Genomic DNA, 72089 nt, shown 5'->3' with positions numbered 1-72089 from the left:
TTGTGCATTGGTTTATCCAAAAGAGCACCTCAGTAGAGAAAGCCAAAAACTGGCTGCCATGATGCGGCGAGAGCCGGTCAGCTGTTCGGAGGTTGCAAATCATTGGAGATTTCTTCCGCATTACGTGAAGGATCGGTACTTTTCGATCAGACGCTTATAGCACTCTAGTTTGGATACTAGGGGTTGCGCCCATGTTTTTATTGTCGAACTCCTATGGCTAAGTGAGGGCATTAAAGCCGCATAGTCTGGTTGCATGGTTCGTTGCACTAAACAACTCCTTCAAGGACCATATAATTGGATCAAGATTATTTAGATTCCATCCCGACCACCTTTGTATTTCCTATGTGGGGGCAGAAGTAGACGACTGGCCAACCCTCAGATTTCATACATAACAGTTTTGCCTCATCATACAAGGCAAAGACAACATGAATGCATTCATTCAAAAATAATGTCTTACCCACACTTCGTTGCTACAATGCGAGACCCCTCTACGACATCTACAAAATAACGCTCGGGTGTGCGGTGCTCCTTGCCCTCTGACGGCCCCTTGGCCAGCTCAACGGCGTCCATCTTTGCCCACCACATCTTGCAGCGGGCGAAGTTCATGCATGCACCTTCAATACAGGCCGATCGCTTGAAGACGTCCAGCCCAGGATAGGCGTTCACCAGCCGCTTCACGAGCCCGAAGTAGCTGCCAGGCATAGCTTCGGCTGGCCATAACCGGATTATCAAATACTTCATGGCTAGTTCGGCCACCCTATGTAGCTCCACCAGCTGTTTCAGCTGATCGGTGAAGGGCGCGGGATGCTCTTGCGCAAGATACTGCGACCAGAACAATCTCTCTGTGGAGCTCCCTTCTTCGGCTCGAAAGAACTCTGCGGCATCGGACACACTGGGTGGCAGATCTGCGAAGGCTCCTAGAGAACTCCGAATCTGGGTTAGTAAGAAATACTTCTTCTTCATATATTTGCTTTGCATACTAAATGCATTACCCGCCGTGATCTTCCTGGCCTCCTGTATCTCCTAGAAGGCACCCTGGGCTTCAACCCGAGCCGCTTCCGTGCTTTGACGAGCCTTGGAGATCTCGATCTCTCGATCCAAAACATCGCCCTCCAGGGTCTCGTAGTTCTTCACCGTGTCCTGGAGCTCTTGTTGGACCTTGTTCAGTCGGGCCTTCAGCTTCTTGCAAGCGGCCTGCTCCTTGACAGCTTTCCCCTCGGCTTCGGCCAAGGCCTCTTTCACGGCCGCGACCTTGGTTGTCGCCCCTACACATATAATGACACTACAGTCACCATACATCATTTACTCTTTCCGAATATATAGCGAGCCATTGCATACCTTGCTGGTCTTCCAGCCGCTTCCTCGCCTGGCCAAGTTCTTCTTCGGCTCGCTCCAATTTCTGCTTTATTCCGGAGACTTCGGCAGTGTGAGAAGTCGCGGCCAGCAGCGATGCCTACTTATTCACATCAAACACACTTGGTTAGTTCCCTACGAAATTCAATTGATCCTCTATCTGGTTTTTCTTTCCGAACACCGGATAGTGTCTCAGGGGCTACTGTCTATGTGGAGATTTTCTCGGTTAAATGCTGCTTACCTCAAAAATTGTCAGCATGCCGTTGCATGCTTCGGTCTGTCCGCTCTTGACGGATTGAACCTTCTCAATCAGCGTACCCATAAGGATACAGTGGTCTTCCACAATGGAAGCTCCTCGTAGCGCTTCCAATAAATTATCCGGCGCCTCTGGTAGGGAAGAGGTCGCCGGTGGGATGGGCATGCCTCCTTCTCTTTATGGAGGTTGCTTGTCGGACTCCAGGGCCGTATGGGCCTCCTGATCCGTGCTCAGAGGGGGGCAAAACTGAGTATGGCCCCTTCGTCAGTCTCCATGGGGGCTTGTTCCCCCATGTGTCCGGCGGCCGAGGTATCACCCTCTGGTGCCGCCTTGACGACCTTCGAACCTCTCCCTGGCCAGGGAAGGTCCTTCAGGACAGCACCTCGATGTCTACCTTGGCCTCGGGAGAGTAAGCGGCCGACAGTGTCTCGCTAGCTATCTCCTTTGAGTCCAACGAGCCTCTTGACGAGGATCGTTGGGGGCTGTCATGGGCCGGACTACAATAACACGACTAACCATATTAATGCCATAGGGTGAAGATGCCGGATAAATAAACAAGTGTGGGTTCTTAGTACTCACGAGGCTGCTAGGGGCTTAGTCCGGCGGCTTTGCTCCGGGCTGCTTTCGACGTCCCATGCGGACTTATCCATCTTGGGCGCCTCCGCCTCCAGATTTGTGGAGGCCGCCCTCTTCTTCCTCCCCTCATCATGGGGAGAATCACTCTCCTCCTCCTCCACATCATCGTCGTCTTCGGCGATGGAGGAGCGGGTCTTGTCTTCGGACGTCGTGTACAAAGCGCCCTTGCGGGCAGGGCCACTCCGGACCCCCTTGGCCTTCCCCGTGGCCTTCTTCGCCAGCGCCGTATAGGCCACCGGCACCAACATCTTCGCTAAACGTGGAATGACTGGTTCTTCAGGCAGCGGAGCTGGACACTGGATCTTCTACGCCCTCTCCATCTAATCCTGAAGAAGCAATGATAATAATAAGCTTAGATATCATCCTTGAAACAAGCAAGTAGGGGATGAGTTAAAAATAACATACCTTGAAGAGCAACTTCCAGGCGTCTTCGTGGCTAGTTTCGAAGAGCCTCTTCAGGGTATGGTGCTTCTTCGGATTGAATTCCCATAGAGGGCGGCTTCAACTTTGGCACGGGAGAATCTGGCGAACTAGCATCACCTAGATTATATCGACAAGCTTGATGTCCTTGTCCATCATACTTTGAACGCGCGTCTGCAGTGCTATCAGCTCATCTGGCGAACACCAGTTCGGGCTCTTCTCAACCCAGGAGGTGAGCCGCATTGGGGCGCCGGAGTTAAATTCGGCAGCTGCGGCCCAGTTTGGGCCGCGGGGTTTCGTGATGTAGAACCATTGTTTCTGCCATTCCTTGACAGTCTCCACGAAAGTGCCTTTCGGCCAGGAGACATTAGTCAGCTTGCTTACCATGGCACCTCCGCACTCTGTGTGCTGGCCATCCACCACCTTCCGCTTCACGTTGAATACCTTGAGCCACAGGCCGAAGTGGGGTTGGATGCGGAGGAAGGCCTCACACACGACGATGAACGCCGAGATGTTGAGGAAGGAGTTCGGGGATAGATCATGGAAGTCTATCCCATAATAGTACATCATCCCGCAAACGAAAGGGTGGAGTGGAAACCCTAGCCCACGGAGGAAATGAGGGATTAATACCACCCTCTCGTTGGGCTTCGGCATGGGGACGACTTGCCCCTGGGCTGGAAGACGGTGGGCGATTTCCTTCGCCAAGTATCCGGCTGCCCGAAGCTCAGTAATGTCCTTCTCCTTGACGGAGGAGACCATCCACTTGCCTTGGCTTCCGGATCCGGACATGGTTGAGTGCTAGCTTGAGTGGGAAGAAGATGAGAACTTGTCTGCTGGAGCTCAAGAGTGGAAGGGCAGAGGAAGAGAGAAGGTGTGGGAGAAGAAGGGCGAATCCTTATCCCCTTATAAAGGCAGTGAATATCGAACGCCTCCCCACTCGCCCTAAAACTCGCCTATTACCAAGGGTTTTGTAAACGGCACGGTTGGGTTACCCACGCCCGCATTGATGAAAATCCCTCAATAAGGGGACACGATCTCTGCTTTGACAAGACGTGCCAATGGAAACTGCATCTCGAAACGCGGAATGGCGGGCAAAAATGGTTTGATATGGTGACTGAATAGATGTGATGTCATCTTGCAAATAGTTGTCAGCAGATGGGACTCGTGAAATACTATACTTATGTTGCAGATCTGGACACCTTCGTTTCATCCGAAGACTATCCTGGAGAGTTCGGAAAGTAGAACCCACCTTGCAATGCCGAAGACAATCTGCGCGCCGGACACATCGTCGTTGAAGCCTAGTTCAGGGGCTATTGAGGGAGTCCTGGACTAAGGGGTCCTCGGGTGTCCATTCTATTGGATATGGGCCGTAAGGATACAAACACCAAAGACTCCACCCGTGTCCGGATAGGACTCTCCTTGGCATGGAAGGCAAGCTTGGCGACCAACTTTGAAGATTCCTTCCTTTGTAACTGACCTTGTGTAACCCTAGATCCCTCTCGTGTCTATATAAACCGGAGGGCTAGGTCCGTAGATAGGCCGAATCCTCATAATCATAGCCAGACTAGACCTTTAGGGTTTAGTCATTATGATCTCGTGGTAGATCAACTCTTGTAATACTCATATTCATCAAGATCACTCAAGCAGGACGCAGGGTATTACCTCCATAGAGAGGGCCCAAACCTGGGTAAAACATCATGTCCCCTGTCTCCTGTTACCATTGACCTTAGACGCACAGTTTGGGCCCCCCTACCCGAGATCCGCCGGTTTTGACACCGACAGCCGGTCCTTGTTGAAGGTTAAAAGAACACACTTGACAAAAAATCGTTGTGGTTTTCATGCGTATGTAAGAACAGTTCTTGCCAGAAGCTCGCAGCAGCCACGTAAAACTTGCAACAACAAAGTAGATGACATCTAACTTGTTTTTGCAGGGCATGTTGTGATGTGATATGGTCAAGACGTGATGAGATGTAAATTCTTGTATGAGATGATCATGTTTTGTAGAAGTTATCAGCAACTGGCGGGAGTCCTATGGTTGTCGCTTTATTGTATGAAATGCAATCACCATGTAATTGCTTTACTTTATCACGAAGCGGTAGCGATAGTAATAGAAGCAATAGTTGGCGAGACGATAACGATGCTACGATGGAGATCAAGGTGTCAAGCCGGTTATGATGGAGATCATGGCGGTGCTTTGGAGATGGAGATCAAAGGAGAGATGATGATGGCCATATCATGTCACATATTTTGATTGCATGTGATATTTATCCTTTATGCATCTTATTTTTCTTAGTACATCGGTAGAATTATAAGATGACCCCTCACTAAATTTCAAGGTACAAGTGTTCTCCCTGAGTATGCACCGTTGCTACAATTCGTCATGCCGAGACACTACGTGAGAATCGGGTGTGATAAGCTCTACATTCACATACAACATGCGCAAGCCAGTTTTGCACATGCAGAACACTCGTCTTAAACTTAACGAGCCTAGCATATGCAGATATGGCCTCGTGACACTGAGACCGAAAGGTCGAACGTGAATCATATAGTAGATATGATCAACATAGTGATGTTCACCATTGAAAACTACTCCATCTCACGTGATGATCGGACATGGTTTAGTTGATATGGATCATGTGATCATTTAGATGACTAGAGGTAGGTCTATCTAAGTGGGAGTTCTTAAGTAATATGATTAATTGAACTTTAATTTATCATGAACTTAGTACCTAATAGTTTTTGCATATCTATGTTGTTGTAGATCAATGGCCCGTGCTACCGTTCCCTTGAATTTTAATGTGTTCCTAGAGAAAGCTACGTTGAAAGATCATGGTAGCAACTTCCCGAGTTATCCTAGAAGCACCACTAGGTGCAAGACCCACTGCAGGAGCAACTCCAGATGTTATGAACGTCTGGCAGAGCAAAGCTGATGACTACTCGATAGTTCAGTGTGCCATGCTTTATGGCTTAGAATCAGGACTTCAAAGACGTTTTGAACGTCATGGAGCATATGAGATGTTCTAGGAGTTGAACTTAGTATTTCAAGCAAATGCCCGAGTTGAGAGATATGAAGTCTCCAACAAGTTCTATAGCTGCAAGATGGAGGAGAATAGTTCTGTCAGTGAACACATACTCAGAATGTCTAGGTACCATAACCACTTGACTCAACTGGGAGTTAATCTTCCTGATGATAGTGTCATTGATAGAGTTCTTCAGTCACTGCCACCAAGATGTAAGGGCTTCGTGATGAACTATTGTCGGTGTACAAAATTAGGGGCCCTTCTGTACCCCTTTACTTGTGCATGGGCTGTTGAAGCCACACCTGCGACAGGGCTCGACAGGGCAGAGGAAGCAAAGATACAAGGCTGCCGAGGCAGCACCCAAGCCAGAAGCATAAAGCGCAAAGGGACAGGATGGGCTTCCCCTGGCAAGAGCTTTGCCGAGATGGCCTGCATGACCCGATAAGATCCTTGCCGGGGCAACTTGCTCAACACCAGCAAGACCGCCACCTTTCAGGCTGAGAGTTATGACGCCATCAACAACGTCAAGGCCAGGGCTACGGAGCGCCTGCATGGTGGCATGCAGATCTTTGAGAAAACCAAATGCGTGCAAGCCTAGATGAACACCAGAAGATGAAGACCCCGACAAGATCTTGTCGGGGACGATCGAAGACCCCCGGCAAGACCCTTGCCGAGGAAGCTCGCAAGACCCCCCTGCAAGACCCTTGCCGGGAGCGTCTGCGGGGCCAAGGCCAGGCCCGCACTTGCCAAAGCTTTGCTGCCCTGCGCCCATTACGATGTGGCAACCAGCCTATCAACTAGGCATGCACTTGCATGGCAGCATGCAGCTTCTAGGCCAACCAGCCAAGCACCTACGTGGTGGCATGCAGATCTTAGTGAAGACCCTGCCACTGCACCAGCTCAGCAGCCAGCCAGCCAGCATGGCGCGGGATGCCTCATCAGCCTGGACGCATGTCAGAGCAAGGCGAGGTGGCGACGGATGGGACAGGCTTCTTTGCCGTCCCCGATAAAGCAAGAGGACACATAGGCGGCACATTAAATACATTTGTGCTAGGATGTCAGGAGATAAACTTGTACACTGTACATACTTTCCACCTCCTGTATGCCACTATGGCAACTCCTTTGATATATAAAAGGAGGCCCAAGGCGTACTTAGGGGGGATTCGGCCAATTCAGACTTTTTGGACTAGGCATGCACCACAACTAGTTCAAGAGCTCAAGAACGCTAAATACACACAAAGCAGGACTAGGATTTTACACATCGTTTGCGGCCCGAACCTGGGTAAAAATCCCAACTAGTTGATCTTCTAGACCCGCTCTTCGCGCAGCCCCATGCCGCGCAACCGTAGAAGGGACTCCCCAAGGGATCCTATAGGTGTCGTGCCAGAACCATGACATCTTCGGCGCACCAGGTAGGGGATCTGAGGCTGTGAAAATCCAGTTTTGAACCCAACTCATTGACTCCTTTGTCGTGATGACTCGAGAGAAGAAGGCGACGTCAGTCAGCCATGCTCTGGTGCCATCAGCTAGGCTAGGATGTGCCGTCCGTAGCCGCAACAACCATCCGCGTGGTGACGAAAAGCTAAGTCACATAAAACCTTGAGCAATTTTCCTTTTATATAAGGTCATCTTCCTCGAAAGATCTTGCTCCTTGTATGGAAAACCTGCACGCAAGGGAACCCTTCCGCTATTGGCAACGCCCTTGTTCTATTTCGAGTCCGCTCAATAGATCAGATAGCTGCGCCGAGAACGGCAAGGTGATTTTCCCAGCAGCAAGCGCCCCCAGCACCCTGCTAAGGATCCATTCCTCAAAGCGCCATAGCAAGGGTTTACGCGCCGACAAACCTATCCAACTAGGCGTAGGGTGTGTACTTGCAAGGAAAGATCGAACAGGAAGATAGCATGCTTCATTTCAAAGTACTGTAGAGTTATAATACATTAGTGATTGCCACCGTTCTAACTTAAGATAAATTGTCTTGGGCATGAACTAGCAGTGGCAAAGAAAAATGAGGTGGCTAGTCCCGGTGCTGGCCCTCCACCCTCTTGACTCTGTCGACGCATTTGATGATGGGCTCGATACGCTCTTCAAGCGATGCGAGGTTCGTGCCCTCCAGCAAGCTCTCAAGTGCATCGGCGAAGTCGAGGTTGGGGTTCCAGAACGCCACCTTGGTGAGCACCTTGGTCAGGGCACCCCGGCAAAGCCTCCGGGACTCATTGGCCAGATAGGCCGCTTGATTGGATCAGAGCTACTCCAGGGCATCGAGGATGCGCTCGAAGAACAAGGTCGGCCTGGCATTGGGGCTTGTGTTCGCCTCCTAGGAGAACCTAAAGTCGGGCATGCCCATGACGGCTAGATGTGCGGTGAGATTCCCTACGACGCCGATAGGACGGATGATCAAGAGATTCACGCCATCCTCGTAGTCCTTATGGGTGGCGGCGTCATCACTCCGCAGCTCATTTTCGGTCTCGAGGACCTTGTTCAGGGTCTCCTCCTGGGCAGTGGCCTCTGAAAGCTTCCCCTCCAAAGTGCCCAATTGGAGCTTCAGATCATCAATGGAGCTGTTGGCCTCGTAAAGCAGCTTGATCTGGTCGGAGACAGTGACCTATGAATCCGCCAGAGTGCGGTTGGCCGTGTCCCTCTCCTCCGCCAGCTCCAAGACCTTCTTCTTCAGCTCCTCCCGCTCCAGCTCCAGCTTCTCCACCTTGCCGGCGTTGTCCAGGGCAAGAGCATCGAGTGCCTCCTTGTGCCTCTGCTCCAGCTTCTGGATCCTCTGCGCAACTATCTTATCGATCTCCTCATCCTCTCCGTGGAGCATGGCGACAAGCGCCTGCTCGCGGGCAACGAGGTCTTCCTCTTGGGTGTCCAGCAGATCTTGCTGCTGCATCCAGGTAGCTTCGTTCTTGGCGGCATGTTCCTTCGCCGCCTCTTGGGCCCTCTTGACCTCAGTCTGCTTCAGGATGAGTTCTCGCTTGTGCTCATCCAGTTGACACTGGGCGGTCCTCAGCTCTTCCCGGGCCTGGCCAAACCAGACCTGCGTCTGAGCGACGCGCTCCTCAAAATCCCCCTCAGCCTTCTCCACCGCCGCCATCCTAGATTTCACTTTATCTTGGCGGACACGGTGGAGCGCTTGGTGCTTATGGAAGTTGGCGCTCATGGCCCGGAGAAGCCGCCGCCGGTGCTCGGTTCATCAACAACCTGGAGCCTGGCGGTGGCGAGCGCCTCATCATCAAACACCACCCCTTCGGCTGGCGCCCTAGAGCTCGCCGTCCCTGGGAGGTGGATGAACAGGTCATCGCCCACCTTCAAGTACTTTCCCGAGGCGGGGGCTGCAGGGGAGGAAGGTTGGCCGTCGGCCATCCCCTCCCCGGCAGGCCCATTGGCGGCCTCCTCGGCAATGGCCTTGCCGGCCTCCCCGGCAGGCTCCTTGGTAGCCTCCTCGGTGGCACCCTTGCCGGCCTCCCCGGCAGGCCACTTGGCGGCCTCCTCGGTAGTAGACTTTGCGTCTTCGTCAGCCACAATCTTGGCAGCCTCGGCTTCGGCATTCTTGGCGACCCTATCGGTGTCAAAACCGGTGGATCTCGGGTAGGGGGTCCCGAACTGTGCGTCTAGGCCGGATGGTAACAGGAGGCAAGGGACACGAAGTTTTACCCAGTTCGGGCCCTCTCGATGGAGGTAAAACCCTACGTCCTGCTTGATTAATATTGATGATAGTACAAGAGTAGATCTACCACGAGATTGGAGAGGCTAAACCCTAGAAGCTAGCCTATGGTATGATTGTTGTTGTGTATGTTGTCCTACGGACTAAAACCCTCTAGTTTATATAGACACTGGAGAGGGTTAGGGTTACACAAAGTCGGTTACAATGGTAGGAGATCTACATATCCATATCGCCAAGCTTGCCTTCCACGCCAAGGAAAGTCCCTTCCGGACACGGGACGGAGTCTTCAATCTTGTATCTTCATAGTCCAGGAGTCCGGCTGAAGGTATAGTCCGGCCATCCGGGCACCCCCTAATCCAGGACTCCCTCAGTAGCCCCCGAACCAGGCTTCAATGACGATGAGTCCGGCGCGCAGATTGTCTTCGGCATTGCAAGGCGGGTTCTCCTCCAAATTTCGTGTACCTATTGAATAAAGTCTGGTTTCTTGTCGATGTTGCGCTCCTTGGCTTCTACGCCCAATAATGGCCGCTTCCCATGTGTCAAACGAATATGAAAAGTCTGAGTGTTTTTACATTCACACCCCTAGCCGCGTAAATGAGCTGCCCTATTTAAGGGGACAAGGATTTAGATCCAAACCACATCTTCCCCCCTTTGCGAGTGTTCATCAGAGTGCATCCGACAAAGGTCCATTCCACCATGGCCAGCCATCGCAACTCCTCCTTTCGCCCTTCCAGCCCTCAGCCTTGATATTGGGAGAGATGCTCCATCCCGCATAGTGAGCTAGTGACGCTCCAGACAAAGGGATTTCTCCCCCCGGCCTATATGGTCCCGGTTCGAGCCGGCCTTGCCATCTATAATGGCGGAGAGCAAGCTGAGAGTGCCCCCAATCCCTCCAAAGGAGAGCGGATGTGCCTCGTCCCTTATTTAATAAGGGGGCTCGGATTTCCAATCCATCCATTTCTCCGGGGGCTCCTGGAGTTCTATGGCCTCCAGCTACACAATCTCACGCCTGCCTCCGTATTCCATATCGCGGGCTTCGTAGCCCTCTGTGAGCTGTTTTTGGGTATCGAGGCTCATTTCGGGCTATGGAAAAGGTTATTCTGCCTTGTGCCCCGCTCTAAGGAGGGGTCAGTGTATCAAGTGGGCGTAGCCGAAGTGTGGCGCATCGCCGGGACCGGATATCTATCCGGAACCCCAAAGAAGGCGTCTGAAGACTGGCCTTCGGAATGGTTTTATATAGAAGATGTCCCGCTGCCAGATCCTGTTCGGATTGGCCTACCTGAGTTCGATAGTGCTCCCTTAAAGAAGCGCCTAAGCTGGTGTCCACGGAGCCCTCAGAGGGAAAGTGACAGGGACATCATTTACCTGATGGGCCGAATAAGATTGTTTGCCCATTCCGGACTGACCATGATCGGGGTTATGGCCGAATGCATCATGCGGGGGGTGCAACCGCTTCAGTACAGAAGCCACCACATGTGGGACTTTAACAGGGAGGACAACACCACCCACTACGGCCGTAAGGGGCCGGATTCAGCTGCCGCTCTACTAAAGATCTTGTCCACTTTGTATAAGGGAGAAGAGGAGGAATTTCTCCGCGTCAACCCACAGGGTGGATTCTCTATGCACAATCCCCCAAGCTGGGTACTTGCCCATCCATTTTGTATTCCCATTGTTAAATATTCAGTCTGACGACTTCAACGCAGGAACTGCGTCGGGCTGTTAAGGAAATAAGCAGCCCTCCTCCACAACCCGAGGACCCAGGACGGTCCCTCGATCCGGCCTCTCAAGAGGATCTGGACATATCTGTGGAGCTGATTGATGGAGTGTTCCATCAATTGAGCAAGGACAACGCCTTGGTGGCCATTACGGCCGATTACCCAGGGCTAATCCCGGCCTCCCAGGTAACTGAGATCGAAGTCCCAGTACCCTGAATAGGTGTCCGCCCTCTCGTGTTTTCAGTTTCCTGATTACGACCGAACTTTGCAGGGGAGGTTTTTTAGGCGGAAGGCCGAACCTGCGGTGACAAGCCAACGAGGGGCCGCAGGGCCCCGTGGGCAGAAAAGAAGTGTAGTCCGGACCGAGGCGTCAACGCAAAGGTATGGCGCGCCCCCTTATCCCAGGTGTTATACCTTCAAGGCACATTGACACTCGTGCTCTCTTCAGGACAAAGAGACCTCGCCGGACTATATCCGGAGAGGCTGCCAATCGCGCCTCCACCAGCCAGGCTCCAAAGCCTGGTCCAGAGGCGGAGGCGAACGCAAGGCACGCGCCAGACGCTCCTCTGACGGAGGATGTGGACGGGTTGTCTACCACCAACTCTGAGGTGGAGAGTGCCATGAACCACAGGCGTCGCCGGACAATCCTTCGCAACGCTTGTTTCTCCCAAGGGGCGTTAGATGCCTTCCATTCGGGAGATGTGTACCTTCGTGCCGCTCAAAATGGTCTAGCCAGAGCCACGGAGCAATATGTAAAAGACATATGGGTAAGAAAATTTTGGTAATTATATATATATATATACGAGTAGCCCCCGAGACTTGAAATAGTTAGAATAACTGATTTAAGGATCATTTGTTATGCAGGTTCTCACAGAAAAGAATTCCCTACTGTCCAAGGAGCTGGAAGAGTGCAAAGCCCAACTTGAGGCCGCACTAGCTGCGGCAGGGGAGCCCAAGGAGACCCCCTCTGGTAATATACACTTTGAAAGATAAGTATTTTGCGAAGCACGGCATGGGTGCGAATCTGATAAATGAAATTGCAGATGGCCCCGGATTGAATCCGGAAAGGCAACACCTCCTACTCCAGTTAAAGGCTGGTGAGAAGGTGCTGACAAAGGTGAGGCGGGAGAAGAACAATCTCCAAGATACCAACACCAAGCTGGGCGTCGAGCTGAAAGATGTTCGTGCCCAGTTGTCAGACTCCATTAAGGAGAATCAGCGGCTTTGGCGCGGCATATTTAGTAACTGCTTGAACGAACCTTTGAAAGAAAGTTCGGCGGGGAAGTCGACTAACAGAGCAATGTCTGTAGGTGTGCTAACAGGTCGTCCTGCAGAGGAGATGCCCGGTTCTACGGGTGACCTTCTTCCCGAGCTCTCGCAACTGCTTGATCGAGTTCGGCAGGCGATGCAAGGCGTCGCCCAGGCCCTGTGGCCATCCATCTCCATGCCCGAAGGTCTTGGAGAGCTTGCGGAGAAGCTAAAGGGAGCACGGCGGCGCTTCCGATTGTGGAAGATATCGGCCTGCCGTCAAGGCACTAGGGAGGCCTGGGCCATGGTGAAGACGCGGTACGCAAAGGCTGACCCCAACCACATGGCCGAGGTCGGTCCTGTAGGGCCCGATGGGAAGGAGATCCCTGTAATCTTAGTATACGGCCAAGTAGAGTGGGCCGCAAAGTATTCCCACCAGGACTGTAAATTAGACAGCCTGTTAGATGGTATTGAAGAGGAATACAATCGGTCAAAATGACTATGTAATTTAATTGACATTTATAATGCCTTCTAGCCGGATTGTAGATCATTTGTCATGGCCGACCTTTTCGCTTCAGCCTCGGGACCTGACGGTCCGGAGTGTGTCCGAATTCCCATGCGGTTATATAGGAACCGGGGAATGCATGGAGACCAGGCGTAGGGGTCATTAGTGCGTGAACAGACAAGTGCCCGACTAGTTATGTTATATTACATGGTTAGTAAGAAACATCTTCCAAGGAGAATAGTTCCGTTAGGGGTTCCTTTCCCTGGGAGGCATGCCCTAAGGTGCATGTCCATGCTACGAAAAGAAACGCGGGAAAAACATCTGGGGGGATATAGATAAAAATAAAAAAAGATCATCTTTAGTTCAACGACCGAATATTCCCTTAAGAACGCTAGCTTTCGGCTTCACCCAGTCTGAGGTACACGTCCGGCTGACCCGGCAGTAACAATCGCAGAGGTGCTCCCTTTACCACCTAGCCGAACAATTGGGAATGTAGGGGTAAGCACAGGAGCCAGGCAACCCAGCTTGGCCAAAACTTAAGTCATATCGATGCATATAATGGTGAATAAAAGGTACATGCGGAAGTGTGACACATGTGTTGGGCATGAAGCCCGTATGAATAAGCTTCTGTTTAAAGAAGCCCCAGGTTTAATGAGCGCGGATAGCGCGTCACTTTATGAGCCTTTAAAGGCTATAAGAGAGAGAGAGAGAGAAGAAGAAGAAGAAGAAGAAGAAGAAGAGAAATGTAAGACAGAAAATATATAAAAATGGATAGAGGAAGGAGACGAACACAGAGTCCGGCGCTAGGCATAGAATCTTTGGAGACGGGCTGTGTTCCATGGGTTCGGCTCGAGTCGGTTATCCGATGCATCCCGCGGGCGGTAAGCTCCACCAGTCAAGACTTGGTCAATTATGAAGGGACCTTCCCACTTGGGCTTGAGTTTGTCCTTTTTCTTGTCCGGTAGTCATAGAACTAATTCGCCAACATTGTAATTTTTGGCCCGTACTTCTCTGCTTTGGTATCTTCGAGCCTGCTATTGATAGAATGCGGAACGGGCTTTTGCAACGTCACGCTCCTCCCCCAATGCATCCAAGCTGTCCTGCCGATCGATCTCGGCTTCTCTTTCTTCGTACATGCGCACTTGAGGTGAGTCATGAATTATGTCGCAAGGCAAAACTGCCTCTGCGCCGTACACCATAAAGAATGGTGTGTATCCGGTGGTGCGATTCGGCGTGGTCCGCAGCCCCCAGAGTACGGAGTCGAGCTCCTCTACCCAGTGCGTGTTAGATTCCTTGAGGGACCGCACTAATCTGGGTTTGATGCCGCTCATGATAAGACCATTTGCATGTTCGACCTGGCCGTTAGTTTGTGGGTGATAGACGGAAGCATAATCGAGCTTGATGCCCATGTTTTTGCACTAGAGTTTTACCTCGTCGGCCGTGAAGTTCGTGCCGTTATCAGTGATGATGCTGTGGAGGACGCCGTAATGGTGTACAACCCCGGATATAAAGTCTATCATTGGTCCGGATTCGGCCGTCTTAACTGGCTTGGCTTCTATCAATTTGGTGAACTTATCCACCATGACCAATAAGTATTTTTGCTTGTGGGTTCCGCCTTTAAGGGGTCCAACCATGTCAAGCCCCCAGACCGCGAAGGTCCAAGTAATGGGGATAGTTTGGAGGGCGGTGGGTGGCATATGGCTTTGGTTTGCAAAGAGCTGGCAACCAGTGCATCGTTGGACTAAGTCCTGAGCGTCTGCCCGGGCTGTCGGCCAATAAAAGCCCATACGAAAGACCTTGCTTACAAGGGAACGAGCTGCAGCGTGATGACCGCCGAGTCCGGCATGAATTTCAGCCAGGAGGTTCCGCCCCTCCTCTTCGGAGATGCACCTTTGAAGGACTCCGGTAGTGCTTTTCTTATAAAGCTCTCCCTCGTGGACTCTGTAGGCTTTGGATCGCCGCACTATGCAGCGTGCCTCATTTTGGTCCTCGGGGAGTTCCTGCCTAGTAAGGTAGGCGAGGAATGGTTCTATCCACGGGGCGATGATGGCCATTATTACGTGGGCCGCAGGTGTTATTTCATTGGCAAAGCCTCCGATTGTGTCAGGATGTTCGGTGTCGGGCAGTGCGGTTGGGTCCGGGCTGTTATTGTTCGGCTCCCCTTCCCATACTATGGATGGCTTGAACAGCCTTTCCAAGAAGATGTTGGGGGGGGACTACATCGCGTTTTGCACCGATGCGTGCCAGGACATCTGCCGCCTGATTATTTTCCTGGGCTATATGGTGAAATTCAAGCCCCTCGAACCGAGCTGACATTTTTAGGATGGCGTTGCGGTAAGCTGCCATTTTTGGATCCTTGGCATCGAAGTCTCCATTTATTTGGGATATTGCGAGGTTCGAGTCCCCGCGCACCTCTAGGCATTGAATGCCCATGGATACTGCCATCCGGAGACCATGTAAAAGGGCCTCATATTCGGCTGCATTGTTGGAGTCCGTGTACATAATCTGGAGTACGTATTGAACTGTGTCTCCTGTGGGGGACGTCAAAACGACACCGGCCCCCAGTCCGGCCAACATCTTGGAGCCGTCGAAATGCATGATCCAGTTTGAATATGTGTCGTACTCTTTAGGAGTTCGGCCTCCGTCCATTCTGCGACGAAGTCGGCCAAGACTTGCGACTTGATGGCTCGCCGTGGCTTATAAGTTATGTCGAACGAGAGGAGCTCAATGGCCCATTTTGCAATCCGGCCCGTTGCGTCACGGTTGTTTATAATATCGTTAAGTGGTACTTCTAAGGCTACTGTTATTGGACACTCTTGAAAGTAGTGTCGTAGCTTCCGGGATGACATGAATACCGCGTACGCAATCTTTTAATAATGCGGGTATCGTGATTTGCGGGGAGTGAGGACAGTGGACACATAATAAACCGGCTTTTGAAGGGGGAATTTGTGTCCGTCCGCTTCTCGTTCGACGACGAGCACTGCGCTTACAACCTGATGTGTTGCTGCAATGTATAATAGCATTGGTTCGCCAATGTTTGGCGCGGCCAGGACTGGGTTTGTTGCCAGTATGGCTTTTATTTCGTCGAGTCCGGCCGTGGCTGCATCCGTCCATTCGAAGTGTTCGGTGCGCCGAAGGAGGCGGTAAAGGGGTAGGGCCTTTTCTCCCAAGCGGGAGATAAAAGCGGCTTAGAGCCGCCACGCATCCGGTTAACTTTTGTATTTGTTTGAGGTCCTTTGGGATATCCAGTTGCGACAGAGCTCGGATCATGGCTGGATTTGCTTCAATTCCTCTACCGGATACAATGAAGCCCAAGAGCTTTCCGGCTGGAACGCCGAAAATGCATTTTTCCGGGATGAGCTTGATGTCGTATGTTCGGAGGTTATCAAATGTTAGCCTCAAGTCGTCTACTAGAGATTCGACGTGTCTTGTTTTGACGACCACATCATCTACATATGCCTCCACTGTTTTGCCGATCTGGTTTGCCAGACATGTCTAAATCATGCGCTGATATGTTGCGCCGGCGTTTTTGAGCCCGAAGGGCATCGTGTTGAAGCAGAATGGGCCGTATGGTGTGATAAATGCCATTGCGGCTTGGTCTGGTTCTGCCATCTTGATTTGATGGTAGCCGGAATATGCGTCGAGGAAACACAACGAATCGTGTCCTGTGGTAGCGTCGATAATTTGATCGATGCGGGGGAGGGGGAAGGGATCCTTTGGGCAAGCCTTGTTAAGGTATTTAAAATCAACACACAGGCGCCAGGATTTGTCCTTCTTTGGTACTATCACCAGGTTTGCTAGCCAGTCCTGATGTTTTATATCTCTGATGAATCCGGCCTCCAATAGCTTTGCTAGCTCCTCTCCCATGGCCTGTCTCTTAGGTTCGGAAAAACGTCGAAGAGCCTGTTTGACAGGTTTGAATCCTGTTTGGATATTTAAGCTGAGCTTGGCCAGCCTGCATGGGATTCCTGGCATGTCTGAAGGGTGCCAGGCGAAAATGTCCCAGTTCTCTCGTAGGAACTCATGCAGTGCGGCGTCTACATCAGGGTTTAACTGTGCCCCGATGGAAGCTGTTTTATTGGGGTCCGTTGGATGGACTTGGAATTTGACTATTTCGTCCACCGGTTTCAAGGAGGTGGACTTGGATCTTTTGTCGAGTACCACATCGTCCCTATTCACCGTAGAGCACAGCGCAGTCAGTTCCTCAGCCGCTAGGGCTTCGGATAGTGCCTCAAGGGCCAGTGCGGCTGTCTTGTTTTCGGCGCGGAGTGCTATGTCTGGATCACTAGAGAGAGTGATGATCCCGTTAGGCCCGGGCATCTTGAGCTTCATGTACCCGTAGTGGGGTATTGCTTGGAAGATTGTAAACGCTTCCCGCCCTAGCAGAGCGTGATAACCGCTGCTGAACGGAGCCACATGGAACGTGACCTCTTCGGACCTGTAATTATCCGGCGTGCCGAACACCACATCTAGTGTGATTTTTCCCTTTACAGCACGCTTCCCGACTGGGGATTATTCCTCTAAAGGCTGTGCTACTTCGCTCAATGCGGTTCCAGTCTATTTCCATTTTTTGAAGGGTTTCCTCATAAATGAGGTTCAATCCGCTGCCGCCGTCCATGAGTACCTTGGTAAGATGAAAGTTGTCCACTATTGGACTGAGGACCAATGCGGCTGGTGCTCGGGCTGTTCGGAATTTAGGTTCATCACTGGCGTTAAAGGTAATAGCCGTGTCACTCCATGGGTTTATTGTTGCTACTTGGTAGACTTAGGCAAGGCTGCACAGTGTCCTTTTTCGCATATTATTTGATGCGGAAGCCTCGAAGACTGTTAATACCGTATTGGTGTCTCTGGGGTGGCTTTCTGTGGCCTCCGGAATTAGGAGATTTTCGCCAATTTTGGCCACCTGCCGGAGTATCCAACATGCTCTGAGGCTGTGAGTTGGTGTGGCGTCCTCTGTACTGTGAATTTTACAGGGTCCATTGAGCCATCCTTCCAATACGGTTCCATGCCCTGTAGAGGGTTTTTGCTTTTTAGTGCTTGACCCGGGTGTCTGGTGATGATACACCCTTTTATTTCGGACTGGGTTTGTATTCAGGGCCGGATTATCCCAAAATTTGATTTTGGTTTTCCAGGTGCTTTCGATCGCACAGTACTTTCGTACAATGGACGCCAAGTCAGCGAAGTGTGTAATATCACGGCGACTTATGGCATTGAGTATTCCCTTGTCCGTGCAATTATTGCAGAAGATTGAGATTGCATCTTCCTCGCGGCAGTCCCTTAGCCTGTTCTTAACCAGGAGGAATCTGGCCCAGTAATGATGTACTGTTTCATCGAGCTCTTGCCTGATTTTGGATAGATCACTTATGTTGGAGTGGGTGGGTGGAATTAAATCCGAAGCCTCACCCCATCTAAGGCTCAGAGGCCGAGGAATTTCCAAACTCGAAAATTTGGATTCCTGGATGTTGTCCAATGAATCCAGCCTGTCGCCTGACTCTAAGTTCAGGTCTTGAGTGATATCCTCCCCTCCGCGGGTATCCGGCTTGGAGGGATCGGGAATCCAGATGTAGCAAGTCCTTAAGATAGATGAAGGGTTGCCACACTGTCCCTCTACCACGGTAACATGATGGGTGACTTGGGGAGAGTTAATCTCTCTCAGATCGGGTTTAGGCCCAATCTGGTCGTAATCCATAGCGACTCCCAGGGCGGCGAAGTGATCCAAGAGCTCGTTTATGGAGGAGAGCTCCATTGAATCTAACTGCTCGGCGAGTTCCGAGCTGACATGAAGATTGTTTTCGATGGCTCGAGAGGTCATCGTCGGCGCAGAAGCCGAACAGGCGGTCATAAGAAAACCACCTAGCCGAAGGGTTTGGCCGACAGCCAAAGCTCCCTTAGCAACGGTGCCGTCTTTAAAGACGGGGCGAGGCATCCTTCCTGATGGCGACGACACAGAGGAACTCTCAATGAAAGCACCAATGTCGGTGTCAAAACCGGCGGATCTCGGGTAGGGGGTCCCGAACTGTGCGTCTAGGCCGGATGGTAACATGAGGCAAGGGACACGAAGTTTTACCCAGGTTCGGGCCCTCTCAATGGAGGTAAAACCCTACGTCCTGCTTGATTAATATTGATGATATAGGTAGTACAAGAGTAGATCTACCACAAGATCGGAGAGGCTAAACCCTAGAAGCTAGCCTATGGTATGATTGTTGTTGTGTATGTTGTCCTACGGACTAAAACCCTCCGGTTTATATAGACACCGGAGAGGGTTAGGGTTACACAAAGTCGGTTACAATGGTAGGAGATCTACATATCCGTATCACCAAGCTTGCCTTCCATGCCAAGGAAAGTCCCTTCCAGACACGGGACGGAGTCTTCAATCTTGTATCTTCATAGTCCAGGAGTCCGGCTGAAGGTATAGTCCGGCCATCCGGACACCCCCTAATCCAGGACTCCCTTAGACCCCCTCGATGACGGTGTCGATATCCTCTTGGTCCATCGAAGGAGGGTCTGGAAACCAGAAAGGAGGATGAAGCAAGGCCAAAATCAAAATTTAGAACAAAGAACTGGAAGAAAAAACGGAGACGGGAGGCGGGCCACTTACCCGTACCGAGTTGAGAAGAGGTGGTTCCCTCCCCGCCAACATTCGTGGTCAGGACAGAGCCGCCATCACCCATGCTTGACTCTTCCTCCTCCTCCATGCGCATGGGCTCGGCGGAAGGTGCCCTTGCCGGGGACGCCCCTCTAGGAGATGGGGTTGACGGGGGCGGCGTGTCGGGGGTGGCCCGCAGTGGCTCCTCCTGTTGCCGCTCTCCTCCTACAAACCCGGCAAGGTCAGCACCAAGGATTCACGCCCCAATGCCCCGCGATGAGGAGTGAGTAATGAACTCACGCTGGGGGCTGAAGCGAGGGCTGCGTCGAGGGTTCTTGTCTGGGCTGATCACCACCAGCTTCGGCGTGCGCATTGTGCTCACCAGTGGCTTGTCGTCGTCGAAGCCCTGGCACTCTTCGCCTTCCTCTAGGCCCACGTCTCCATGTCGCTACAAAGATAAGATCAAGTCAGGGAAGATGGCGCAGGCTGAGGGTCAGAAATGATGAAGGGCGGGATGCTTACTCGTCCTCCTTTGCTTGCCTCCTCTTTCTCTTCGGGCTGAAGGACCCACGGTTGAAGTTGGCCTCCGGGGCGGCGTCCACGGTGGGAGGGGAAGGTGAAGGCGTCCTACGCTGCTTGGATGAGGAAGAAGTGGTGGCTGCGGCCTTCTTCGCTATTGTAACCCTCGTCTCACGCGCGGGCTGTGCCTGGGCCTATTGCCGCTACGTGGTCCTGCCGGGCCGGACCGGCTCGCCGGAGCTAGCCCGTTGTAGGACGCATTTTCTCTCTAGGGCTGGGGGGTCCTCTGCCTCGGTCTTCTTTTCGGTCGACTCCTCCACCACGTCTTCAATAAGGGGGGCCCCAGCACCAGCGTCGTTGGATCCCCCGGCAGCTCCCGTCCACTCGGCGAACATCTTCTCCTCTGCGGTCACGTCAGCCTCGTCCTCCACAATGCCGAGGCTGCCGGCCTCCTCGACAAGCGATGCCTCCTCTTGCCGGGTGGTGATGTACGCTAGCTCCTTTCTGGTGGTGTCGCGGAAGAGTTGCGACTCATCGCGAAGGTACCTCTCCCACAAGTTGTCGAAGAATTCCTGCACCAGCTCTGCTTCTGGCTAGTCCCAAGTTGGGTCATGGCCGTGCGCATTGAAGACCGGCATCATGGCGATGATGGTGGTCTGGCAAGAGTTGTTGCTCAGCGGGACCACCTCCGCCGGCAACACAAATAGATACCTGCCGACCTTGCCAGCCTTGCCGGTCTTCTCGGCCTTGCTGGTGCTCTCGGCCCTGCTGCCCTCGTCGACCTTGAGCTTAAAAAGCCTCTGGCAGAGGTGGGCGTGCTGCAGCACCGTGAAGTTGTGGTCTAGGCCGGGGCGGACCCTCATGATGTCGTCCACGTTCCGGAAGTCCCAGGCCGGCCTCCCCTTATTGTGCAGTGAGGCAATCCGGCGATGGATGAAATCGGCCCCGATCATCTCGAGAGTGAGCCTGGCCGAGGGGACGCGATGGATCCTGGTGGTGGCGACTGTGAGCTTCTTGTCATCGACATCAACATGGCTCCAGTCCTTCCTGCGGACCGGTGGCTTTCGACAGACCCGACAAAACTCCTGCGGATCCTCCTCCACAATCCAGCACCACCGGCCCCGCCACTCCTCCCACCTCTCCTTCTGGGCGCCCTCCGGGTATGTACCCTTCCTCTGGGTCCTGGGGATCTAGGTGATGCTGCCAGAGATGGCGCCCCCTAGCTGGATGCGAGGGGTGAAGTAGTGGCGGAAGAGCGCCATGCTGGGATGCACTCTGGCAAAGCCCTCACAAAGGTGGGCAAAGAAGGCCATGCAGGCCACGGCGTTCGACATAAAATCGAGAAGATGGAAGACAAAGGTGTTCATGATGTCGTTGAAGAAATCGGAGAAAGGGGGCAGAGCCCGCAGGAGAAGTAATCAACAAAGAAGGGGTACCGCTTTTGGCCGTCCTTGGCAAAGGTGGCGGGGATGATACGCATGGCGGGGTGCCCCAACGTCTCTGTCCCCCATAGGGGCATGAACTTCTCCTTGAGGGTGAGCACGTCGATCGTCTAGGTGAAGAGGGTGCATTCCATCCGCATCTCCACCAACTCACTCTTCGACACCTCCTTCGCCCCAGCGTCCTTGGCCGCTCCCTTGCCCTTGCGCCATGGCGGCTGAGAAGAGGTAAGGGATCGAGAGAAATGGGAGTGCGGTGGCAGGTGGTGAGTAGAGGTGAAAGCTTCGGTTCGCGCTTGGAGAAGAAGAGGGGAACGGCGGTTCCAAGATTGGAGAAGGCACGGAGGGTAAATGAGCAGCGCCCCTGCGGTTTCCTCTTTTTTATGGGGAAGACGAGGGCCGCCTCTTTACTATTCACCGTGGGGTGACGCAAGCACGCTGCAACCGCCCCATGCACGACCCGCACGTCATGCACTCAATGCGGGTCGTGGGGAAGCACAACTCGCAAGGAGTTAGCGCAGTTAAAACTCTGCCATGCCTCCCCTCGCACTGTTCTGGGCCTGGCCCAACAACGCTCCACACTTATGTGTGGCCCAGGCCCGGGGACTCCTGTCGGTGTACAAAAGTAGGGGCCCTTCTGTACCCCTTTACTTGTGCACGAGCAGTCGAAGCCACACCTGCGACCGGGATTGGCAGGGTAGAGGAAGCGAAGATACTAGGCTATCGAGGCAGCACCCAAGCCAGAAGCATAAAGAGCAAAGGGATAGGACGGGCTTCCCCCGACAAGAGCCATGCCGGGACGGCCTACATGGCCCCGGCAAGAGCATTGTCGGGGCAACTTGCCCAACACCAGCAAGACCGCCACCTTTGAGCCTGAGAGTTATGACGCCATCAACAACGTCAAGGCCAAGGCTTGGGAGCGCCTGCAAGCCTACATGAGCACCAGAAGACGAAGACCCCCAGCATGATCTTGCCGGGGCAACCGAAGACCCCCGGCTAGACCCTTGCCGAGGATGCTCGCAGAACCCCCTAGCAAGACACTAGCCGGGAGCGTCTGCGGGGCCGAGGCCAGGCCCTCACTTGCCAAAGCTTTGCTGCCCCGCGCCCGTTCCGAGGTGGCAACCAGCCTATCAAGTAGGCACACACTTGCATGGTAGCATGCAGCTTCTAGGCCAACCAGCCAAGCACCTGTGTGGTGGCATGAAGATCTTCGTCAAGACCCTGCCACCGCACCAGCTCAGCAGCCACCCAGCGTGGCGCTGCATGCCTCATCGGCCTGGACGCGCGTCAGAGCAAGGCGAGGCGACGACGGATGGGACGGGCTTCTTTGTCGTCCCCGATAAAGCAAGAGGACAGATAGGCAGCGCATTAAATGCATTTGTCCTAGGATGTGAGGAGATAAACTAGTACACTATACATACTTTCCACCTCCTGTGTGCCACTGTGGCAACCCCTTTGACATATAAAAGGAGGCCCGAGGCGTACTGAGGGGGGATTCGGCCAATTCTGACTTTTTGGACTAGGCATGCACCGCAGCTAGTTCAAGAGCTCAAGAACACTAAGTACACACAAAGCAGGACTAGTGTTTTACGCATCGTTTGCGGCCCGAACTTGGGTAAAAATCTCACCGAGTTGATCTTCTATACCCGCTCTTTGCGCAGCCCCACGCCGCGCAACCGTAGAAGGGACTCCCGGAGGGATCCCATAGGTGTCATTCCAGAACCCCAACAACTATAATGTGCAAGGGATGGAAAAAACAATTCCCGAGCTCTTCACGATGCTAAAGGCCACGGTGGTAGAAAACTAGAAGGAGCATCAAGTGTTGATGGTGAACAAGACCACTAGTTTCAAGAAAAAGGGCAAAGGGAAGAAGGGTTACTTCAAGAAGAATAGCAAACTAGTTGTTGTTCAAGGGAAGAAGCCCAAGTCTGGACCTAAGCCTGAAACTGAGTGCTTCTACTACAAAGGGACTGGTTACTGGAAGCGGAACTGCCCCAAGTATTTGGCGGATAAGAAGGATGGAAAAGTGAAAGGTATATTTGATATACATGTTTTTGATGTGTACCTTACTTATGCTCGTAGTAGCGCCTGGGTATTTGATATTGGTTCTGTTGCTCACATTTGCAACTCGAAACAGGGGCTACGGATTAAATGAAGATTGGCTAAGGACGAGGTGACGATGCGTGTGGGAAATCGTTCCAAAGTCGATGTGATCGCCGTCGGCATGCTACCTCTACTTCTACCATCGGGATTAGTTTTAGACCTAAATAATTGTAACTTGGTGCCAGCATTAAGCATGAACATTATATCTAGATCTTGTTTGATGCGAGATGGTTATTCATTTAAATCATAGAATAATGGTTGTTTTATTTATATGAGTAATATCTTTTTATGGTCATGCCCCCTTGATGAGTGGTCTATTTTTGTTGAATCTCGATTGTAGTGATACACATATTCATAATATTGAAGCCAAAATATGCAAAGTTAATAATGATAGCGCAACTTATTTGTGGCACTGTCGTTTAGGTCATATTGGTGTAAAGCGCATGAAGAAAATCCATGCCGATGGGCTTTTGAAATCACTTTATTATGAATCACTTGATGCTTGCAAACCATGCCTCATGGGCAAGAAGACTAAGACTCTGTTCTCCGGAACAATGAAGCGAGCAACTAACTTGTCAGAAATAATACATACTGATGTATGTAGTCCGATGAGTGTTGAGGCTAGTGGTGGGTATCGTTATTTTCTAACCTTCACAGATGATTTGAGCAGATATGGGTATATCTACTTAATGAAACATAAGTCTGAAACATTTGAAAAGTTCAAAGAATTTCAAAGTGAAGTGGAAAATCATCGTAACAAGAAAATAAAGTTTCTATGATCTGATCGTGGAGGAGAATATTTGAGTTACGAGTTTGGTCTTCATTTCAAACAATTTGGAATAGTTTCTCTACTCAAGCCACCGGGAACACCACAACATAATGGTGTGTCCGAACATCGTAACCATACTTTATTAGATATGGTGCGATCTATGATGTCTCTTACCGATTTACCACTGTCATTTTGGGGTTATACTTTAGAGACGGAGGCATTCACGTTAAATAGGGCACCATCTAAATCGGTTGAGACGACACCATATGAACTGTGGTTTGGCAAGAAACCTAAACTATCGTTTCTTAAAGTTTGGGGTTGCGATGCCTATGTGAAAAAGCTTCAACCTGATAAGCTCGAACCCAAATCGGATAATGTGTCTTCATAGGATACCCAAAGGAGACTGTTGGGTACACCTTCTATCACAGATCCGAAGGGAAGATATTCGTTGCTAAGAATGGATCCTTTCCAGAGAAGGAGTTTCTCTAGAAAGAAGTGAATGGGAGGAAAGTAGAACTTGATGAGGTAATTGTACCTTCTCCCGAATTGGAAAGTAGTTCATCACAGAAATTAGTTCCAGTGATTCCTACACCAATTAGTGAGGAAGCTAATGATGATGATCATGAAACTTAGATCAAGTTACTACCGAACCTTGTAGGTCAACCAGAGTACAATCCGCACCAGAGTGGTACGGTAATCCTGTTCTGGAGGTCATGTTACTAGACCATGATGAACCTACGAACTATGAGGAAGGGATGATGAACCCAAATTCCGCAAAATCGCTTGAGGCCATGAAATCTGAGATGGGATCCATGTATGAGAAGAAAGTGTGGACTTTGGTTGACTTGCCTGATGATCGGCAAGCCATAGAGAATAAATGGATCTTTAAGAAAAAGACTGACGCTGACGGTAATGTTACCGTCTGCAAAGCTCGACTTGTTGCAAAAGGTGTTCGACAAGCTCAAGGGGTTGACTATGATGGGACCTTCTCACCCGTAGTGATGCTTAAGTCTATCTGAATCATGTTAGCAATTGTTGCATTTTATGATTATTCAATTTGGCAAATTGATGTCAAAACTGCATTCCTTAATGGATATCTTAAAGAAGAGTTGTATATGATGCAACCAGAAGGTTTTGTCGATCCTAAAGGTGCTAACAAAGTGTGCAAGCTCCAGTGATCCATTTATGGACTGGTGCAAGCCTCTTGGAGTTGGAATATATGCTTTGATAGTGTGATCAAAGCATATGGTTTTATACAGACTTTTGGAGAAGCCTCTATTTACAAGAAAGTGAGTGAGAGCTCTGTAGCATTTCTAATATTATATGTGGATGACATACTGTTGATTGGAAATAATACAAAATTTTTGGATAGCATAAAAGGATACTTGAATAAGAATTTTTCAATGAAAGACCTTGGTGAAGCTGCTTATATATTGGGCATCAAGATCAATAGAGATAGATCAAGACACTTAATTGGACTTTCACAAAGCACATACCATGATAAATTTTTGAAGAATTTCAAAATGGATCAGTCAAAGAAAGGGTTCTTGCATGTGTTACAAGGTGTGAAGTTGAGTCAGACTCCATGCTCGACCAGTATAGAAGATAGAGAGAAAATGAAAGTCATTCCATATGCCTCGGCCATAGGTTCTATCATGTATGCAATGTTGTGTACAAGACCTGATGTGTGCCTTGCTATAAGTTTAGTAGAGAGGTACCAAAGTAACCCAGGAGTGGATCACTGGACAACGGTCAAGAACATCCTGAAATACCTGAAAAGGACTAAGGATATGTTTCTCATTTATGGAGGTGACAAAGAGCTTGTTGTAAATACTTACGTCGACGCAAGCTTTGACACTGATCCGGATGACTCTAAATCACAAAATGGATACATATTTATATTGAATGGTGGAGCTATCAGCTGGTGCAGTTCCAAGCAGAGCGTTGTGGCGGGATCTACGTGTGAAGCGGAGTACATAGTTGCTTCAGAAGCAGCAAATGAAGGAGTCTGGATGAAGGAGTTCATATCCGGTCTAGGTGTAATACCTAGTGCATCGGGTCTAATGAAAATCTTTTGTGACAATACTGGAGCAATTGCCTTGGCGAAGGAATCCAGATTTCACAAGAGAACCAAACACATCAAGAGACACTTCAATTCCATCCGCAATCAAGTCAAGGAGGGACACATAGAGATTTTCAAACTACATACGGATCTAAATGTTGTAGACCCGTTGACTAAGCCTCTTCCACGAGCAAAACACGATCAGCACCAAGACTCCATGGGTGTTAGAATCATTATTATGTAATCTAGATTATTGACTCTAGTGCAAGTGGGAGACTGAAGGAAATATGCCCTAGAGGCAATAATAAAATTGTTATTTATATTTCCTTATATCATGATAAATGTTTATTATTCATGCTAGAATTGTATTAATCGAAAACATAGTACATGTGTGAATACATAGACAAACAGAGTGTCCCTAGTATGCCTCTACTTGACTAGCTCGTTAATCAAAGATGGTTAAGTTTCCTGACCATAGACATGTGTTGTCATTTGATGAATGGGATCACATCATTAGAGAATGATGTGATGGACAAGACCCATCAGTTAGCTTAGCATTATGATCATTTAGTTTTATTGCTATTGCTTTCTTCATGACTTATACATATTCCTCTGACTATGAGATTATGCAACTCCCGGATACCGGAGGAACACCTTGTGTGCTATCAAACATCACAATGTAACTGGGTGATTATAAAGATGCTCTATAGGTGTCCCTGAAGGTGTTTGTTAAGTTGACATAGATCAAGATTAGGATTTGTCACTTCGTGTATCGGAGAGGTATCTCTGGGCCCTCTCGGTAATACACATCACTATAAGCCTTGCAAGCAATGTGACTAATGAGTTAGTTGTGGGATGATGCATTGCAGAACGAGTAAAGAGACTTGCCGGTAATGAGATTAAACTAGGTATGATGATACCGACCATCGAATCTCGGGCAAGTAACATACCGATGACATAGGGAATGACGTATGTTGCTATGCGGTTTGACCGATAAAGATGTTCATAGAATATGTAGGAGGCAATATGAGCATCCAGGTTCCGCTAATGGTTATTGACTAGAGATATGTCTTGGTCATGTCTACATAGTTCTCAAACCTGTAGGGTCCACATGCTTAACATTCGATGATGATTTGTATTATGAGTTATGTGTTTTGGTGACCGAAGTTTGTTTGGAGTCCCGAATGAGATCACGAACATGACGAGGAGTCTCGAAATGGTCGAGAGGTAAAGATTCATATATTGGAAAGTTATATTCGGATATCAGAATGGTTCCGAGTGACTCGGGTATTTTTCCAGAGTACTGAGGGCTTATCGGACCCCCCCCCCCCCCGGGGAAGTGTTGGGCCAACATGGGCCTAAGGGAGAGAGAGGGAAGCCCGCGGGGGGTGGCCGCGTGCCCCCCTCCTAGGGAGTCCGAATAGGACAAGGAGGAGGGGGAGGCACCCCCATCCCTTTCCCTCTCCCTCTCCTTCCTATTCCCTTCGGTCGAAAAAGGGAAAGGCGGGGGGTGAGGGAGTTCTGGATTAAGGGGTCCTCGGGCGTCCGGGCTATGTGACGTGGGCCGGACTAATGGGCCATGAAGATACAAGACAGAAGACTTCCTCCCGTGTATGGATGGGACTTTCCTTTACTTGGAAGGCAAGCTTGGCGTTTGGATATGAAGATTGCTTCCTTTGTAAACCGACTCTGTACAACCCTAGGTCCCTCCGGTGTCTATATAAACCAGAGGGTTTAGTCCGTAGAGGCAATCATAATCATACAGGCTAGACGTCTAGGGTTTAGCCATTATGATCTCGAGGTAGATCAACTCTTGTAAGCCCCATATTCATCCAAGATAATCAAGCAGGAAGTAAGCAGACTAAGGCATAGCCTAGTGGCGGGAAGGGGCTGATGCCTTCCCACCCACCCAGGTTCAAGGCATGGTACTTGCAATTTGGGTTTGTTGCACCAATTATACTGTAGGGGGTTCCCTTAGAGTCTTTCTGTCAAAAAAATCAAGCAGGAAGTAGGCTATTAATGACCTCCATCAAGAGGGCCCGAACCTGGGTAAACATCGTGTCCCTGTCTCCCGTTACCTTCGATCCTCAGACGCATAGTTCGGGACCCCCTACCCGAGATCTACCGGTTTTGACACCGACATTGGTGCTTTCATTGAGAGTTCCTGTGTGGCGTTGACAACAGGATTGATGGCTCGCCTTGTTATCAAGGACAGTATCACTTTCAGAGAGGCCCTGGCCTCAGGCCAAACCCTCCAGCTGGGCAGCTTCACCAGGGCAGCCCGTTCGGCCTTTTAGCCGACAATGACTTCCCAAGTCATCGAAAATCGTCTCCGTGTTGACCCCAAATACTCCAAACGGATGGATCCGGTGGATTTGTCGTCTTTAAATGAACTCCTGGATCGCATCGCCGCCCTGGGGGTCGCTACAGACTATGATCAGATTGGGCTTAAACCCGATCAGAGAGAAATCAAATCTCCACCGGTCACCCATCAGATAGCGGTCATAGAGGAGCAAAACAAGAACTCTTCCCCTATGCTGAAAACAAGCTACGTTCGTATTTCCATGCTCGGAGAGCCGGATACCAGTCTGTGGGGTGACACTTCCAGTCCTCTAAACTTAGAATCGGGCGTTGGGCCTAAAGAATCATTAGACACCCCGGAGCCCAAACTAATAACTCCGGACTCCACATTGGGTCAGGGTTCGGATTCAATGCCACCCACCCACCACAAGAAATATTCGCCAACCAATTCCGGTCCCCCAGATATATGCGACCTCATGTACGTACGGCAGCAGCCTCAGGAAATAGTCCATCACTTTTGGGCCAGATTCCTCCTTGTTGAGGACAAGATTAAGGATTGCCGCGACGAGGACGCGATTTCAGTATTCTGCAATAATTGCATGGACGAAGGAATCCTCAACGCCCTCAACCGCCGTCGCGTACTACACTTTGTTGACTTGGAAACCATAGTACAGAAGTATTGCACAATGGAAAGCGCCTGGAAAACTCACACAGCTCACTGGGAACCACCAGCCTGCATGCCACCTCCCTGGCGGGCAAAAAGGATGCACCCTCGCGGGGCACCCGACCCCATAGGCAAGAAAATTAAACCCATTACGGGACGTGGAACCGTCCTTGAGGGATGGCTCGATAAGCCATGCAAAATACACACGACACCGGATAACGAACCAACCCACGGCCTCAGAGCATGTTGGATACTCCAGCAAGTGGCCAAGACCGGCGAGGATATCCTCACAAAAAACACCTCATAGCAGTATTCTCCAGAAGACAACGACCTCAGAGTATTGACGGTCTTCGAGACTTTCACTTCAAACAATCGGCGCAAGAGGGCACTCCGTGACCTCGCCAAAGTCTGCCAAGTCGCAACAATAAATCCCTGGAATGACACGGCCATAACTTTTAATGCCGAGGACGAACCAAAAATCCGGTTAGTCTGGGCACCAGTCGCCTTGGTTCTCAATTCAATTGTGGATGACTTTCGGCTCACTAAAGTGCTCATGGACGGCGGCAGCGGGTTGAACCTCATCTACGAGGACACACTCAATAAAATGCAAATGGATAGGAGCCGCATCAAGCTAAGTAATACGACCTTTTGAGGAATTATACCCAGTCGGGAAGCAAGATGCGTGGGAAAAATTAAACTCGACGTGGTATTCAGCACGCCGGAGAACTATCGTTCCGAAGAGATAACCTTTCAAGTGGCCCCTTTCAACAGCAGATATCACGCCCTGTTGGGGAGAGACGCATTCACGCGCTTTCAAGCCATACCTCACTATGGGTATATGAAGCTCAAGATGCCCGGGCCAAACGGTATTATCACTCTCACCAGTAATCTGGACATAGCGCTCCGCGCCGAAAACAAAACCGCATCCCTGGCCCTCGAGGCACTATCCGAGGCCCTTACGGCTGAAGAATTAACCGCACTACGCTCCATGGTCGATAGGGACGACGTAATCCTTCATAAGCGGCCCAAATCTACCTCCTTCAAACCAGCGGACGAAATAGTTCCATCGGAGCACAGCTGGACCCGACGGTCGATGCCGCATTACGCGAGTTCCTGCGCGAGAACTGGGACATATTCGCCTGGCACCCTTCTGATATGCCAGGAATCTCATGCAGATTGGCCGAGCGCAGCCTCAATATATTAAAGGGATAAAAGTCGGTCAAGCAAACACTGCGACGCTTTTCCAAACCCAAATGACAAGTTATGGGGGAGGAGCTAGCCAAGTTAATTGAGGCCGGGTTGATCAGAGAGATAAAACACCCGAACTGGCTAGCAAACCTGGTGATGGTACCAAAGAAGGACAAATCCTGGCGCCTGTACGTTGATTTCAAAGATCTCAACAAGGCTTGCCCCAAGGATTCCTTCCCCCTCCCCCCATCAATCAGATCATTGACGCTACTGCAGGACACGACTCATTGTGTTTCCTCGACGCATACTCCGGATACCATCAAATCAAAATGAAGGAGTCTGATCAAGCCGCAACGGCATTCATTACCCCATACGAGCCTTTCTGCTTTAACACTATGCCCTTCGGGCTGAAAAACGCCAGTGCTACCTACCAACGCATGATTCAAACATGCCTGGAGAAACAAATCGGCAAGACGGTCGAAGCATGTGTGGATGAGGTCGTCATCAAAACTAAGCACATTGAGTCCCTAGTAGACGACATGCGTCTCTCATTCGACAACCTCTGTACATATGACATCAAGCTCAATCCGGAAAAGTGTGTCTTCGGCGTCCCTGTCGAAAAACTGTTGGGCTTCATCGTTTCCAATAGAGGAATTGAGGCAAACCGAGCCAAAATCTGAGCTTTGTCACAATTGGCTACACCAACAAACCTCAAAAAGGTCCAAAAACTAGCCGGATGCGTGGCAACTTTAAGCTGCTTTATCTCTAGATTGGGATAAAAAGCATTGCCACTATGTCGCCTGCTCCGACACACCGACCACATCGAGTGGACGGACGCGGCAACAGCCGGACTGGAAGAAATAAAAGCTCTTTTAGCGAGCAACCTAGTCCTGGCCGCGCCAAACATCGGCGAACCCACGTTATTATACATCTCTGCAACACACCAGGTGGTGAGTACGGTGCTCCTCGTCAAACGAGAGGAGGACGGACATAAATTCCCACTTCAGAAACCGGTATATTATGTATCCACTGTCCTCACACCAGGAAAATGCTGGAACCCTCATTACCAAAAGATAGCATATGCGGTCTTCATGGCATCCCGGAAGCTACGACACTACTTCCAAGAGTGCTTGATCACGGTGGCTTCCGAAGTACCACTCAGTGACATAATAAACAACCGCGAAGCTACCGGCCGGATTTCCATGTGGGCCATTGAGCTCTTGCCCATTTGATATAACATACAAACCACGCCGAGCCATTAAATCCCAAGTATTGGCTGACTTCGTCGTCGAATGGACAGGGGCCGAACTCCCTAAAGAGTACGATACATATTCCAATTGGGTCATGCACTTCGATGGCTCTAAAATGATGGCTTGTTTAGGAGTGGGAGTTGTCTTAACATCCCCCAGAGGAGACATAGTCCAATATGTACTCCAAATATTATACACGGACTCCAATAACACAGCCGAATATGAGGCCTTACTACACGGTCTACGGATGGCTGTCTCCATGGGCATACAACGCCTAGAGGTGCGCGGGGATTCAAACCTCACAATATCCCAAATAAACGGAGACTTCGACGACAAAGATCCAAAGATGGCGGCCTATCGTAACATCGTACTCAAAATATCAGCTCGGTTCGAGGGACTCGAGTTTCATCATGTGCCTCGAGAAAGTAATCAAGCGGCAGATGTCCTTACTCGCATGGGCGCCAAGCGTGACCCCATCCCGCCTATCATCTTTTTGGAAAGCCTCTTCAAGCCATCCGTGGTGTGGCAGGATGAGAGCGGCAACACTAGTCCAGATCCGGTTATACCCCCAGATTCCCAACACAATACCGATATCATCGAGGGCTCAGCCACCGAAATAACACCACCATCCCATCTAATAATGGCAGTAATTTCCCCATGGGCCGAACCCTTCTTGGCCTACCTTAATAGGTGAGGGCTCCCCGAGGATCAAAATGAGGCTCGATGCATCGTTCGACATTTGAAATCCTACAAGGTTCATGAAGGAGAGCTCTACAAGAAGAGCGCGATCAGAATACTTCAAAGATGTATCTGCAAACACTAGTCTTGGCGGTCACCACGCCGTGGCTCGGGCTCTTGTAAGCAAGGCCTTCCGTACTGGTTTCTTCTGGCCAACGGCCCGACCATATGAACAGGACCTTGTCCAACGTTGTATGGGATGCCAGCTTTTCGCCAATCAAAGCCATATGCCGCCTACCTCCTTACAAACAATCCCCATTACTTGGCCTTTCGCGGTTTGGGGGCTTGATATGGTCGGACCCCTTAATGGGGCAGGCCATAAGTAAAAAATATATGCTGGTCATGGTAGATAAATTCACTAAGTGGATAGAGGCCAAACCAGTTAAAACGGCCGAAGCCGGACCAGTGATAGACTTTATATCCTTTGTCGTACATCGTTATGGTGTCCCACACAACATCATCACCGATAACGGCTCCAACTTTACAGCCGACGAAGTGAAAACATGGTGTGCTAACCTAGGCATCAAGCTCGATTATGCCGCCGTCTATCACCACCAAACAAACGGTCAAGTTGAACGAGCTAATGGTCTTATCATGAGTGGCATTAAGGCTAGACTAGTACGGTCTTTAAAAGAGTCAGACAAACACTGGGTCAAGTAGCTCGACTCCATACTCTGGGGGCTGCGGACCATGCCCAATCGCACTACCGGTTACACACCATTCTTCATGGTGTACGGCGCGGAGGCTATTTTTCCCTGCGACATCATTCATGACTCACCTTGAGTGCGCATGTACAAAGAGAAAGAGGCCGAGCTTGATCGGCAGGACAACCTAGATGCCCTGGAGGAGGAGCGCGATATTGCAAAAGCTTGTTCTGCATTCTATCAACAACAAGCTCGCAGATACCAAAGTAGGGAAGTGCGGGCCAAGACTTATAATGTTGGTGAACTTGTTATACGCTTGCCAGAAAATAAAAAGGACAAACTCAAGCCCAAGTGGCAAGGTCCCTTCATTATAGATGAAGTTCTCACTAGAGGTGTGTACTGTCTTCGTGATGCATCGGATAATCGCTTAGAGCCGAACCCGTGGAATGCCGTGAGACTCCGAAGATTCTACACGTAGAGTCAGACTCATTGTTCGTTTTCTTTTTCTCCTCTTTTCATTTTTTTCTCTCTTTAAATTTTCTCTTTAGCTTTATAGCTCCTGTGCGGCTAGACCGCACACTTATGAGGTACACATCCTTAAATGTATACGCCCATAATACCTGGGGGCTTCTTTTACAGAAACGTATTATCATTTCCCGAGCATCAAGCTCACCACATATGTGTCCTTTTATCATATACTAGCAAAAGTGCCCGTGCGTTGCAACGGGATAATAGAGCTACGAATTGGCCATTTATCATGAATGTTGAATGTCCCTAGCTTCATTTATGACACAAAATCCCATTCACATTTTGTGCAGACATTCAATTGTAATTAGCGCTCATGATCCAGGCGGAGTTGAAAAACATCCCTAGCCGACTCATAGTTTCTTAGTCATTAGAGTACATTAATAAATCTTTTTGATTGAAATGCATACATGCCTTGAAGTAACTCTGAAGAAATAACACTGCTTGGTGTCATGCACGGGATGCTCAAAAGTAGGAGGTCAGTGCATCCATCGGAGTAGTAAGCTTGTAATCGCGTGGAGGCTGCCATCTAGCCGGTAACACAATCGGCTGTTCTCTGTGGATCGAGGAAGGTTATGCGTGAAGTTTGAAGTGGGAGGACCATCAATTCTAGGCACATGAAGGTCGGCACCGAGTCTACCTTGTGGATCGATAGGTGTGTCCGTGAGGCAAGCTAGCACTGGTGGAAAAAGGGCCTTTGATCGCGGTTCACAACTGCCATTAGTCGCGGTTGCGCAACCGCGACCAAACAGGCGCGACTAAAGGCCCCCCCTTTAGTCGCGGTTGCTTAAGAACCGCGACTAAAGGCCCGTCCACGTGGGCGCCAGGCGGCCGTCGGGGCGGAGGACCTTTAGTCGCGGTTCTTCTGGCCAACCGCGACTAAAGGCCGCCGCAGGTTTAGGGTTTTAGCCCCCCCCCCTAAACCTGTTTTCTGTTTAATTTGTATTGTTTTATTTCTTTTGTGCTTTATTTTAATTTTGAAGGAGTTTCACATATTCTACGGTACTACATACATGCATATGAATGTACAATTTCAAACAAATTTGAAATTAGAACCAAAAAGAATTCAAGAGGAATATACAATATATATTCAATATCATCGGATGACCATATACAATTTTCAACAAGTTTCCATACATAATTTAATGCATATAAAGTTCTACGTCCTCGTAATGGTGTTCTCCTTTAGGATGGAGGACTTCCCTCCTGAACCATCCAGCTAGTTCCTCTTGAAGTGGTCGGAAGCGAGCTTCTGGACTAAGCATCATCCGGAGGTTATTCCTCTGAGCATTGGTATCACTCGGAACCCACCGCTCAGATGTTTCAACCGTGGTATTATAGGAGCATACCACATCACCTTGGCGGGAACCCTCTACCTGGGTTTCTCGCCCTCAACATCGTCACCAGGGTCATCGCCTCTGATCTTATAACGCAATGCAGTGCATACCGGGCATTCATTCAAATTCTCGTATTCACCGCGGTAGAGGATGCAGTCGTTGATGCATGCATGTATCTTCAGAACCTCTAAACCTAGAGGGCAGACAACCTTCTTTGCTTCGTACGTACTGGCGGGCAACTCGTTATTCTTTGGAAACATATTCTTCAACATTTTCAGCAAGTTTTCAAATGCCGAGTCAGCTACACCTGCCTGTGCCTTCCATTTCAGCAAATCCAGTGTGCAGCCCAGCTTTTTCAGACCATCATCGCATCTGGGGTACAACGACTTTCTGTGATCCTCTAACATGCGATCCAAATTCTCCCTCTCCTTTTCAGTTTCGCAGCGTCTCCGTGCATCAGCAATGGTCCGACCAAGATCATCAACGGTCTCATCACGTGCCTCTTCTTCACCTTCACCTTCCCCTTCACCTTCCCCTTCACCTTCAGCATCCTCCATGAAAGTATCACCGAAATGAGCAAGATAGCTTTCATCGATGAAATCATCCCCTTCTTCATCTTCTTCCATTATAACCCCTCTTTCTCCATGCTTGGTCCAACAATTATAGCTTGGCATGAAACCGTGCCGAAGCAGGTGCAGGTGAACTTCTCTTGAGGAAGAGTAACCCTTCTGATTCTTACAGTCAACACATGGACAGATAACAAAACCCTTCTGCTTGTTCGCATTAGCCACTACGAGGAAATCTTTCAAACCCGTAGTGAACTCGCGGGATAGTCGGTTACCGTACATCCATTGCCGATTCATCTGCATTATTATAATATAAAATATATAATTAACCATCATGCATTTGTTAAACTAACTAGCTATAAACAATAGAAATTAAACAATGAACAACACACATGCATGCATATTTTATCAATGACACACATGCATGAAAGGTTCAAGTTGCTAACCGCGATCGAGGAGGAAAAAATAAATGAGGAACCTCAAGTGTGGCTCCAACACTTCATATCATGTTTGTTTCACCCTCTTGGGGCATTTCATCAAACACCTTGTGTGCATAAGAGGAACCAAAAGCAAACATACACCCCCTTGTGAAGCTTGTGAAGAGAAGTGGCACCAAATGGCTAAGTGAGCGTGCTGAACTGGTATATATAGGGGAGGAGCTTTAGTCGCGGTTGGCCTGGCCAACCGCGACTAAAGGCCTTTGGGCACCTTTAGTCGCGGTTGGCCTGGCCAACCGCGACTAAATCCCCTCACGTGCACCAGCTGGCCACCGAGCGCCCTGGGCCCAGGCCTTTGGTCGCGGTTCGTCTGCCGAACCGCGACTAAAGACTTCATTAGTCGCGGTTTCTACAGTTTCGCGACTAATGGGGCTGGACGGAAGCCTCTTTTTCTACCAGTGTAGCATCCTGATTAAAATCCATCAACCTCCTTCTACCAGCTATACGTTTGTGGGAGGCATCGTGACATCCGTTATAGCAGGCGCCGTCACTGTTGCGGTCGGTGATCATTGACTGAACGCAGTGGCGGAGCTAGCTTTTCACGTGAGGGTGGTCCGCCCCCAAAAATTTTTTTTGACAAAAAATACGACATGTGAATGTCCTAACTAGTTCACAGTATCACATAGAAATAGATCAATATGGTCTTACAAACAAACTAGAATTCTCAATTAAGACTAAGTTTTGCATAAAGAAACCTACATAGTACATATATACTACATGGATCATAGACATATCTTGAGAAGTTCAAAAAGACTATGTTTTCGGCCTACGCTTTTGCATTGTCATGAAGGTATCAATTATATCATGTTCATTCACCTTGGAGAAAGGATTTCTCTCAACGTATGTGACTAGACAATCATCCAAAAGACTATCGCCCATCTTATTTCTCAACTTGCTCCTGACTATGCTCATGGCAAAAAATGCTCTCACAACATTTGTTGTTGCCACCGGTAGAATAAATACCAATTTTAGAAGCAAGTACATCAAATGATGAACTATATGTCTCCCTATTTGACCAAGCTTAACCGAGAGATCAACAGGGTTTCCAAGGCCTCGGAAGTTGTCATCTTTTTTCATGTCATCTATATAGTTATGAACTTGTAGTTTAAGGTGTATCAAGTCAGCACTTAAAAATCTTTGGGATAAAACTCAACAAGTCTTTGTACCTTGCATACCATTTGTGCATCAAAAGCAGCAAATGAGTTGGTGGGATTTAAAGCAGACATACAAGATGACAACTCCATGTTAATCTCATCAAACGATTTTCAAGCTCTTGACTAATTTGATCAATGACTCCAAAACAAATTCTCTTCTAAAGTGATTTCCGGCCCTCTTCATTTTACAACAAATCTGCAAAGAAACGACTTTCTATCAATAAAGCTAATTGAGGCCTAAATGATTTGCAGAATTATGTATATGTTCTTCATGTAGTGGATAGCATAGTTCAAAAAAGCAAACCCTAAATCAGAAATTTGTGTATTTCGGTACCTTAAATCAGGCAGGGTATTCTGGTTTTGGCCAGATTTGCAGCAGGGGGGCGAGGCCGCGAGGGCAGGGGCGCCAGCAGTCCCGGCAGCTGGCCGACGGCAGGGGCGCAGCCGCTCGCTGGAGTAGGGCCGCGCACAAGGAGGCGTCGGCTGGACCCGAGGGCCGGACGGGTGGGCGGGACGAGAGGCGGGATCTTCCTTTACGGCGGAGGGGGCGCGACCGGCGGCGAGGAATGGGGAGGCGGCTGCCGGCTTGGCGCACCGGGGTTGGGGTCGGGCGGCAGTGCGAGACTGCGAGGGCATCAGGACGAGGACGACTGGGTCTGAGCGGATGGCTGCGTTCGTCGTGGACTCCTGGGTGTGTTTACTGGGCTGGGTATTTTTCAGGCCCAATTAAAATGTATAAGTATATAGTAGGCTGTCTCAAAATCCCAGGGTGGGCCGCGGCCCACCCTGGCCACCATGTACATCCGCCACTGACTGAACGGGCAAAGACACGTACCACAGCTCCGCGCTCAGCGCTATGCTGTCGTCGAGTTGGAGAAGATAGGTACCACGACTCGAGGCTCTACGCCATGTCGCTGCCAAGTCGATCGATCCAGTACGTGCCGACTGGGAGATCAACCGTGAGGTCCCGCTCGCACTAGCCAGATCTAAGCATGCGGAGTCCCAGCAGCAGTAATCTTCCCGTCTCATTGTCAACTAATCAATATCACATGTTCAGGACGATCAAGAGCTACACCAACAACACTTGTTCTCTCCGTTCAATATATTGCTAAAAATTTCCCTTCCTCCCTGCACCCGCAGCCTCCAGGCGAAGCTCAGAGCAGCCCGAGCGAATCGAGCGCAGCATCTCCCCGTGCCGGCTCCCGACCAGCAGCTGCCGGTGAGAAACTCCACCCCACGCCTGGCTCTTTCCTCCGTGTGCTCTTCTTTTCTCCCTTCGTCATCTCTCCGTTCATCTCCCATAGGAGTTGAGGAGTTCGCTTCCGTCGGAACCGCGTCCTTCCCCGACGACCAGCGCCGGCAGTCGGCAGTTGTCCGCCTCCAACTGCCTTGACCTTGGCCGGATATAGACGCGATGAATCCGAACCCCGCAAGCCCTGCAGCCCGTGCCCCTGCGTCGTGCCTCACGCAGAGGCCTTTGCGTCCCCTCTATATCCCTTGTGCATTGACCCAGCCGCATCGAGCAGTATCGCTCACCCGCATGGGCTGCTCCAGGGGCCACCAGCCAAGCGCCGCATAGCCATGCGCCTATGGTGGGCGTCTTCGCTGAGCGTACAAAAACTTCCACGAGAACGTGCGGACCTCAAATTAGTATCACCTCGTTTATATTACAATTTTGTCTATACAAATCGTAAAAGCGTATTATGACATGACAAGAAATCGTATTGTGACGGTGAACCCGAGAGATTCAACCCGTGCTTTATTATTACTATAGTACAAATGCCCGTGCGTTGCACCGGGCGAAAAATAAAATATAACCTGCTCCATGTGCCACTATGCAACATTTTTTAATCTAATTTCAAGGGGACATCATCCTCTAGTGCTTTGGCACCAATCACCCTTCTACTTCTTCCTTTATCCACTGTCCTTGTCTTCCAATCAAAGCACAGTATCATCATCAATGGCACGTGCCATTCGTAATCCTCCCATGCCCACACTTTGAATTCCAAACTCGTAATCAACACTCAGCATCAAGTTCTAACTACCATCACTGACATGTATGCACCATACTCGGCACCCTTCCAATCGGCTCACTCCTTCATTTGCCATTCCCTCCTCTTTATTCTCTTCGTAATCAGATCATGTAATAGTGAAATTGTAAATTCCAGTCAAACGCTCCATCGGCTCACTAAAGATATGCAAGTCACTGAACACTTCTTTGCAAACCATTTTTTATATTAGAAAATAAAAGCATGAAAGTGTATACTAAGGCCTTATTTGGATCTCCTCCTGCTCCATGCTTCACCAAATTCTGGAGCGGAGCTGAGCCGAACAAAATATCCCCAAGAAGCTAGCTTCGAGAAGTATCGATCGATTGTAGTGTAAAAATCTGGAGCGAGGAAGACCCAGCTCCACAAAAATCAGAATCTGGAGTTCCCCTATATTACAGCTGAAATGCCACCGCCAAAGATAACGGTTCGCTCAGCCACGCAAAAGAAAACGATTCAACCCTCGATAGCCAGGCATCGCTAGGAATATCTCCCCTAGACAGGCATCTTGGGCTTGATTTAGCCGGCCCAGTATGGACCTACTGGCCCCAACCCAAAATCGCGATGGGAAGATGATTTAGTTGCCGAACGGAACGAGAACGCTGCATGGAGTGAGAAGCTGAGAAGAGAAGCTAGATTTGGGGAGTTTTGTGAAGTTTGAGGAGATCCGAACAGGCCCTAAGTTTTCGGTTCCTGCCAGGAATTTCAGGACTTAGGTCTTGAACTTTATACAGACAGATTCTCTTGTTGCGCAGCAGAATGGTCGCTGCCATTGACACGCAAAGAAAAAACTTGAGAAGTGTAAGTGTACTGAAGCGTGGAGTACACAACGTTTTCAGTCCGAGCTGGTTGAACCTTTGTTCTAAACTATCTTTTTTTGGGTTTTATGCCATGATGCTACTGGTCTGTGTCATTCCGTATCTTTCGACAGCGGAACCATATCTACTCTAGGTCGTATGAAAAGAACACAACATTATCAATTTGGACTAAGATGACCAATACAAATCTTTCATGAGATCGTGTGGCGCTCAAACAAATGTACAGAGATCAGACAACAACATTGAGTACTCGTACAGGCATACACCAGGCGTAACAATTAACAAATGGGAGTGTAGTGCCCCAATTCCTTACGAAGTGGAAGGCTGTAAGCTACAGAAAGTAGGCAGCGTAATTTAGTCCAATAATCCAGAAATGAACTAAATCATTATTAGGTACATATAATGAGAAGAACAATAAAAATTGTAGCAGCTAAGTATTAACATGAGGGTATAAAAATCCAAGAACAAACAGCTCTCTTGGGACATTGCCAGATTATTATTTTGTTCCACAGTATTTTCAGATTTGTCGGCACGACCTTGGGCCATTATCATATCCTGACCTTGTTGTGTTCAATGCCTACATTCAGGTTATCGTCTGAAATCTGTCAACCAACAACGGCTACAGTTGTTATTTCAAGGTAACAATATCAGAAGGCGTGTTACCTAAACTGAACATGTAAGGCTCTACATTGGGGTATCATCAATTTTCACAAGAAAACCTAGAAAAATATAGAGTTGGTAAGCAGAGAAGTCTGTCGAGCAATGTTCGACAGTGATCATGGCATAGTTAGGACAGTTCCAAGAGGAAACAACGTCCATGAATTTTGCAAGGCTCTCTGTAGTTTGTAACAGAAATAGACAAAGTTAACTACTAGTTCATAAATCAAAATAAACCCATCTATTCAAAATAAAGAGAAGATGCAATACAGATAGAATAGATGAGGTACGACATTGGCACTATGCACTTTCTTTACCATTTCAAACATTTGATAATATATAGTCAATTAGCAAAACCATGTTTTATTGGGATGATAATAAAGATAAAAATTTGAACTCAACGATGATCTAAGCCCTCATATATTTTTTATGGCAGTTTAGTATTATGTATATGTTTTTCCCTTCTGGGATAATGGCAGGTAAATATCTTGTCCCAGTATTATGCATACATCCAGTATTACTCTCAGCCATACTTTTCTCATGAGCAGATTGTTTCTACATAATATCCAAGTCTAGACTCTAGATTTAGAAGATGAAACAGAGGTAGCAATAGCAGGAAATGCTTTTGATAGTTCACACCAACAAAGATTCATGTACACCATGTTTGCTTATAAACTGACTCATACCATAGTCCACCCAATTTGCAGATATAGAAAAAAGCTTGGAATTGTTGTAAATCGAGTCGTAGTTCAACTGACATAGACATACCTTGCCTGGATACCGAGATTGTCGGGATAGATGAGAAGAGGGCACCGACAAATATCATCAAGAATGTGAAAAATTGCTGCTTGTGAGGCACAAGTATGGTGGGCGTCGATTGCAGGCCATGCTTGTGTTTCAACTCACATCACAGTGTCGAACCTTCCTTGATCAACCTATTTGACACATGTGCAATGCAACACAAATTGATGACATGAAATAGCGGGAAAAAATCAAGCGCTCGTTCAAAAATCCTAGAAGAATTCAAGCACACCACCTACATCTTTCTTGCTGATCTTCATGGTCTTCTCCTATAACACGCTGAGGTCTTTGACGCTCCACCGCATAAACTATGGATGACGAAGAGCGACATCATCATGAAAAAGGAGTCCAGGCAACAACATGGTCATGGTCGTTCCATCGAGGGCATTGCTGAGGACATGATATCACACCAACTGGTACTACACATTTCGTGAAAAAGTTTGGTAGTATAGTTTGTTGAGAATCATGTATCAACACAAATCATATCAGTACATGAGCCGAGGTGGAAGATCCTATATGTACCTAAGATTGTGTATATCTAACATTATATACGATGTAAATGCATCCAATGAGGCATAGACGAAAACCTGGGTGTCGTGGCTGACAAGAAAGGCGGTGGGGCGTGGAAGTTGCTGAGCTAACTGTAGAAAATCTGGATGGTTGACAACATCACGTTGATCAGCATGTAGAACATCACGGCTGGCATGGCGAGAGGCGCAAGCAGTGGTAGCTCCAGCGCCGTCGCTAAGGCCATGCTAGTGCAGCTAGGCAATGAATTTGATCCTACCATAATGGTGATAGGGTAATTAGTTTTTTATGAAATGTACACCACATACTTTCGGACCAGATTTCTTTCTACTATTGTCTATCACAAATGGAAAAGAGTAGCACATACTGCATTGTTTAGAATTATATGGGGGCTCCAATAATCATATAATTACACCGATTCATCAGACTCATAAGAAAATTAAGAGCATCTAGCTATTACAGTAAAAGAGGAGATGCACTTGTATAGTGCCAAGACAAAACATGGATTGCTCTAATACGTAATATCAGAAGAAATGCATTTCTACCATTTACAGAAAAAACGGGCACTAATTAAAAGGGATCACCTGTACTTACCTTTACTACAGGAAAATGTCTAACAATATTGCAAGAAACTGAAACTAATGCAGAGGATAAAAATTATGGTGGTTGTATCCTGTCATTTCGGGAAACATCTCAATAGTGGCTTTCCCAAATAGTACCTCAATTTCTTGTATTGTTAATGCACAAATTCATCTTGCAGACAAATCAGTAAAACTAAAAATATGTGTTACAATTGATGGTGCTTTTTATGTTCTCATGAACATCTACGTTAGAATATAAAAATGTAGGCTCATCTCTAGAAACGAAGAAAACATTAATGTATCTTGTATTAATTGCTGAAGAATAGACCAGGCAATTTCCGAGGTTTAGAGTACTCACATATATGTTATCAATCGAGCGGCTTCAGGTAGTGTAGCTCTTCGTTGGCTGAATGACGATGGCTACCATAGATTTGCATCAAAATTATGCTTTAACTATAAACTTTACTGCTATGTATATGATTTTCATGTAAAAACAAAATGATCCGAAGACATAGATTACAAACTGATAAAAAGAAATCTTAATGGCACTATGTCAGCTTGCTGTCTCCCCAGTGCTTCCCAAGAACCATGGTGCGAGCTGAAACTGTAAGGCCACTCTGCTTTGGTCAAGCCATAGTAGACTGCTTTACCTCCAGGCAATAGGGTAATTTGTCTTAGACTACCTATCAAGAAAGATGATTCAACTGAGATTAAACAACAATCAGCCCTTGTCATCACACCATTTCTTTGTTTCAAGGACTGAGTAGTTGATGCTCCAAATTAGAGCAATATGACTTTCTATGCACAGGAAATTTCATCTGGATCCGCTCTATAATTGAGGGATCACTATAACTGTCCCCCAGACTAACTTTTTCATTCACGCCTCTGCAACGCCACAATCTTTCTTATGCAACTTGCTAGTGACAGAGATGACCAAATCAATGGCGAGTTCTGTAATAAAATTGCTGCTCGATTCTTCCAATTACCTCATCAATTTTGCCATTAATTGAATGAAATAACAAAGCAATCACATCATCTATTCATAATACGCATAGGCATAAGGGAGGAAGAATGCACTGTGCTTCTCTGTATCCTATTCATCAGGCCTTGTTCGTTTAATCCTCCTCCCAAGGGGATTGGAGTGGATTGGAGAGGAATTTGGCTTGTAGGGGATCTAATCCCCCTCAATCCCTGCCAATCCCCCTCACAAACCACCTCAACCGAACAAGGCCTCAGGGATGTGGAGGATAGCAATCGGAGGAGGACTCGTGACCATGGGCCTCTGCTCGTCGGCATCGACCACCGCTCCTTGGAGAAGACTACCATGTCGGATCCCGTCGGCTAGACTCTGCGTCATGGTAAGGGTCATCCTCCAGCATGGGCTCTCGCAGGCAGGCCATGGAGGAGCGAGGCGACTGTGAGGGACACGAACGCCGCATGGTGTCGTGCGACGCCCCAGCTTTCGCATTCTGCTTCTGGTCCCGGCCTCGTCTGTGCTGGCTCGTGCTCCAGAGCCACCCTTTTGCGACGATGGGGTGGGTTCCGGCGGCGCGACAGCGAGGAGGAGTCCGGCGGCGTGACGGCGAGGCGGCGTGCGACAGCGTGGTAGGGGGCGGCGGTGCGCTGGAGGTGCCGATGGGATTGGGGGTCGTGGGTCGTGCGGGTAGATGGGTTATTTTCTGTAGGGGGCGCGGGTTGAATACTCCAAACGATAGGATGTTTTGTGCAAAAACGAAATGTTTTTTCAGATCCACTTAAAAGGGACTGTGGGTTGAATTCTGAAAAACAGATGGACTTCTATGTGAAAAAGCCGCGACGATGAACCCGACAGGGAAAATATCAGGTGATACCATGCCTTAGATGATCCCATGATACGAGCTTCTGGTCCGTCAGATCTCAGATCCAACGGCTCCTAGTAGGTTCTGAAAGGTTGTCGTACTTGTTCGCAATTTTTAGACTTCAAAAGATCTTTTTCGCAAAATGTTGAAAGCCTTCCGGGAGCCATTGGATCCAACGGCTCCTAGGAGATCCTGTCATGGGAGCATCTAAGGCTCCGTATCACCTGATACTCTCCCGAACCCGACAGACTCAACCCGTGCTTTATTATTAGGCAAAAGATATCTTTTCTTCGCCATTATATGCACCTTTATGATTTAAGTTTTTGCCAAGCTAGGTTGCATGGCTCCTGTGGTTATGCCCTACGTTTCTGTTTGTTCGGCTAGGTCATAAAGAGAGCACCTCTGCGATTGTTACAGCTGGGTCATCCAGACTTGTACCTCAAACTGGGTGAAGCCCAAAGCTAGCGTTCTATTTCTTAAGGGAATAATTGGCCGGCGGACTAAAGACGTTTTACCTTTGTTGCACCACGAACCCCTAGATATTATATATACTGCGATTTTTTCGAGTCACAGTTTGGGCATGCATACTAACGCATGTCCACCCAGGGAAAGGAACCCTTAACGGAACTATTCTCTCTGGAAGATATTTCTTACAATCAATAAGTAATATAACATAGCTAGCCGAATATAACTTGTTTGTTCAAGCAACTATGACCCCTACGGCTGGTTTCCATGCATGCCCTGGTATTTATCATCGGTCCGGTATTCCGAAACACTCAGCACCTTCGGGACCGGAGGTCGAAGCGAAAAGGTCGGCCATGACAATTGTTTTACAATTCGGCTAAGGACAAATTTGTCAATTGAAGTACATAGTCACCTAGACTCAAAAGCTTCTTCCTCTATACCGTCTAACAGGCTGTCTAGCGTACAATCCTGTTATGAAAACTTGGCGGCTATCTTTACTTCGTCATATACCAAGCTCACTGGAATCTCTTGACCATCTGACCCTCGACGTCCGACCCGGGCCATATGATTCGGATCAAGTCCGGTGTAACGCGTTTTCACCATGGCCCAGGCCTCTCGTGCGCCTTCCCAGCAAGCAGATATCTTCCATAATCGAAAGCGGCGCCAAGCTCCCTTGAATAGCTTCACAAGCTCCTCCATACTTTCTGGAGGGGATGCGGATGGCCATAAAGCCTTGGCTAAACTCCACATCGCTTTTCGAGCTCGCTTGTGCACTTGTAATAGCTCTTGCAGCAGATCGCCTTGAGCTCCGGACATTTCCTCTTAGGGCCGGCCAGTCAGCATACCTGCAGACATAAATTAGTTAACTCATTTTTTACCACACTACACGAAGGTAATGAGGGAGTCCTGGATTAGGGCGTACTCGGACAGCCGGACTGTATACTTTGACCGGACTGTTGGACTATGAAGATACAAGATCGAAGACTTCATCCCGTGTCCGGGTGGGAGTCTCCTTTGCGTGGAAGGCAAGCTTGGGAATTCAGATATGTAGATCTCCTTCTCTGTAACCGGCTCTGTGTAACCCTAGCCCCCTCCGGTGTCTATATAAACCGGAGGGTTTAGTTAACAACAATCATAATCATAGGCTAGCTTCTAGGGTTTAGCCTCTACGATCTCGTGGTAGATCAACTCTTGTAATACTCATATCATCAAGATCAATCAATCAGGAAGTAGGGTATTACCTCCATCGAGAGGGCCCGAACCTGGGTAAACATTGTGTCCCCCGCCTCCTGTTACCATCAACCTTAGACGCACAGTTCGGGACCCCCTACCCGAGATCCGCCGGTTTTGACACCGACATTGGTGCTTTCATTGAGAGTTCCACTGTGTCGTCACGATAAAGGCTTGATGGCTCTTTCGATCATCAACAATGATGCGATCGAGGGTGAGGTTTTTCTCCCCAGACAGATCTTCGTATTCGGCGGCTTCGTACTGCGGGCCAACTCGCTTGGCCATCTGGAGCAGATCGAGAGCTACCCCCTGGCCATCAGGTTAGGTTGGGAAGCTTGAACTATACTGCCAACATCCGTGGAGACTTGATCTTCGACGGATTCGAGCCCATGTCAGGTGCGCTACACAGTCACGACAAGCATGACTTAGTTCTGCCGTCGAACGGTGTTCGGGAGATCACACCTGTGGCTACTCCGGCCCCAAATCCGGAGCAGATCGTGCCGTCCGAGGATGGGTGGATGGACCCCGCCATGGAGGCCGCACACTCAGTGGCGATAGAGCCAAATACTGACTTCGCCTCCTATGAGACTTGTGTTACCGAACCCTTGGATTCGTCCCCGGCCACAGGCTCCGAACTGCTTGCATCCGTGCCTATCGAATCTGACTGGCACCGATCATGGAGTTTACCTCCGCGGATATCTTTCAGCACTCGCCCTTGGGCGACGTGCTAAATTCATTAAGGTCTCTATCCTTTTCAGGAGACCCTTGGCCGAACTATGTCCGGCTTGAGTGGGAAGCGAACGACGAAATTCATTCCCCACCCACCACCCACTTAATAGCCACTGTTGATGACTTAACTGACATGCTTGATTTCGGCTCCGAGGACATCGACGGTAAGGACGGCGATGCAGGAGAAGAACAGGAACCACCGCCCACAAGGCGCTGGAGAGCCACCTCATCATATATTATATATACATGGTGGACACCCCCAAACAAAGCAATGCCAATAAGGCAACTAAGGATAATCCCCTCGAGAAGCAATCTAAGCACCGGCGTCATCGACGCCGCTCTAAGCCCCTCCATAGCAAAAGCAGCGATACCGGCACAAGAGACAATAACGCTGCGGACAGTGCCGAAGACGAAGACAATCCCCTCCAGCCAGGCTTCGAGCGGGAGGATGGGCAAGCGAGCCCTAAGGAACAGGCGACAGACGGAGAATCGGGGGATGACAATTACATGCCCCTCTCCGAAGACGAGGTGAGCCTCGGCAATGAAGAATTCATCGTGCCTAAGGATCCCGTCGAGCAGGAGCGCTTCAAGCGTCGGCTTATAGCCACAGCAAAAAGCCTAAAGAAAAAGCAGCAGCAGCTTCAAGCTGATCAAGATCTGCTAGCGGATAGATGGACCAAGGTCCTGGCAGCCGAGGAATACGAACCCGAGTGCCCAACCAAAAGTTACCCAAAGCACAGGTTGCTACCCCAACTCGAGGAGGAAGCATTAAAGCCTACACTACCAGCGTATGATACGGCTGACCAGACACTTCGTGGCCAAGACAAAGCGGCATATCGGTCCGAAGTCTAGCCCGCACCCCATTGCGAGTCAAACAAAAACACCAAGGCCCGGGGCTACACGCAGGACCTGCGAGACGTATTGGAAAACAAAGCAGGACATACAAGATCAATCTACGGATCACGGGGGCGCGCCCCAATGCGTGACAACGACCGTCACGCCGGATATACTAAAAGCAAATCCGGCCGGGCTGAATACAGCAAACAAGACTCGTATGAACTGCGTCGTGATATAGCCCGGCACAAAGGCGCCGCACACCCCCTATGCTTCACCGACGAAGTAATGGATCACGAATTCCGAGAAGGGCTTATACCCGTAAACATTGAATCATATGATGGTACAACAGACCCTGCGGTATGGATTGAAGATTTCCTCCTCCACATCCACATGGCCCGCTGTGACGATCTACATGCCATCAAGTACCTCCCACCAGAACTCAAAGGACTGTCTCGGCATTTGCTGAATAGCCTGCCGGCAAACTCCATTGGCAGTAGGGAGAACTTGGAAGAGGCATTCCTTGACAACTTCCGGGGCACTTATGTGCGACCACCGGATGCTGGTGACTTGAGTCACATAACCCAACAGCTCGGGGAGTCAGCCAGGAAATTCTGGACTCGGTTCCTAACTAAAAAGAACCAATGTCGACTGTCTGGATGCCGAGGCCTTAGCGGCATTTAAGCATAACATCCGTGATGAATGGCTCACCTGACACCTCGGCCAAGATAAGCCGAAGTCCATAGCCGCCCTCATGACACTCATGACCCGCTTTTGTGCGGGCGAGGACAGCTGGCTGGCTCGCAGCAACAACACATCAAGAAATCCTGGCAATTGAGATGCCAGAGATAGCAAGGCAAGCCACTTCGCAACAGACACAAGCGCCACAAAAACGGTGACAATGCCGAAGACACTGCAGTCAATGCCGGATTCAATGGCTCTAAATCCGGTCAGCAGAAAAAGCCGTTCAAAAGAAGCAATCCGGGCCCGTCCAGTTTGGACCGCATACTCGATCGCTCGTGTCAAATTCACGGCACCCCCGATAAACCAGCCAACCACACCAACAGAGAATGCTGGGTGTTCAAAAAGGCCGGCAAGTTGAATGCCGAAAACAAGGAAAAGGGGCTGCATAGCGACGACGAGGAGGAGCCTCGGCCGCCGAACATAGGGGGACAAAAGAAATTTCCTCCACAAGTGAAAACGGTGAACATGATATACGCAATCCATATTCCCAAGCGGGAATGGAAGCGTGCACTAAGGGACGTCTATGCGTTGTCCGATTTAGGCGTATATAGCGCCCCAAGTTCGGCCTTCCGAATACTAGAGGCTTCGCCAAAATTTAAAATTGTATACTTCTATGGCTAAGTCAGAGTGATAAAACTGTATAGTCCGATTGCCTTGTTCGTTGTGCTAAACACCTCCTTAAAGGACCAATTTTTTGGATAAAGAGTGTTTAAGATTTATCCCGAACACCTCAGTACTAGTTACATGGGGGCAGAAGCCGATGACTGGCCAACTCTCAGATTTTATAAACGGCCGCACAGAAGGTAATATTTTAAATCGACAAGCATTATATAGCGCACCAACAGAGAATGCTGGGTGTTCAAAAAGGCCGGCAAGTTGAATGCCGAAAACAAGGAAAAGGGGCTACATAGCGACGACGAGGAGGAGCCTCGGCCGCCGAACACAGGGGGACAGAAGAAATTTCCTCCACAAGTGAAAACGGTGAACATGATATACGCAATCCATATTCCCAAGCGGGAACGGAAGCGTGCACTAAGGAACGTCTATGCGATCGAGCCAGCCGCCCCAAAGTTTTACCCATGGTCTTCTTGTCCGATCACTTTCGATCGTAGGGACCACCCTACGAGTATACGTATTGGCGGTTCTTCCGCATTGGTCCTTGACACCATCATCGACGGATTTCACCTCACTCGAGTCCTTATGGACAGTGGCAGCAGCTTGAACCTGCTCTATCAGGATACAGTGCGCAAAATGGGTATCGATCCCTCGAGGATCAAATCCACAAAAACCACCTTTAAAGGTGTCATACCAGGTGTAGACGCTTGTTGCACAGGCTCAATCACACTGGAAGTGGTCTTCGGATCCCCGAACAACTTCCGAAGCGAGGAGTTGATCTTCGATATCGTCCCCTTCTGCAATGGGTATCACACACTGCTCGGACGAACCACATTCGCCAGATTCAATGCGGTACCGCATTATACATACCTCAAGCTCAAAATGCCAGGACCACGCGGGGTTATAACAGTTAATGGAAACACAGAACGCTCGTTCCGTACGGAGGAGCACACTGCGGCCCTCGCAGCAGAAGTACAAAGCAGCCTTCTGAGGCAAACCACCAATTCGGCGATAAAGCCCCTGGACACCTTCAAGCAAGTCCAGAGTACCCTGCAACAGGATCGCCCGGCACGTTCTGAGCTCGCCTAGCAATTCGGCCTCCATCCACGTCCCAGTCAAGCGGCGAACTTTGCATCATGCGTCCATAATTACGCACTCAAGATACCATGGGCATAAGTGGAGGCACGGCTATGACACGGCCCACAATGCGGCTCAACCGCCTCAGGACCCGTATATCTTTACCATTTTCTTCCTTTCAGGACCCTATTCTCTGAAGGCGCTCTCCGATACCCTGATTATTGGACCCATCACAGGAAGGAAACACCAAGGAAGCAAGAAGCTTTGACGTACAAGGGAATCCCAAGGTGGTCTCTGATAACGATCGCTATACCGGTTTTACATACCCACATGCAGCCTGCCCTTGGATAGGACATGTCAAATAGTCCTATTTTTTCTTATTGCACTACTTTTATACGTACGCTTTGACGTATCATTTAAATAACAATGCACAACGTTAGCTTATTATTGCATTTCTTCATCTTTTTTCCATGTCTGCTTATTTATGACAAATTGCACCCGTACATTCTGGTACATCCAGTGCGCCAGGGGCTTCAGTGTTCCCCATAACACGGCAAGAAAAGTCCGAACACTCTCGAGAATGCGGCACCCCGAACTTATAGAATTATATGCATCAGCTCCGAATCATGTCTTGGGTCAATAGTTGGGTTTGCCCGGCTCCCATGTTTTGGTACCTTATGTTCCACTATATCGGCTAAGGTAGCACTGGGAGAACTACTGCGATTGTGTCCCGGTTCTTCCGGACGAGCACCTCAGTAGAGAAAGCCGAAAACTAACTGCCATGATGCGGCGAGAGCTGGTCACTGTTCGAGAGGTCTCAAATCCTTAAAGATTTTTTCCGTTTTGGGCGAGGAATCGGCATTGTCCGATTTAGGCGTATATAGCGCCCCAAGTTCGTCCTTCCGAATACTAGAGGCTTCGCCAAAATTTAAAATTGTATACTTCTATGGCTAAGTCAGAGTGATAAAACTATATAGTCCGATTGCCTTGTTCGCTGCGCTAAACACCTCCTTAAAGGACCAATTTTTTGGATAAAGAGTGTTTAAGATTTATCCCGAACACCTCAGTACTAGTTACATGGGGGCAGAAGCCGATGACTGGCCAACTCTCAGATTTTCTAAACGGCCGCACAGAAGGTAATATTTTAAATCGACAAGCATTATATAGCGCACATGAACTCATTTCATATTACAGGATCACATGAGCACACTCATTCAAATATTACATCTTTAGCACATCCCTCCGCCACAAGTGTGACGCCCCGAGACCATTGCGCCAGGTGTCTTCCATTTATTTGCTATTGTTGCCTTGTCATTTGTTTGCGTGTTGCATCTTGCCATGTCATCATCCGCATTGCATCATCATGTTTTCGAAACTTGCATCCGTCCGGGTTCCCCCAGTTCCGTGTGTTGTCCGTTCTGAGCCCAGACACACTTGCACGCGCCCGCGGCACATCCGAAATATTATTTTATAAGGGGCCGAAAAATGTTCTCGGAATGGGATGAATGTTGGCGTGCAGTGTTGTTTTGTTGTCAGTAGGCCGCCTGCCAAATTTCATCGCATTCGGAGTTCGTTTGATAGCCCAACCGTTAAACTATAGCGGCAGTAGTAGCCAGTCTTTTCGTCGAACGTTTTTGGTCTCCGGAAACTGCTGCCGGTCCCTCTCTCTCTTCTCTCCTCTCAGCCTCGCCACAGCCCACCTAGTCTATCTACCTACCCCTCTTCGCGTCTGGATCCGTCCGATGCGATCGCACGGTCCGAAAAACCCTCTTTGCACAGTGCACCGACCCCTCACATGCGCGTCCGAAACTTCCCCGGACCCGACCCGGGCAGCCGTCACCGTTGTCCGGATCATCCCCAAACATCTACAAAACGTCTCCGTTTTTTAATTGGGCTCCCTAACCTATTTATCCAGGACCGTACGATTTTTATCGGAGGGACGAGATAGCCCATAACCTAACCAACTTGCTATATATAGATCAACCACTAGCCTATTTTGCGAAACCCTAAATTCTAGGACTTTTGTCCCTGCTGCCGCCGCCACACTCATCTCCCACCTCGGGATCCTCCCCAATCCAAATCCTCCTCGTTTTCCTCTCCTGTCAGATCAAACCAGCGGCCCCGACCAGCTCCACCTTGCTTTCAGCGCCGCCCAACCAGATCGCTACCTCCTTCTCCTCTTAGCGAGCCACCACGCCCGCAGCCTCGCTGCCGCGAGCCTCCTGTCCCGACCGCGCAGGCCTCCTCGTTCCTTTCCCGAGCAGGATCTCGCCGAGGCTCCAGCAGCCACCTCCATCCCGCGCAGGAGATCGCTCCCGAGCTCAGCTGCGTTCACGCCCGTCCTCGCGACCAGCTGCGTCGCCAGCTTCCACCTCCAGCAGGTTCGCCATGGGCGCCCGATGGAGCACTGCCGCCATGGCCTTCGGTTTGATGCTCCACTCGACAGCGCCTCGACGAGATCATCGCCTACCCCGCGCCATGGACCCGCCCCCAGCCTTCCTTCCCCGCGCCGTTCCTCGTGCGCAGGAACTCCGCCTCCTCGCCAAATCCATGCCTCCACCTCTCCCCTGCGTCAAGGTCGCCATCCCTGCCGAAGCCCGCGCCCCGCTGCATCATTGCCCGCGCCAGCCCTCCTCTGTTTCGCCATCGCCGTGGGCCGTTCCTCTACTTCGTCGCTGTCTAGGACCACCGCGAGCCACCGCTAGATCCCTCCCTCCTCGACTCCAGCAAGCCTCGTCGGAGTCCAAGCCGTCGCCCCGCGCCAAGTTCCTCGTCGCCGCCCTTCTCCCTCCGCCTTGCCCACTCGCCGGAGCTTGTCTGCTGCTCTGCATCGTGCCCGCTGCACCCCTGTCGATCTGCTCTGCTTCGCCTCTGCTCGAGCAGGACGACCCCGCCCCGCGTCTCTTCTGTACAGGCACGAGCGTGTTGACCACGCTGGGCCTGCCTCGACCCGATCGAGCAAGCGGGCCGGCCTGCCCGGCCTCCTCCCTACCAACTGGGCCTCAGCCCACTAGGCGAGGCCACCCCCGGCGCCTACTGTCCTGTGCAGCCCGGTAGACCAGATTCGGCCCGGCTACATTTTTTTCCCTGCTGACGTTTTTCCTAATATCTAGTGCATTGCATAATTACAGAAGTATGCCATTTTCTTGCATTTCTCATAATTAAATAACCATGCATCAGAATTAATTAAACTTTATATGTAAAATGCTTAGAATTGCATCTAGTTTAATAATATGCCACTTTCATGCATGTTATAAATGTTTAAAATGTTGTTTGTTTAAATTTGCCTATTGCTATGCTAAAATGCTTTAATTCATAACAAATTAACCGTAGCTCCAAACTTAAGAAACTTTATATGTATTTGGGGTAGAAAAATGCCTAGTTTAACATGATGCACTCTTCTTTGCATGTTTAACAACTCTAAAATTGTGTTTCGGGCAGAACAGTACTAAATCTAATATTGCTCATGAGGATTTTTTCAGACTTGTTGGTTGTTGTTCCGGCCTCATTTAAACTTGCCTAGATAGGTAGTTTTACTTTGCTTCACCTCTTGCCATGTTAATCAACATTTAATATTGTTGGGTACATAAATGAGATCAAACTAAGTAACTTGAATGTGGTGTTCCGTCAATATGCAACTCGTTGCATATTGAGCTCCACTTAACTTGTAGTTTTGCTTGTGCACTTTGCCATGCCATGCTTCTTTAAAACCGGACATGCATCATACTTGGTTGTGCATCATGCCATGTTGATGTGTTGTTTGTTTACTATGTTGTTTGCTTCTTTCTGGTGTTGCTTCTTCGGGTTGGTTCCGTTAACGTCGCGTTTGTGAGGATCCATTCGACTTCGTCCGTTTGTCTTCTTCATGGACTCGTTCTTCTTCCTTGCGGGATCTCAGGCAAGATGACCATACCCTCGAAATCACTTCTATCTTTTCTTGCTATTTGCTCGCTATTTTGCTATGCCGCGATACCTACCACTTGCTATATCATGCCTCGCATTTTGCCATGTCAAGCCTCTAACCCACCTTGTCCTAGCAAACCGTTGTTTGGCTATGTTACCGCTTTGCTCAGCCCCTCTTATAGCGTTGATAGTTATAGGTGAAGATTGGAGTTTGTTTCATGTTGGAACATGTATATTTTGTTGGGATATCACAATATATCTTATTTAATTAATGCATCTATATACTTGGTAAAGGGTGGAAGGCTTGGCCTTATGCCTAGTGTTTTGTTCCACTCTTGTCGCCCTAGTTTCCGTCATGCCTCTGTTATGTTCCTAGATTTTGCGTTCCTTACGCGGTTGGGTTATAATGGGAACCTCTTGACAGTTCACCTTGAACAAAACACCTCCAGCAAGGCCCAACCTTGGTTTTACCATTTGCCACCTAAGCCTTTTTCCCTTGGGTTCTGCAGACTCAAGGGCCATCTTTATTTAAACCCCCGGGCCAGGGCTCCTCTGAGTGTTGGTCCAAACTAGAGCCCCTTGCAGCGCCACCTCCTGGAAACTCGAGGGCTGATTTTAGTTGTACGGATTGCTTATCCGGTGTGCCCTGAGAACGAGATATGTGCAGCTCCTATCGGGATTTGTCGGCACATTCGGGTGGCTTTGCTGGACTTGTTTTACCATTGTCGAGATGTCTTGTAACCGGGATTCCGAGTCTGATCGGTTTGTCTTGGGAGAAGGAATATACTTGGTTGACCGTGAGAGCTTGTGATGGGCTAAGTTGGGACACCCCTACAGGGATTTGAACTTTCAGAAGCCGTGCCCGTGGTTATGGGCAGATGGGAATTTGTTAATGTCCGATTGTAGAAAACCTGAAACTCATCTTAATTAAAATGCATCAACCGCGTGTGTAGCGGTGATGGTCTCTTCTCGGCGGGGTCCGGGAAGTGAACACGGTGTTGGAGTTATGCTTGATGTAAGTAGTCTTGGATCACTTCTTCATCATAGATTCTCGAACGTGCCTTGCCTTCTCTTCTCGCTCTCTTTTGTGTATGTTAGCCACCATATATGCTAGTGCTTGCTGTAGCTCCACCTCATACCTTTTCTCTACCCATAAGCTTAAATAGTCTTGATCGCGAGGGTGTGAGATTGCTGAGTCCCTGTGACTCACAATTTACTTCCAAAACCAGTTGCAGGTGCCGATGATACCATGCAGTTGACGCAACCGAGCCCAAGGAGGAGCTCGATGACGATCATGTTCGTTATGTTGTTCCGTTTCTAGTTGATCAGTAGAGGAGCCCAGTCGGGGTGATCGGGGATCTATAGCATTAGGGGTAGTCTTCTTTTATTTTGGTTCCGTAGTCGGACCTTGATTGTATCTGGATGATGTAATATTATATTCATGTATTGTGTGAAGTGGCGATTGTAAGCCAACTATGTATCCCTTTCCTTATTCATTACATGGGTTGTGTGAAGATTACCTCTCTTGCGACATTGCCTTCAATGCAGTTATGCCTCTAAGTCATGCTCCAACACGTGGGAGATATAGCCGCATCGAGGGTGTTATAACAAGGCGGGCACCCTTCAGGACACTATCATAATACTTTCCGGGGTGGCGATGCTCCTTGCCCTCCGGTGGCCCCTCCTTCACCAGCTTTTTGGCGTCCATCTTCGCCCAATGCACTTTCGCACGGGCAAAGGCCCTGCACGCACCTTCAATGCCGACGGACTGCTTTATGACTTCAAACCGTGGGCAGGCATTCACAAGCCGCTTTACCAGGCCGAAGTAGCTGCTAGGCAGGGGCTCGCCAGGCCACATCCGGACTATGAGACCCTTCATGGCCAGTTCGGCCGCCTTGTGAAGCTTGACCAGTTACTTCAGCTGGTCTCTCAAGGGCATCAGATGTTCGGTCCCAGTATATTGAGACCAGAACAACTTTTCTGTCGAGCTCCATTCCTCGGCCCGGTAGAACTCCATGACATCCGATACGCTACTGGGTAGATCTGCGAACGCTCCTGGAGAGCTCCGAATTTGGGTAAGTAAAAGGAAAGTTTCCTTCACATGCTTGCTTTGCATAATGAATGCCTTACCCGCCGCTATCTTCTTGGCTGCCTGAATCTCCTGGAGGGCCTTTTGATCTTCGGCCTTGGCATTTTGTGTGTTCTCCAGGGCCTTCAGAAGCTCGGACCCCTGCGTCTTAGAGTCACGCTCCAAGGACTAGTATTTTTTGACGACATCCTGGAGCTCTTGCTGAACTTCACCGACTCGGGCCTCTTGCTTCTCGTGCTCGATGTGCTCCTGGGCCGCTCTGTCTTCGGCCTCAGACAACGCCTCCTTTAGGGCCTCCACTTCAGTCGTGGCCCCTAGCAAAATTTATGATGATCCTATGATCTAATAACCACTTTTTTCTTTATCAATATATAGACGGGGTATCACTTACCTTTGTTCTCTTCAAGATCCCTCTTGGTAAGGCCGAGCTCTTCCTCAGACCGCTCAAGGTCCCACTTTAGTCCGGAGACCTCCGCTGTATGAGCGGCAGCAGCCAACAGCGAAGCCTGCTTATTCACATAGACATATTCTGATTAGACTCCTGTGATCGTTATTTGATCCTCTGTTCGGCCTTTCTTTGCGAACACCAAACAGAGCGTTAGGGGCTACTGTCTATGCTGTGATATTTTCTCATAATTCGATTACTTACCTCAAAGCCTGTTAGGAGGCTGGCACAGGCTTCGGTCAATTCGCTTTTGGCGGATCGAACCTTCACGACCACCGCACTCATGATAGTGCGGTGCTCTTCGTCAATGGAAGCGCTTCCAGCAAGTTGTCCGATGCCTCTGGATGGACAAAGGCCATTGGCACAGACGGCTCGCCCACTTAGCGAGGGGTCGCCTGACAAAATCTGGAACCACTGGAGGGTCCAGCACAGTATCCGGCTGGGGGCCAAACTTGCTGCAGCCCCCGTTAGTAGAACCCACGGGAGTCTTACCCCCCATGCGCCCGGCATCTGGGATGTCGCCTCGGTCTGATGCCCTTTGAGACAACACCTCGATGTCGTCCGTGGGCCGAGGGGAGGTGGCTGTCGGGAGTGCATCACTGTTCATCGCCGACTGGCCCAAAGACTCATCTAAAGAAGATACGTCAATATGGGCTTTGGATGGACTACATGATCATGTTTGACACGATAAGAAGCAATAAAACAAAACATACTAGAACTATTATAGTATCCGGATACTTACGACTTCGCCAGGGGCTTGTCCCTGGGCAACCACTCCTCGTCGCTGTAAGCGGCTGTTGTGGAGTGGACCGGAAGGAGGGTCCTTCCCTTCTTGGACCCTTCGGCCTCCTCAGATGGGGCGGCCTTCCTTTTCTTGTCCTTCCCGGTTGGGGGGGAGAACTTTCCTCTTCCTCCTCCTCATTTTCGTGGGAGGAGTGCGCCTCGGTGTTCTCGGACGATGAGTCCGATACAACCTTGCGCCGGAGACCTTTCCTGGTCCCCGCAACCTTCTTCTTGGCCTTCTTCTCCGGCGCCTCATAGGGCGCCGGAACCAGCATCTCTGCTAAGAGAGCCCTTGCTGGATCTTCGGGCAATGGGGCCGGACAATTGATCCGCTCCGCTGTCGCTACCCAGTCCTGTTAAAATGGCGTGGAGGCTCAGATCCCTCACATGATTATACTAGGAAAAGGAACATCTTATGATATAAAGAGATTACCGGATTGGCAGGGCGCTTTGCGCTGAGTCCGTGATCCTTGGTAAGGGGAGGAGGTACCTCGGCGGCCTTGAACATCACCTTCCAAACGTCTTTGTGCGTCATGTCGAAAAGCTCTCGCAACATCTGGTGCTTGGCCGTGTCGAACTCCCACATATTGAATGCCCGTCTTTGACACGGAAGGATCCGGCGGAAGAGCATGACCTGGACCACATTGACAAGCTTGATTTTCTTGCTTATCATATTTTTAACACAGTTCTGGAGTCCCGTCAGCTCCACCGATGAACCCTAGGATAGGCCCTTCTCTTTCCAGGAGGTGAGCCGCGTGGGGATGCCTAATCGAAATTCGGGGACCGCCACCCAGTTGGTGTCGCGCAGCTCGGTGATGTAGAACCACCCCGATTGCCACCCCTGCACGGTCTCCACATAGGCACCTTCGAGCCAGGTGACATTGGGCATTTTGCCCACCATGGCGCCTCCGCACTCCGCTTGCTGGCCTACCACCACCTTTGGTTTCATGTTGAAGGTCTTCAGCCACAGGCCGAAATGGGGCTTGATGAAGAGGAAGGCCTCGCACATGACGATAAACGCCGCAATGTTGAGGATGAAATTGGGGGCCAGATCATGGAAGTCCAGCCCGTAGTAGAACATGAGCCCATGGACAAATGGGTGGAGGGGAAATCCCAGTCTGCGGATGAAGTGGGTGAGGAATACAACCCTCTCATGGGGTTCTGGAGTAGAGACAATATGCCCAGCGTCTGGGAGCTGGTGCGTGATGTTTGCGGCCAGGTATTCGGCTTCCCGGAGCTTTGTAATGTTCTCCTTCTTAACGAAGGAGACCATCCACTTGCCTCCCGCTCCGGACATGTTTGGAATGGCTTTTCGGAGAAGATGAGAACTTGGGTGCTAGAGCTCGAGTACGCGAGAATGGATGGGCAGGGGAAGAAGAAGGCATGGGTGAAAAAGAGGAATCCTTGTCCCTTTGTAAAGGCGGTAGAAACTGTGCGCCTCCCTACTTTCCCCATAAAATCACTTATTCCCCAAGCGCCGCAATTGATGGCGCGGTTGGGTTACCCATATCCGTATTGATGAGAATCCCGTGATAAGGGGAACACGATCTCTGCTTCGAAAAGCATGCCAATAAAACCACCTCGCAACACATGCAGTAGCAGGCAGGGGAAAACGGGTCGTAATGACCGGGCCACGGTAGGACGTCACTTTATGAAAGGTTGTCAGCAGATTAGATTTGTGGAATATTATACTCTCTACGGTGGTATGTGGAATTTGTTTTACAAAGCCGGACACAATCTTTGTGTTCAAAATCTTCAACGGAGTATTCGGAGAAAAACCCGCCTTGCAATGCCGAAGACAATCTGCGCGCCGGACTCATCGTCATTGAAGCCTGGTTCAGGGGCTACTGAGGGAGTCCTGGATTAGGGGGTACTCGGATAGACAGACTATATACTTTGGCCGAACTGTTGGACTATGAAAATACAAGATCGAAGACTTCATCCCGTGTCCGGGTGGGACTCTCCTTTGCGTGGAAGGCAAGCTTGGCAATTCAGATATGTAGATCTCCTTCTCTATAACCGACTCTGTATAACCCTAGCCCCATCTGATGTCTATATAAACCGAAGGGTTTAGTCCATAGGACAACAACAATCATAATCATAGGCTAGCTTCTAGGGTTTAGCCTCTACGATCTCGTGGTAGATCAACTCTTGTAATACTCATATCGTCAAGATCAATCAAGGAGGAAGTAGGGTCTTACCTCCATCGAGAGGGCCCAAACCTGGGTAAACATTTTGTCCCCCACCTCCTGTTACCATCAACCTTAGACGCACAGTTCAGGACCCCCTACCCGAGATCCTCCGGTTTTGACACCGACAGTAAGTTCAAAAGCATACTGAATATGTCACCCCGTAGCTTCATGTTCTCTTTTACGGCATCCACTAGCTGGGCTCGCACGTCCTTTAACTGTTTACCCAGCAGGGTGTTGGAATCATGCAGCTTGTTCTTATCATCCCTGTTCTGTGTTGATGACCCACAAGTATAGGGGATCTATCGTATTCCTTTCGATAAGTAAGAGTGTCGAACCCAACGAGGAGCAAAAGGAAATGATAAGCAGTTTTCAGTAAGGTATTCTCTACAAGCACTAGAATTATCTATAACATGTAGTTTTGTGATAAGGTAATTGGTAACGGGTAACAAGTAATAAAAGTAAATAAGGTGCAGCAAGATGGCCCAATCCTTTTTGTAGAAAAGGACAAGCCTGGACAAACTCTTATACTCCCTCCGTTCCTAAATATTTGTCTTTCTAGATATTTCAAATGGTCACCACATACGGATGTATATAGACATATTTTAGAGTGTAGATTCACTCATTTTGCTCTGTATATAGTCACCATCTGAAACCTCTAAAAAGACAAATATTTAGGAACGGAGGGAGTATAAAGGAAAGCGCTCCCGAGGACACATGGGAATTATCGTCAAGCTAGTTTTTATCACGCTCACATGATTTGCGTTCGGTACTTTGATAATTTGACATGTGGGTGGACCGGTGCTTGGGTACTTCCCTTACTTGGATAAGCATCCCACTTACGATTAACCCCTCTTGCAAGCATCCGCAACTACAAAAGAAGTGTTAAGGTAAACCTAACCATAACATGAAACATATGGATCCAAATCAGCCCCTTACGAAGCAACACATAAACTAGGGTTTTAGCTTCTGTCACTCTAGCAACCCATCATCTACTTATTACTTCCCAATGCCTTCCCCTAGGCCCAAACAATGGTGAAGTGTCATGTAGTCGACGTTCAAATGACACCACTTGAGGAGAGACAACATACATCTCATCAAAATATCAAATGAATACCAAATCCACATGACTACATATAGCAAGACTTCTCCCAAGTCCTTAGGAACAAACATAACTGTCAGCGTCCTAGGAATGGGGGTCCCCAGGCTTGCCTGCCTGCGGCCCACGGCGTGGCTCCACCAGCGGCCCTGTACGACCCATCTTCACCAGCAAACACTCTAGACCCTCACGAGGGGCCAAGCCTCGCGAGGCGGATGATGCAAGACCTCCTCGGGGGCGGCCTTACCAGGATGGCTCGTGAGGGGCGGAGAGATCCAGGCAAGGAGCACCTCGTGAAGTTACTGTGATGCAAGCCATGACGACCAAGGCAGGCAGGCACCAGGTGGGCGCCAACGCGCGTAGTGTCCTCGTTTCTGCTTTGGTGCTAAAGAAGCAAGCACAGGCATAGAGTCCCGAGGTGTCAAGCAAAGGTTTACATATTGGTGCAACGAGACCAAGGCCACCAGGACGGCAGGAGGGAGGTCACCGTTCAGCCCAGGACAACGTCACCACCAGAGCCTTTGGCAGGCGAAGACCATCTTTCAATCGACGACCCAGGCACCAATCGACGACCCCAATAGCCGGGGCGAGCGCCCTCCTGAGACCACCCCTAAGAAGAAGAAGCAGTTGCGCCATGCAGGCCCTCAGGCAAGCGGCGCCTCATTAGGATAGGCACCCATGCGTAGGGCGCCTACCTCCGCATAGGAAAGCGCACCCAGCCCCCCTCTCGGCCAGGGCTCGGGGGCTCTCTTCTGGAGGGCCTCAGACTTTGCCAACATCACGAGGGAGGCGCTTGGGCACCACTTGGAGGTGTGCTTCACGGCACGTTTCCCTCAGGAGAACACACGGCAAGGATTGCCCACCGTTCAGGAGTTCATCACCAAGACCGCTCAGGAACTGCAAGATGCAGGGGCCATGCGCGGCGGCCGCCGCTCACTAGGCGTAGCTCCCCATCCAGCGTGAGGATGCCGGGCTGCGCATCTGCGTTGACGTCCCAGGGCTCAACCGGGCCGCTTCTCAGGAGCTTTTTTGACCTTCGCGCGTGGGAAGCTGCGAGGGCCCACCTCACAGCTATGTTCACATGCCTTTTGGCCTGCCGAGCGTGGCGACCGCCTATCAGCCCAACCTGTGGAGCCTCCTGGCAGCTCAGGAGGCCAGGCACCATGCTGTGCTAATGGAGATGAAGACGGTCCTCAAGGAACCCCCTGGACCCCCAGAGCCTCCCAAGGCTCAGGGCCCCGGTGGCTCATGAGGAGTAGCCCCTACGCCGCATACCTTCAGCTGCCCCAACTCTCCTTCATCAACAGAACCAGGTGACATTTTCCAAGTTCATTCAGCTGGGAGCGCCCCCAGGGATGCATCATTCCCAGGCCGCATGGGCCCGTCCCTGTGGCATGTATCCCTTTTTATGCCTTTAGCTTACCTTGTTGGGGGTGCCCCTCGGGCTGCACCATCCCCAAGCCGCTCGGGCCTGACCCAATGGCATGCATCTTCCCTGCATTTACTTAAGCCTGCTGCTTCCATGCTTAATCTACCTGTGATTATTACCTGCTCGATCGCCACACACCATGGGAGCCATGCGCCGGCCGTCTTTCTTCAGGACCCTTTGCGTGAGTAAGTTAAGCACGATGTCTGTGCTTGGTCCCATCCCTGCAGCGTCGAGAAATCCAGCGGCTGAGCTTTGTCTGGTGAGCCGGCACCATTCACGTCACCTCCTGGGGCCGTTGGTGCTTATCTTTCTCACGCGATAACCTCAGGAGATTCGTTCGGTGCAGGTTGCCTGACCACCTCGCAGGACCAACACAGCGAACAAGAACCAAGACCAGGCGCAACCTGCCTTGAGGTAGGGCCTCGTGAGTCCCGCGCCGGCTCACGAGTGCCCAGATACACCTCGTCTAGCCCTGCCGTGCAAGCCACGTGTCAGGGCGGGGCTGTACAAGCCCCGGGGGCTCTCCGCGGTAGGGACTCCCCCACCCACGCACCGGTGGAAGCACCATGCTCCACTCTGGCCGTCGACACTGCCGAGGAGCGGCTATGCCCGTGCACAAGTGGAAGCACTACGTTCTGTGCTGGTGATAAATAACTGAGGGCGGCCTCATGGCCGTACCAACCTCAGGGAGCCCCAGAGCTTAGTGTCCGGCCTCACCGCAACGCCTCCCCTCGGGAGAGCCGCGCGAGGGGGCTGGGCATGGGGACTACACTCGGGTCACGCCCAAGCCTACGCCACCCTACCAGGTTCCTCAGACCTGGTCATCGCACGCCCCTCCCGACCCGAGCCTTGGCGAGGGCAAAGGTATGGAGAATGTTTGCACGTCAAGGGGGACTCCAAAGCATCGCGGCTCATGAGCCTAACTGGTCACATAGCCCCTCACTCCTTGGTCCGTCCAGGTCTCCGGTCGGCCCAACGATAGTTGAGGTATGCGCGGGGCCGGGCTCTGTCGATGTAGAACATTAACCTATCCTTGCGTATCCTTCCTATAAGATGTTTGCGCATCAAGGGGGACTCCTGAGCATCGCGACTCAGGAGCCTAACTGGTCACATAGCCCCTCACTCCTTGGTCCGTCCTGGTCTCTGGTCGGCCCAACGGCGGTTGAGGTATGCGCACAAAGCAAATAGGAAGAATATCGCAAAATCTCAAAGCAAATATTACAAGACATATTGTTCCCACAATATCAAACACGAATTTAAACGCCTCCACGAGGCATGTTACATGTGATACGTCTCCAACGTATCTATAATTTTTTATTGTTCCATGCTATTATATTATCAACTTTGCATGTTTTATATGCATTTATATGCTATTTTATATGATTTTTTGGACTAACCTATTAACCTAGAGCCCCGTGCCAGTTTCTGTTTTTCCTTGTTTTAGAGTATCGCAGAAAAGGAAAATCAAACGGAGTCCAATTGACCTGAAACTTCACGGAACTTATTTTTGGAACAGAAGCAATCCAGAAGACTTGGGCTGTACATAAGGGAAGCAACGAGGAAGGCATGAGGCAAGGGGCGCGCCCACCCCCCTGGGCGCGCCCTCCACCCTCGTGGGCCCCTCGTGGCTCCCCCGACACACTTCTTCCTCCCATATATACCCATATACCCTAAAAACTTCGAGGAGCACAATAGATCGGGAGTTCCGCCACCAGAAGCCTCCGTAGCCACCAAAAACCAATCTAGACCCCTTCCGGCACCCTGCCGGAGGGGGAATCCTTCTTTGGTGGCCATCTTCATCATCCCGGTGCTCTCCATGATGAGGAGGGAGTAGTTCTCCCTCGGGGCTGAGGGTATGTACCAGTAGCTATGTGTTTGATCTCTCTCTCCCTCTCTCTCTCTCTCTCTCTCTCTCGTGTTCTTGATGTGATACGATCTTGATGTATTGCGAGCTTTGCTATTATAGTTGGATCTTATGATGTTTCTCCCCCTCTACTCTCTTGTAATGGATTGAGTTTTCCCTTTGAAGTTATCTTATCGGATTGAGTCTTTAAGGATTTGAGAACACTTGATGTATGTCTTGCGTGGGATAATCGTGGTGACAATGGGTTATTCTATTGATTCACTTGATGTATGTTTTGGTGATCAACTTGCGGGTTCTGCCCATGAACCTATGCATAGGGGTTGGCACACGTTTTCGTCGTGATTCTCTGGTAGAAACTTTGGGGCACTCTTTGAGGTTCTATGTGTTGGTTGAATAGATGAATCTGAGATTGTGTGATGCATATCGTATAGTCATACCCACGGATACTTGAGGTGACATTGGAGTATCTAGGTGACATTAGGGTTTTGGTTGATTTGTGTCTTAAGGTGTTATTCTAGTACGAACTCTAGGGCTGTTTGTGACACTTATAGGAATAGCCCAACGGATTGATTGGAAAGAATAACTTTGAGGTGGTTTCGTACCCTACCATAATCTCTTCATTTGTTCTCCGCTATTAGTGACTTTGGAGTGACTCTTTGTTGCATATTGAGGGATTGTTATATGATAAAACTATGTTATTATTGTTGAGAGGACTTTCACTAGTGAAAGTATGAACCCTAGGCCTTGTTTCCTACCATTGCAATACCATTTACGCTCACTTTTATCATTAGTTACCTTGCTGTTTTTATAATTTCAGATTACAAAAACCTTTATCTACCATCCATATACCACTTGTATCACCATCTCTTCGCCGAACTAGTGCACCTATACAATTTACCATTGTATTGGGTGTGTTGGGGACACAAGAGACTCTTTGTTATTTGGTTGCAGGGTTGCTTGAGAGAGACCATCTTCATCCTACGCCTCCTATAGATTGATAAACCTTAGGTCATCCACTTGAGGGAAATTTGCTACTGTCCTACAAACCTCTTCACTTGGAGGCCCAACAACGTCTACAAGAAGAAGGATGTGTAGTAGACATCAAGCTCTTTTCTGGCGCCGTTGCTGGGGAGGTGAGTGATTGAAGGTATATCTTTAGATCTTGCAATCGAATCTTTTTGTTTCTTGTTTTATCACTAGTTTAGTTTATAAAAGAAAACTATAAAAAATGGAATTGAGTTTGCCTCATACGCTTCATCTTTTTAATATCTTTCGTGAGTATGATGGGAAGGACAATTGTGCCAAAGTGTTAGGAGAAGAATGCATTAAAATGTTTGCCACTAAATCTTTGAATGATGAGCATGATTGCAATGTTGTTAGTATGAACTCCTTGAATATCCATGGTACTGATACGTCTCCAACGTATCTATAATTTTTGATTGCTCCATGCTATATTATCTACTGTTTAGGACATTATTGGGCTTTATTTTCCACTTTTATATTATTTTTGGGACTAACCTATTAACCGGAGGCCCAGCCTAGAATTCCTGTTTTTTGCCTATTTTAGGGTTTCGAAGAAAAGGAATATCAAACGGAGTCCAAACGGAATGAAACCTTCGGGAACATGATTTTCTTACCAAACATGACCCAGAAGACTTGGACCCTACGTCAAGAAACAAAGGAGGAGGCCACGAGGTAGGGGGGCGTGCCTACCCCCCAGGCGCGCCCTCCACCCTCGTGGGCCCCCTGTTACTCCACCGATGTACTCCTTCCTCCTATATATACCTACGTACCCCAAAACGATCAGATATAGAGCCAAAACCCTGATTCCACTGCCATAACTTCATGTATCCACGAGATCCCATCTTGGGGCCTGTTCCAGAGCTCCGCCGGAGGGTGTATCCATCACGGAGGGCTTCTACATCAACACCATAGCCTCTCCGGTGAAGTGTGAGTAGTTTACCTCAGACCTTCGGGTCCATAATTATTAGCTAGATGGCTTCTTCTCTCTTTTTGGATCTCAATACAATGTTCTCCCCCTTTCTTGTGGAGATCTTTTCGATGTAATCTTCTTTTTGGGGTGTGTTTGTTGAGACCGATGAATTGTGGATTTATGCTCAAGTCTATATATGAACAATATTTGAATCTTCTCTGAATTCTTTTAAGTATGATTGGTTATCTTTGCAAGTCTCTTCGAATTATCAGTTTGGTTTGGCCTACTAGATTGATCTTTCTTGCAATGGGAGAAGTGCTTAGCTTTGTGTTCAATCTTGCGGTGTCCTTTCCCAGTGACAATAGGGGCAGCAAGGCACGTATTGTATTGTTGCCATCAAGGATAACAAGATGGGGTTTTCATCATATTGCATGAATTTATCCCTCTACATCATGTCATCTTGCTTAAGGCGTTACTCTGTTTTCATGAACTTAATACTCTAGATGCATGCTGTATAGCGGTCGATGAGTGGAGTAATAGTACTAGATGCAGGCAGGAGTCAGTCTACTTGTCTCGGACGTGATGCCTATATACATGATCGTACCTAGATATTCTCATAACTATGCTCAATTCTGTCAATTGCTCAACAGTAATTCGTTCACCCACCGTAGAATACTTATGCTCTTGAGAGAAGCCACTAGTGAAACTATGGCCCCCGGGTCTATCTTCATCATATTAATCTTCCAATACTTAGTTATTTCCTTTGCTTTTTTACTTTGATTTTATTTTACTTTGCATCTTTATCATAAAAATACCAAAAATATTATCTTATCATATCTATGAGATCTCACTCTCGTAAGTGACCATGAAGGGATTGACAACCCCTAATCACGTTGGTTGCGAGGAGTTATTTGCTTTGTGCAGGTACTAGGGGACGCGCATGCAACCTCCTACTGGATTGATACCTTGGTTCTCAAAAACTGAGGGAAATACTTACGCTACTTTGCTGTATCATCCTTTCCTCTTTGTGGAAATCCAACACAGTGCTCAAGAGGTAGCAAGAAGAATTTCTGGCACCGTTGCCGGGAAGGTTCTTGCAAGTCAAGATTTGACTTCGGACAACGAGCCATTTCTGGCGCCGAGTCTACGCAAAAGTCAACATACCAAGCACCCATCACAATCCTTATCTCCTGCATTACATTATTTGCCATTTGCCTCTCGTTTTCCTCTCCCCCCACTTCACCCTTGCCGTTTTATTCGCCCTCTCTCTCTATCCTCCCTCTCTTTCTCTATTTGCCTGCTTGCTTTTTGTTTGCTTGTGTGTTGGATTGCCTGCTTGTCTCGATGGCTCTTCCTCGATTTGGTGGTCTTCACCTTAAAAGGTTAGAAGAAATCGAAAACAATGTTAGGAGTTTTATGGTCTTGCAATTTGAGCATAATAGTTTCTTTAGAAACAAGCTTAAGGAACAAAAAGTTTTATGAGTTTTATGAATAAAGAGCTTGATGATATGTCTAAAGAATTTGATGGTTTAAGATCCCAAATTGCTCGTCTTCAGAAATTGACTGCTGAAATTTTGGATAAGCAGGCTACCTTAGTTAATAGGATGGCCACTAAACTGGATTTTTATGAAAATAAAGATGAAGATCTAAAAGTTATTAATGTGTCCCCTGTTAAATCTTTGTTTTGCAATATGAATCTTGATAATGATGGGACTGAATATGATCAACCTTTACCTAGAAGGCGTTCCAAAAATTCGGAGTTTTTAGATCTTGATGCTAAAATTGATGAAATTGGGATTGAAGAAATTAAAACCCTAGATGTTGCTAAACCCACTATTTTGGATTTCAAGGAATTTAATTATGAAAATTTCTCTTTGATTGATTGTATTTCCTTGTTGCAATCCGTGCTAAATTCTCCTCATGTTTATAGTCAAAATAAAGCGTTTACTAAACATATCGTTGATGCCTTGATGCAATCTTATGAAAAAAACCTCGAGTTGGAAGTTTCTATCCCTAGAAAACTTTATGATGAGTGGGAACCAACTATTAAAGTTCAGATTAAAGATCATGAGTTCTATGCTTTCTGTGATTTGGGTGCTAGTGTTTCCACGATTCCAAAGACTTTGTGTGATTTGTTAGGTTCCCGTGATTTTGATGATTGCTCTCTAAACTTGCACCTTGCGGATTCCACTATTAAGAAACCTATGGGAAGAATTAATGATGTTCTTATTGTTGCAAATAGGAATTATGTGCCCGTAGATTTTATTGTTCTTGACATAGATTGCAATCCTTCATGTCCTATTATTCTTGGTAGACCTTTCCTTAGAACGATTGGTGCAATTATTGATATGAAGGAAGGAAATATTAGATTCCAATTTCCGTTAATGAAAGGCATGGAACACTTTCCTAGAAATAAAATTAAATGACCTTATGAATCTATTATGAGAGCCACTTATGGGTTGCCTACCAAAGATGGCAATACCTAGATCTATCCTTGCTTTTTATGCCTAGCTAGGGGCGTTAAACGATAGCGCTTGTTGGGAGGCAACCCAATTTTATTTTTATTCCTTGCTTTTTGCTCCTGTTTAGTAATAAATAATTTACCTAGCCTCTGTTTTGGTTGTGTTTTTTGTGTTTAATTAGTGTTTGTGCCAAGTACAACCGTTGGGAAGACTTGGGGAAAGTCTTGATATCTTGCTGTAAAAAACAGAAACTTTAGTGCTCACGAGAATTGCTGCCGTTTTTATTTGGAAAGTGATATTTAGATAATTATTTTGGCATATGATTAATAGATAAATTCCTCACGTCCAGAAATTTATTTTTGAATTTTTGGGGTTCAGATCTTGCGCTAGCTACAAATTACTACAGACTGTTCTGTTTTTGACAGATTCTGTTTTTCGTGTGTTGTTTGCTTATTTTGATGAATCTATGGCTAGTAAAATAGTTTATAAACCATAGAGAAGTTGGAATACAGTAGGTTTAACACCAATATAAATAAAGAATGAGTTCATTACAGTACCTTGAAGTGGTCTTTTGTTTTGTTTCGCTAACGGAGCTCATGAGATTTTCTACTTTGAGTTTTGTGTTGTGAAGTTTTCAAGTTCCCCTCTTTCGTCTACTTCTATCGGTAACTTTACTTCGAGCTATATTTTTATTCACCACATGATATGTGTTTTGCTTGGAGCATCTTGTATTATTTGAGTCTTTATTTGTTAGTTTACCACAATCATCCTTGCTGTGCACACCTTTTGAGAGAGCCATACATGATTTGGAATTTGTTAGAATACTCTATGTTCTTCGCTTATATCATTTGAGTTATATAGTTTTGCTCTAGTACTTCACTTATATCTTTTAGAGCACGGTGGTGGATTTGTTTTATAGAAACTATTGAACTCTCATGGTTCACTTAGATTATTTTTGGAGTCTTAAATAGCATGGTAATTTGCTTAAATAATCCTAATATGCTTGGTATTCAAGAATAGTAAAAACTTTCTTATGAGTGTGTTGAATACTATGAGAAGTTTGATGCTTGTAATTGTTTTCAGATATGAAGATGGTGATATTAAAGTTGTGCTAGTTGAGTAGTTGTGAATTTGAGAAATACTTGTGTTAAAGTTTGTGATTCCCGTAGCATGCACGTATGGTGAACCGTTATGTGATGAAGTCGGAGCATGGTTTATTTATTGATTGTCTTCCTTATGAGTGGAGGTCGGGGACGAGCGATGGTCTTTTCCTACCAATCTACCCCCCTAGGAGCATCTGCGTAATACTTCGCTTTGATAACTTGTAGATTTTTGCAATAAGTATATGAGTTCTTTATGACTAATGTTGAGTCCATGGATTATACGGACTCTCACCCTTCCACCATTGCTAGCCTCTCTAATACCGCGCACCTTTCGCCGGTATCATACACCCACCATATACCTTCCTCTAAACAGCCGCCATACCTACCTATTATGGCATTTCCATAGCCATTCCAAGATATATTGCCATACAACTTTCCACCGTTCCGTTTATTATGACACACTCCATCATTGTCACATTGCTTAGCATGATCATGTAGTTGACATCGTATTTGTGGCAAAGCCACCATTCATAATTATTTCATACATGTCACTCATGAGTCATTGCATATCCCGGTACACCACCGGAGGCATTCATATAGAGTCATATTTTGTTCTAAGTACCGAGTTGTAATTGTTGAGTTGTAAGAAAATAAAAGTGTGATGATCATCATTATGAGAGCATTGTCCCAAGTGAGGAAAGGATGATGGAGACTATGATTCCCCCACAAGTCGGGATGAGACTCCGGACGAAAAAAAGAGAGAAAGAAAAGAGGCCATAAAAAAGAAAAAGAGAAAAGGCCCAAACAAAAATATTGAGAGAAAAAGAGAGAAGGGGCAATGCTACTATCCTTTTACCACACTTGTGCTTCAAAGTAGCACCATGATCTTCATAGTAGAGAGTCTCTCATTTCATCACTTTCATATACTAGTGGGAATTTTTCATTATAGAACTTGGCTTGTATATTCCAATGATGGGTTCCCTCAAATTGCCCTAGGTCTTCGTGAGCAAGCGAGTTGGATGCACACCCACTTAGTTTCTTTTTTAGCTTCCATATACTTATAACTCTAGTGCATCCGTTGCACGGCAATCCCTACTCACTCACATTGATATCTATTGATGGGCATCTCCATAGCCGTTGATACGCCTAGTTGATGTGAGACTATCTTCTCCCTTTTTGTCTTCTCCATAACGACCATTCTATTCCACCTATAGTGCTATATCCATGGCTCACGCTCATGTATTGCGTGAAGATTGAAAAAGTTTTGAGAATGTCAATAGTATGAACTAATTGCTTGGCTTGTCATCGGGGTTGTGCATGATTTAAATACTTTGTGTGATGAAGATAGAGCATAGCCAGACTATATGATTTTGTAGGGATAACTTTCTTTGGCCATGTTATTTTGAGAATACATGATTGCTTTGTTAGTATGCTTGAAGTATTATTATTTTTAAGTCAATATGAACATTCATCTTGAATCTTTTGGATCTGAATATTCATACCACATTTAAGAAGAATTACATTAAAATTATGCCAAGTAGCATTCCACATCAAAAATTCTATTTTTATCATTTACCTCCTCGACGACGAGCAGGAATTAAGCTTGGGGATGCTTGATACGTCTCCAACATATCTATAATTTTTGATTGCTCCATGCTATATTATCTACTGTTCTGGACATTATTGGGCTTTATTTTCCACTTTTATATTATTTTTGGGACTAACCTATTAACCGGAGGCCCAGTCCAGAATTGCTATTTTTTTTTGCCTATTTTAGGGTTTCGAAGAAAAGGAATCTCAAACGGAGTCCAAACGGAATGAAACCTTCGGGAACGTGCTTTTCTCACCGAACATGATCTAGGAGACTTGGACCCTACGTCAAGAAACAAAGGAGGAGGCCACGAGGTAGGGGGCGCGCCTACCCCCCACGCGTGCCCTCCACCCTCGTGGGCCCCCCTGTTGCTCCACCGACGTACTCCTTCCTCCTATATATACCTACGTACCCCCAAACGATCAGATACGGAGCCAAAACCCTAATTCCACTGCCGTAACTTCCTGTATCCATGAGATCCCATCTTGGGGCCTGTTCCGGAGCTCCGCCGGAGGGGGTATCCATCACGGAGGGCTTCTACATCAACACCATAACCTCTCCGATGAAGTGTGAGTAGTTTACCTGAGACCTTCGGGTCCATAGTTATTAGCTAGATGGCTTCTTCTCTCTTTTTGGATCTCAATACAATGTTCTCCCCCTCTCTTGTGGAGATCTATTTTATGTAATCTTATTTTTGCGGTGTGTTTGTTGAGACCGATGAATTGTGGGTTTCTGATCAAGTCTATCTATGAACAATATTTGAATCTTCTCTTAATTCTTTTATGTATGATTGGTTATCTTTGCAAGTCTCTTCGAATTATCAGTTTGGTTTGGCCTACTAGATTGATCTTTCTTACAATGGGAGAAGTGCTTAGCTTTGGGTTCAATCTTGCGGTGTCCTTTCCCAGTGACAGTAGGGGCATCAAGGGACGTATTGTATTATTGGCATCGAGGATAACAAGATGGTTTTTTTTATCATATTGCATGAATTTATCCCTCTACATCATGTCATCTTGCTTAAGGTGTTACTCTCTTTTCATGAACTTAATACTCTAGATGCATGCTGGATAGAGGTCGATG

At 48.6% G+C, this 72089-nt stretch overlaps 1 long non-coding RNA gene across 4 annotated transcripts; it reads right to left on the bottom strand.

The window, feature by feature from the left end:
- Positions 1–40086: 40086 nt before the first annotated feature.
- Positions 40087–44273, bottom strand: LOC123042905 (uncharacterized). 4 transcript variants are annotated; one of them, XR_006418941.1, is made up of 3 exons: positions 41718–44273; positions 41446–41612; positions 40087–40351 (listed from the first exon to the last, which is right to left on the bottom strand). It is a non-coding gene; the product is annotated as an uncharacterized lncRNA (long non-coding RNA). The 4 variants fall into 4 exon arrangements; XR_006418946.1 differs by lacking the exon at positions 40087–40351 and adding an exon at positions 40359–40856; XR_006418940.1 differs by lacking the exon at positions 40087–40351 and adding an exon at positions 40359–40622.
- Between the last annotated feature and the right edge of the window lie 27816 nt (positions 44274–72089).

This window comes from Triticum aestivum, chromosome 1A (genome assembly GCF_018294505.1).
Source record: "Triticum aestivum cultivar Chinese Spring chromosome 1A, IWGSC CS RefSeq v2.1, whole genome shotgun sequence".
Taxonomy (NCBI): domain Eukaryota; kingdom Viridiplantae; phylum Streptophyta; class Magnoliopsida; order Poales; family Poaceae; genus Triticum; species Triticum aestivum.
The sequence above is the reverse complement of the archived record's forward strand: the minus strand, read 5'-3'. Positions and strand labels throughout refer to the sequence as shown.